The sequence below is a fragment of the Planococcus citri genome, chromosome 2, assembly GCF_950023065.1.
Source record: "Planococcus citri chromosome 2, ihPlaCitr1.1, whole genome shotgun sequence".
NCBI lineage: Eukaryota > Metazoa > Arthropoda > Insecta > Hemiptera > Pseudococcidae > Planococcus > Planococcus citri.
The window spans coordinates 3597065-3669153 of NC_088678.1; the positions used below are offsets into that span (position 1 = coordinate 3597065).

Consider the following 72089-nt stretch of genomic DNA (forward strand, 5'->3'; position numbering starts at 1 on the left):
GTGTATTACACGATACTAAAAAACCTTTATTAGTTTTTATACATTCGATATATACCCAACTAATAGTAATACCTATATAGCCTACCTTATAACGCGTAAATTTTTTTTTTACTTATTGCAGAATACACCGCTACCAGGCCGCCTCTCTACATCGGTATCGTTGTTAGATACACTCGAGCGTGGGAGGGCTTCCTTCTGGGTGCATCTATGTACTTACATTCCTCGCAAATCTTTTCCCCCCTGTGCTTTGCATCTCGCTCAAATCGCCCATATTGTGTAGGTATAATCACGATCGTATTATTTTAATTTTTCAATTAATCGTAAGGTTATCTTTTGAAAACAACCTCGTAAAATTACGTTCATATCGCGATATTGTACTCGTACCTGCTGCTGTGTTCTGCGTTCTGTGGAAGGTAATTTTTCATCGACGATTGTTCTATCTGGTGCGAGTCACTCGTAAAAAAATTACCACCGTAATGAAGGAAGGGGTCGAAAACTTTTTAAAGTGAATTCCGACGAGGTAAGATTTTCCAAACCGTTTGTCATTGTTTCTAACCAAACCCTACTCCTTCTAGTGGCAACTGCAATGCAAATGTCGATTATCCTGCGAACTCTTATTATTTTCTTAAGTAACACCCTGGTACCACTGGGTTCTAAAATACTCCCTTATAGTTTTAGGAAAGATATCTCTCAACATTTTGGCATCATTAATGCGAAACGTTTGCGAAAAAAAATTTCAAAATACCAACTAGATAGTCCGGCATATGACAATGGGAGTAATTGCACCCACCCCTCCTCCAGCCGAACTTCCGGGATAACTTTTTTCTTAGAGGGGACATACTAAGGAACATTTTAAAGTAAACTTGCCCGAAAAAAGTTGGCCTTACTTACAAAATGACGGCCATTTTGATTGACAGGTCAGCCGAAATCGCAGATTTTGCGTTTCAACACAGGACTTGCACAACATTTTTCAAACCTTACAAAGGTAGATGGGTCATTCCATGTCAACTCAACCAAAGTTTATGGGTCATGTCCTTCGATTACGCTCAAATTTTTTTTACAATATCTACCCACCCAGTCAGTAAGAAAGCCGCAATCAGTTTGGTCCCAGCACCCTCAGAGGGCGGGTGGGGGGACTTCCATTATTTTCACATTGTCTCGAGGTACTGAACTTCAGCAGCCCATTTCTCCAAAACTATGATATTTTGATCAAAACTGATTTCACAGTTCGAAAGGGCATTGAATTTTAAACTTTTTAAGTATTTTGAAATTTTCAAAAGTTGAAAGTTGAACTTTCAATTTGAAAGTTCAAATTTCAAAATGGCACTGTAAGTGGGAGCTACCATTTAAACTTTTGAAAAAATTTCCATAGATGTACATTTTGATATGCACCTTCCCAAAGGGGGTAACCCCCCCAAAAAAATGGTAAAATTCGTGTGACACATGAAATAGTATGTTTTCGATATCGCTAAACACGAATATTGCCTTAGTTTTTCGAATCGACTTCACGCATGGCCCCCAGAACCTCCCCCAATAGGTAAAAGTCCAAAAAAAATTGTTGGGGGCCGTGGATGAGGTTCAATCAAAAATCGGACGTCATATTCGTATTCAGCGTCACCAAAAACATATTATTCCATGTGTCGCACGAACAAAACACTTTCTTGAACTTTTACCCCCTTTGTAGAGGTGCTGGGGGCCGTGGATGGGGTCCCATCAAAAATCTAACGTCATATTCGTGTTCAGCGTTGCCGAAAACATACAATTCGATATATCACATGCCCCAGATTTTCTTTCGAAAGTTTCACCCAAAATTGGGGGTGGGGGTGCTCCTCCTCCGTCTACGAGTCCCATCTCGAAACTTAAATATTTCAGAAAAATATCGAAATGTACATCTATGGAAATTTTTTCAAAATTTTAAATGGTAGCTCCCACTTACAGTGCCATTTTGAAATTTGAACTTTCAAATGAAAGTTCAACTTTCAACTTTTGAAAATTTCAAAATACTTAAAAAGTTCAAAATTCAATGCCCTTTCGAACTGTGAAATCAGTTTTGATCAAAGTATCATAGTTCTGGAGAGATGAGCTGCTGAAGTTCAGTACCTCGAGACAATGTGAAAATAATGGAAGTCCCCCCACCCGCCTCCTGAGGGGGCTGGGACCAAACTGGTTGCGGCTTTCTTACTTACTGGGTGGGTAGATATTGTAAAAAAAAAATGAGCGAAATCGAAAGACATGACTTTCAAAATCGCCTTTTTTTGGTTGAGTTGACATGGAATGACCCAGATCGAAAGATCAAGGTCAAAAATGAGGGGAAAATCAAAATTTTACCAAATTGACCAAGAAAGCTGAAATTTGGGATATACCCTATTTTCGACATGTCAAATCGATTGGAAACTGTTTTAACCCGTTTTGAGCAGTTCTGGAGCCCCCAGCAGATTTTTGAAACTCGAAATTCCCACAACATTCCATCAAATTGGAGTTGTAAAGCTGAAATTTATTCTAAAAACTAATTTCAATACGCTACGAAGTACTGCAGGTGAATTTCAAGTCGTTTTGGAGCCTCCAGCGACATTATGAAAATTCCTGATCCTCCAGCAGATTTTTGAAATTTTATATTTTTACAAAATTTCATCAAAATTTGATGAATAGTATTTGTAAAACTTTAAAGTAATTGGAGTCTGAAGACGACTTCAGGTGGGTTCAAGTCATTTTAGAGCCACCAGCGACTTTTTTGAAAATTACTGGAGCTTCCAGTAGATTTTTGAAACTTGAAATTCTCGCAACGTTAATTTATCAAATGGAGAATTGGCAAGCTGAAATTTACATCGCAGACTACATGGTGGTTTCGACTGGTTTTGAAGCTTCCAGCTACTTTTAGGAAATTTCAATTTTCCAAAAAAACGCCATACAACCTTTCAAATAGTCGCTGGAGGCTCCAAAACGACTTGAAAACCACCTGCAGTCAACTTCGCAGCGTATTGAAATTAGTTTGCAGAATGAATTTCGATTCTCCATCTCAGTTTGATGAGAAATTTCAAGTTTAAAAATCTACTGGAGGCTCCAGTAATTTTCAAAAAAGTCGCTGGAGGCTCTAAAATGACTTGAACCCTCCTGAAGTCGTCTTCAGAGGGTGTTAAAATTGGAGTGTAGAGTAAATTTCATCTTTCCATCTCCATTTTTGATGAAATTTTGTGAAAATTCAAAGTTTCAAAAATCTGCTGGAGGCTTCAGGAATTTTCAAAAAGTCGCTGGAGACTCCAAAACGACTTGAAATTTGCCTGCAGTACTTCGTAGCGTATTGAAATTAGTTTTTAGAATAAATTTCAGCTTTACACCTCCAATTTGATGGAATTTTTATGGGAATTTCGAGTTTCAAAAATCTTCTGGAGGCTCCAATACTGCTCAAAACGGGTTGAAACCATTTCCAATCGATTTGGCATGTCGAAAATGAAGAGTCCACGGAAAGAACCAGGTAAGTCACTTTTTTTCAAAAATGAGTTTACGGTTGAATTAAATTCACACTGAGTAGAAAAATGTAGTCCATTTAGATTTTGAAAAAAATCAATTTTTCGTGGTTAAAAAGGCCTTTAAAAAAAAGAGGAGAGGAGAAAAATGAGCAGAGACCAAATGTGAGGCAACAGGAAAAAAATTTCAACATCGTTCACTATTTAGAATACGAAAATTTTTCATTATGACAGCATAATAATCGATTTTCATCGAATTCAAGTTGTTGCAAAACACTGATTTTTCGATTTTTTGCTGGATTTTTTCACGAAAAGAGTGACTTTTCAAGTCGTGACTGGCGCATCTCTTAATTTTTTTTCTACAAAGCCTCAAGTTGTGTTCGTGGGATGTTGTGTGAAGTATTTCCAGTCATTACCTTGATGAAATTCAAATTCGCTACAAAATTGGAGCATTCTGATACTTCAAAACGCCTTAACTCAAAAGTTTGAAAAAGTGACTTACCTGGTTCTTTCCGTGGACTCTTCAAATAGGGTTTATCCGAAATTTCAGCTTTCTTGGTCAATTTAGTAAAATTTTGATTTTTCCCCTCATTTTTGGCCTAAATTGGATTTTCAAAAATTCACCAAAAATAGAAAAACGCACTTTAGCACTTGAAATTTTGACAGGTGATACATTTTTGCATGATCTTTCGATCTACCTTTGTAAGGTTTGAAAAATTTTGTGCAAGTCCTGTGTTGAAACGCAAAATCTGCGATTTCGGCTGATCTGTCAATCAAAATGGCCGCCATTTTGTAAGTAAGGCCAACTTTTTTTTGGGCAAGTTTATTTTAAAATATTCCTCAGGATGTCCCCTTTAAGAAAAAAGTTGTCCCGGAAGATTGGCGGGAGGGGGGTGCAATTACTCCTTGTCATAATGCCGGACTAAGACCCAAAAATAAGACATTTGCAAATTTTTTATCACTCAGTTTAACCCCAAAAGTGATCTTGGATTTTGACGGTAATACAAACATCGATTGACGCCGCATCTCTAATACGTTAATTTGGGACAGGGCAATTTTTCTCAAAACGGATTGGTATAGCGAAAATAACTCGATTTTTCGAAAATGTCTCATCTTTGAGGGCGCATATCTTTTCTTTAGGGACACCTCTGGAGCTAGCATTTTTTTCTGAGTAACTTTCAACTCAAAATGACCCGGTATTCTAGAGCCAAATCTTCCAATAATCGTTCCTTGCAAGGAAAGAATCCCAACCAGCGCAATATTTTCGAACCAACCTAAAGAGATTCGATAGAGGACCTCAAAATGCACCGCACTGGGCATTTGCCCGGTGCCCCATGAGACCCATCCGCCCCTGAACACCAGCACCACTGTCAGAATGTTCCAAATCTATATTTTATCGTATCGAATGACTTGATTACATAAACGATCAATTCATCTAAGACCAACCATGCCGACGTGGTGCATTTTCCATCCTCAGCATCGCAGGTTGTCTTGCACCATACTTACTGGATGGTACAGAAACCTGTTGGCTGGCTGGCCATAAGTATAAGCATAAAAGAGTTGTAATTAAGACGACGACGACCAACGTCCTATCGACTGCTCGCAGCTGACACATCAATCGTCGTCGTGAATCTGAGCTGCGAGATGCGGCTGCTTCTCGATCTAGGGGCTTTCAACTAAAAAGATAACGTTATCAAAAAAAAGTCAAACTGCAGGGAACATAGTAAGTCATCTCAAAACCTATGGCTCTACCTACCTACCTACATACAAAAACTGCTGGAGAGTTTAGAAAACAAAATAACACTGGGCACAGGTATCTGCTCTTGGTCTTTGGTTTGTGCTCCTCATCTGGATGATTTTGCACCGTATTTATAATATAAAGAGGAGAGCTAACGATCGTATCGCACGCACCGAGAACTGAGAAGGCACCCGCGTCTTCGCACACAACTACCACAGAACAGAAGATACGAATCTATATGTTGCGTGTCATTGTCGCACAATTCAAACAAGCTGAATTTGCCCCCATAGGTACCCAGAAGCGCATAAAAATACTTTCTTGACAAATGTTTCAAATATATTAAATATACGCTATATACGAGTACGCGAGGCGCGTATTATACCTATAAAGCTCCTTCATTGCTGGCCAAGTGGCCAGGTCGACCAATCGCAATTTATAATCTTGAATCTATAAATTTTCGCAGCCGATATGAACGCTCTGTGCTGCTGGCTGCTGGCTGCTGTACCTAACCTAATCGTTAACTATCCTCGTGTCTTTGCCCATATCTTACCTATTTTTCTGCCTTATGCTACAGTACCTATAATAATAAACATAACAGCGCGAAATATCCACACTCGTATAGCTCCTATGCAAAGTGTTTCTACTCTTTTGAATTTTACCCTCGCGTGTTTGCCCTTCTATAGGCTACACTCTCTCCTGTTCTATCTTCTCTTTTATTTATTTATTTTTTTTCGTTGCTTTTTATGTAGTACACGGTTTCATTGGTTTTATCACAAATTGCGTACATGTCTTTTGAGAATAAAAAAAAAAAAAAACCAACTCCAATCCAATATCACCCACACTAGATCTTATTCGACGAGTATAAATTATATCTATAATACCTACGTTACATTGTACACATACCACAAGTAAATATGTACATCTCACGAGTAGGTATGTATGTACTTTGTTGTGTAAGCAATGAGAATCGATCGATGAGCTTTCTCCCTCATCGTCCACATCGTAGCTCCATTTAAGATCGTATTTCCATCGTCGTCGTTCTGTACTTTTATATCTATAGCCAAAAAAACCACAAACTAATTCGATACGGTCATCGAGAGACTATTCGATTTATTATCATCTCTGGCGCGTATAAAAAGGTCGGATTTTTCTTTCGTTCGAAATAGAAATCTCGCTCGACACATCGAGACTAAATAATATTTCTCCATCGTCGTCTTCGACTGCAAGAGCGCAAGAAAAACCAAACTAGATCTCGCGATAAAAACAACGCCTGAATGCCAAAGATCGAACTAAAACAATAGATAAACTCGCAGAGGAAAAAAAAAACTCGGCACTGTCGCGTACAATCAGATCGAAATTTCTGATAATATATTAGGCGTTTTATGACAATCGGAGAGCGCGCGTGCGAAAGCCAACACACCATATTACAGGTAATAGCCATAGCCTTTTTCAATCCTATTCTATTCGAATAGATAGGTCTATATGGCATAAAAGCAGCCGCGTAAATCACACCTAAAGCGACAATAATTTCTAAAAAATCTTTTCTTGAAATTCGAGCGTTCAAAAATACCATTCCCGAATCCTAAAGCTATAGGGTAAGTTAACCTATAAACTCCTTACCTTGCCTTGCCCCCACCAATTCATGTAATAAGTTATCATCATCGACAGCTTAAAATAGCTGACTATGAGTTTCATTTACATATATATATGTATGTACTTGTTAGCAAACAAAACAATTCATCGATTGCAAACATTTTTGAGAACTGACCCGGTGATCACTGACCAGGTCGATTGTACATCAACTCGTACACCTATACCATAGTTCATTATGTCCGCAATTCTCGAGTACGTATAGCTTCTAGCTCTATATTTGTTTACTTTTTGATCTCGTGGTGGTATTTTGCTCATCTAATATACCTATGGACTTTACTTATACTTTTCGTATTTACATAATATGTATGCTAGCAAACAGTACCTATACAGATAATTCGTAAAAATGCTAATATTTTCTATGTGTCCTTCTTCATCTTCTCTTTCCATTCCGCACAATAGTCTTCGACTGCTCGACTGAAGCTTAAAGAATTCGCTCGCATAATAACAAAATAAACAAAGGTAAATTTCGCAGAATGGTTTTAAAAAAGAAAACAAGTTATACAGAGATGAAATTATGTCGCGTTTAAATTCGCCTTGAAGTCCTCCGTTTTGTCCTTCACACCCTCCAAGTATGTACAAAAATCACTCCATTGCTGAACTTTCAACGAATGGATGAATTGGATGACGTGCTCTTATTTTGAAAAATTGAATTTTATCGATCAGAAAATAGTTAAATCGTTTCACTTTAATACTTTTTTTACTTGGAAATTGTGTGAGAGCGAGGGGAGGGGGCCAAACACACTGACAGTTTAGAAAATTGATATTTTAGTAATTTTGTCAACTCTGAAGACTAAAAATAACACATGAAAAGCGAAACTAGAGAAATTATTTTGATCTGATTCAACCCATTTGAGACTTGAGAGGATTTATGCTAACTAAAATCTTTGAAAACAAGAAAGTTCACCTGTTTCGACGTTTTTTTACAGATAAAATTTACAGACGATATAGGCATACATTTTTAGGATTTTTGACAATTTTTCAAAATTTTAAAAATTTTAAAAATTTGCTAAATTTTTGGAAAAAACGAACCAGTGTTAAATGCGAATGATTTCTTCATTTCAACCCTTCACTCAAAACCATTTGTTTTAGGTTTTTCCTGAGCCTCCATACGAAGAGTTTTCAAAGTTCTCCAGAAAGAAGGAGTATCGATAAGGCCATTTATTGGCACCAGACAGTTATCGACTAAACCACTCTTAAAATGTTGTAATAAATGCCTCAGATACGAATTCGTGGGTAGTTGACCCAAAAAACCCATTTTTTGGACTCCAGGGGTCCCCAAAGTTGCGAATAAAAAAATAATTTTTGGAAGCACTGAGAATTATTTTCAAAAACTTTTTCAACGTAACATATCTGTTTGAACCCATAAAACATTATAGGAGGGAATTTTTCCATTTTCGACCCTCGGGGGCAGAAATGGAGGGGGGGTCTTAATTTTTGGAAAATTTTGGAACCACCATTTTGAACCTACCCCTTTGAACCCCGCTAAAAAGCTTTTTACAGTTCAATAGTATCCGACAGACCTCCATCCTACCAAATTTTGAACTCAATAAAATTTTGCGCTGGTGCTCAAAAATTCAATTTTCCGATTTTTCGTAATTTGGATATTTTGGGAACCCTTGGAAAACTGGAAACTTGCGATTTGCGCCAAATTTAACGTTTTGAGACATACATATATTCAATTATCTAGGTGAAAAAGTTTAATTAAGTTCCCCTTATATTCGTAATGTTGGACCCTTTTTTGGAGCCCCCCACTTTGGGCACCCCTGAAAAAGGCATTTTTTATGCATATTTTTTCAAATAAATTGAAGAATTTACATTTGAAACATACTAGCAAGAGCTCGACAGTTTTTCATTCGATTTTACCCGTAACTTTCAAATTTGGGCCAAATTCTGATATTCCTTTTACTTCTGTTGAAATTGTGAAAACGTGATTTTAACGTTTTTTCGAAGGATATAATCTCAGAAATTAGCGTTACTGGTAAAATCGAGTGAAAAATTATGGAGCTCTTGCTAGTGTGTTCCAAACGTAAATTCTTCAATTTATTTGGAAAAATATGCATAATCGCATTTTTCAGGGGTGCCCAAAGTGGGGGCTCTGAAAAAAGTGTTCAAAATTACGCATATTATTCACTACAGGGGGGTTAATTAAACTTTTTCACCTAGGTAATTGAATATATGCCTTAAAACGTTACGTTTGGCGCAAATCGCAGGTTTCCAGCAATCCAGGGGTTCCCAAAAAATCCAAATTACAAAAAATTGGAAATTTGGATTTTTGAGTACCAGCGCAAAAGTTTATTGAGCTCAAAATTTGGTAGGATGAAGGTCTTTCAGATACTAATGAACTGTAAAAAGCTTTTTAGCGGGGTTCAAAGGGGTAGGTTCAAAATGGTGGTTCCAAAATTTTCCAAAATTGACCCCCCCCCATTTCTGCCCTTAAGGGTCGAAAATGGAAAAATTCTCTCGTATGATGTTAAATGGGTTCAAACAGATATTTTACGTTGAAAAAGGTTTTGAAAATAATTCTCAGGGCTTCCAAAAATTATTTTTTATTCGCAACTTTGGGGACCCCTGGAGCCCAAAAATGGTCATTTTGGGTTAACTATCCACGGATTCATATTTGAGGCATTTATCACAACATTTTAAGAGTGATTCAGTCGATAACTGTCTGGTGCTAAAAAATGGCCTTCGATACTCCTCGATCCTTTTAAATTGCATTGGATATGGATATGCTAAAAATGAACTTTGGAATGAATAACTTTGGTTGAAGGTTAGGTACTGCAAAATTGAAATCTGAACTCGTACTTTTTTCTCTCAATTTTTTTTTCTGGAGCACTTGAAAAGGAAAAGTGAACAAATGTATGGCGAGTCAAAAAAAATTTCTCAAAATAGAAAATTGATATAAATAACTGGACTAACAATTTCAAATTTTATTTGTTTTTTTATTTTTTTGCGCTGGCTTGAATAAAACTGAACAAGGGCCAAGAAGCCAAACGATGCATTATCTACTTATTAGATTCACTCTCGCTCTATTATGGCACAAAGATTCTGAATATAATTTCGCAAAACAATCAACCCAAGTCATAATCACGCTATTCAATATCAATTCTAATCTCAGCACCTTTATGTAGGTAAACTTAAGTCAAGTCAACCGCGTATATGGCAAAAACGAATCAAACTCATAGTCAGTGTTCTACTCGTATAACTCAAGGAAAACACGTAGGCAGGCGAGCACAATTGAATACATTAGATTTTTTTCTTATTACAATTCAGCAATAATTACAACCAATTATACGGCATGGCATATTGAATACGTTTTACTCGTGGTGACCAAGATATAAGAGGCTGGGTGGAGATGGGAGATGGAGAACTTCTTGAGCAGCCTTCGTGCTAAGATTTGCGTTCGCCGTTCACCGTAACGTGGCGATTGTCACGTTACTGGTTTTACGCCCGTCAACCCATCCAGAGTACACGCGCGCGTATCGAAGGTGAATTATGGTTGGTCCGTTGAGTTTGGTAGCTGCGAAATTCTTCGATGATGGACGCCCACATCGACAGTTTTGCGCAACGCATCCATTACTGGATCGAATCAATGTATCTACGTTATATGTAGGCTTGCTAGGTGTGAATGCGATGGTATACTGTGGATCGTAGGTGACGCCCTGACGCCTTATTTTCACTAGCTGTTGGCTGATTTTCGCATAGATATGATTGCTTTTTTAAAGTGAGAGTGCTCGAATGTGCTGGGTGTTGAAATTAAAATTAAACAAAATTATTAGGAAATTTTTGGAACAAGTCGACTTCATTGGAGATGAAAATTGGCTCCATGAAAGAATATTATGTAATGTGTACCTCAGAAACAAAATTGTAACTTGCCAGATCTGGAAAAGTTTAGATAAACACGTGACTGACGTGACAGGCGATTAGATGAAATTCTGCTAAAAATTACTCCACAAAGAACCAATTTTATTATTTTTTTGTCGTGCTAAGTACGAAAGTTTTGAAGTTCAGTTCGGAAATTTTAAAAATCAAATTTGGGCCAAAAATGATTTTTTTTTAAATACAGAATTTTATCAAATTGAACCACGAAAAGCTGAAATTCACTAATATTTTATTTTCAATTACCTTCCTAAAATCGACTGCATTGAGCAGTTCTGGAGCTTCCAGTGGACTGTGGACTTCTGAAAGCTGAAATTTCCATGAAATTTGACACAATAAAGTTAAGAACCCAAAATTTACTTCATAATCTCAACATGTCAAGTCCATTGGAGGTGGTTTCAAGTGGTTCTGGAGCCTCAGGCACACTGTGGGAGTTCCAGTAGGACTTTTGGATAAAATTGTTGAAAAATAAGACTTTAGTAGGACCCGTATGACCTGTTAGACACCTTAAATATGCAATTATTTTGAATGCGAAATTGCAAAAAATAGAAAAATGATTTCAAAATTTGTTTAAAAGAGGAGAAATTTGCGAAAACATAACTATGTTCAATTTTCCCAACGATTTCATACCTAATTGAGAATTTGAAAAAAAAAAACACTGAACTCGAGTGACCATAATATGCCCTATTTTCAATTCGTCGATTTGACTGAAGATGGTTTTAAGTCGTTTTGGGCCTCCAGTGAACGTTTGAAAATTCCAGTTTTCGAAAATAAAAACTCGAATTCTGCCTATTTTAATTTTAGCACCTAGGTATCCAGAACGAGATTGGTGCATTTCGGTAACTCACTTGACCCGTTACACATCAATTTTCCAAGATCGGTTTCCGCAATTTCAGAAGTTTTTTTAAAAAAATTGTCAATTATGAACGAATAAGAATCACTGGCGAAATATATATTATTGAACTGGCAGAAATCGAGTTTAGAAAAATATGTGTTATCGGTCACGTGGGTCACAAACCAGCACCAATCGCGCACATATCGGGAAAAGTTTATTAGAACGGTTTTTATGTTTTTTTTTAAATTTTAAATTTTCAAAAAAAGCTGGAGACTGTAAAAGGGCTCGAAATCACCTCTAATCGTCACAGAATGTTTAAATTAGGGTAAAATGTAAATTTCAAATTCATTGGGTAAAATTTAGTAGAAATTTAAATTTTCTAAATTTTTTTGGAGGCTTTATATAGAACTGCTCAAAACGGTTTGAAACTGTTTTAAATCGATTAGAGGTGGTCGAAAATAGGGTACTTACCAAATTTCAGCTTTCCAAGTGAGTTAGGTAAAATTTGTATTATCAAAATTTTTGGAACAAATTTGGTTTTTAAAAATTCATTAAAAATCGAAAAATGTACCTACCTACTTACAAGGGAACCTCTTGAGGTGTCCGCCTCCGATTTGAACGGGGCCGCGATTTTTGGAAATAACATGTTCTAAAACCCCCAAAACCAAATTTTCAGCTGCTCAAGTTCATTTTTCGATTTTTGGCGAATTTTTGAAAATCCAAAATTGACTATTTTGGTGATTATTGCTTTTTTTTAAAAAAGTACGTACTTGATCAGTAAAAATGTTCAAAATGTTCAAAATAAGTCCTAAAACTGATATTAACCCCCACTCAAATCCAAATTTCGCAATTTCCAGCCATTCTGGAGCCTCCAGCGCGATTTTTCAATTTCTCCAGAATTTTCAATTTGCTCCAGAAGGCGTGAATATGAAGTTGGGCAGCAAAAAACCGAGTTGTGTGTTATACTCAACCTGTTTAACGAATTTATCTACATTTGAGCCGATTCTGGAGCGGACATCTCAAGTGGTTTTTTGACCAGCTTTTTTTCAAAATAAAATGAAGTAGGTATACAAAAACCAAAAATTCCCGTTTACGAGAAAATTTTCGAAATTTGCGCGATTCGCAGTATTTTGTCATGAACTGACCCCACGAGGGCGAATATCACCATTTCCAGCAATTCTGGAGCCTCCAGCGCGATTTTTCAAATTTCACTAGGGGGTCCAGAAAGGCTGGAAATAGGGAAATTCACCCTGGTGGGCTTGATTAATGACGAAATACAGCGATTCGCGCATTTTTCAATAATTTTCTCGCAAACGGGAAATTTTTGATTTTTGGATATTTTTATTTTGAAAAAAAGCTAGTCAAAAAACCACTCTTGAGGTGTCCTCGCCAGAATCGGCTCAAATGTGAATAAATTCGTTAAACGGGTCGAGTATAACACACAACTCGATTTTTAGCTGCCCAACATCATATTAACGCCTTCTGGAGCAAACTAAAAATGCTGGAGAAATTAAAAAATGGTTCTGGAGGCTCTGGAATGGCTGGAAATGGCGAGATTCGCCCTCGTGGGTTTAGTTCATGACAAAATACTGCGATTCGTGCAAATTTCGAAAATTTTCTCGTAAACGGGAAATTTTTGGTTTTTGTATTGTACCTATAGATATTTTTTATTTTGAAAAAAAAGCTGGTCAAAAAACCACTCTTGAAGTGTCCCCTCCAGAATCGGCTCAAATGTGGATAAATTCGTCAAACCGGTCGAGTATAACACACAACTCGATTTTTAGCTGCCCAACTTCATATTCACGCCTTCTGGAGCACATTCAAAATTCTGGAGAAATTGAAAAATAGCGATGGAGACTCCAGAATGGCTGGAAATGGCGAAATTTGGATTGGGGGGAGGGTTAATATCAGTTTTGGGACTTATTTTAAACATTTTTACTGATCAAGTACCTACGTACTTTTTATAAAAAAATCATAAATCACCAAAATAGTCAATTTTGGATTTTCAAAAATTCGCTAAAAATCGAAAAACGAACTTGGGCAGCTGAAAATTTGGATTTGGGAGTTTTAGAACATGCTCTTTCCAAGAATCGCTGTCCCAATCAAATCGCAAGTGGACACCTCAAGAGGTTCCCTTGTTAGACCCCTGAAATTTGGGTTCCTGATGTATTTTCACACGCTGTTTCGATTTTGCTTTGTTTTTGTTCAAAAATGTTTCTCATCTAAATGAAAAAAAAAATTACTTAATACCCAGTAGCGCTGACAAATCACAACTTTGTGGCCAGTGTTCCACCTTTCTACTGGAACAATACGAAGCTCTCAGCTCTCATGTTCGGTGTAGTCCATGCTTGATGCCAAAAGCACCTTCCACGAAGCTTGGTCTGATGATATTGGTGTACTTTTCGCATAAATTGAAAGTCCTGAACACGAATATATGCAAGCCACAATTTGAAATCGGATTTCCTGTAAGTGTAGATAGGTACCTACTTAAATCATCTCAAGAGGATGTTTTGGATCAAAAATTTAGGCAGCCATACTGCCATAATCGTAATTTTCCTGCAACTTCAAGTATAAGTTTCCAACACAGAACGAGACAGCGTATATCATCTGGCACCTACTTCTGGTCAAAGAGTCCCCCCCCCCCCCGGTAAGCTGGTATACCCAAGAAGTGCTCATCTCCGGTGAAAACTTTTCTCAACGCGTCAATTTCGTTAAACGTGTCGCCATTAATACGAAATAACTTTATCGGCTTAATTATGTCGTAACGACGACTAATTTTATATGGTAATTATACGAGCACGGAACAGAACAGACCACGCCTGTTTGAAAACCGCATCCGACATCTAAATTTATTGCCGTTTTCACGCAAAGACCAACACGCCGTAATTAATCCTCTCGCCGTGTAATGGAATGTCGTTCAAAAGCGCGCAACTCAGCATTCGTGCTAAATACATTGTATTCGCATATTTAACGCTAACATCGAGTATATTGTTTTACGACAATTAGAACTATGCACGAGCAGCTATAGATGAGGAACGTAATTTCATAGTTTTCGCCTTTTTTCCACCTCAGATCTTAGTTTTGGGGCCGTGCGGACAATACGTACGAGAGGTGAGACCGAAGAGACTTGGCGTTAGTCGAGCTTCATCATTCTTATCTATAGGCTATGAGTATTATAATATTATGGCGTTGTAATAAATTAAACTCGATGGTAATTGTTTCGTATTATAATTACGTATTTACATTAATAAAACACTCTCGAGTACAATGTGACTGAATAGTGAGTGGTCAACTTCAACGCTTTCTAAACGTTTCGTTCGAATTTTACGACTTGTACTCGTACGATGAGGGAGCGATGGTTGACGATGACGACAAACTACGCGAAGCTTATGGAATATGGGTGCCTTTATTCTTTCTTCGAATATGGACCTATATAATATGTGTACTTTTTAGACGAATATACCGTTAGAACGTGCCGTGCCATGTGCGCTGCCCAGTGCCAGTGCCCAACCACCGATATGACCAATTTCGTAATGTTCAAGTTTAAACATTACCAACTCTCGTTTAGGTATTTTCTACAGGTTCAGCTGTACATGGTACCGAGCTGCGAGCTGCGAGGTATTTGTTTTAGAGATATTGTGAAGCGATTTCAGCGTGTCTCGCGAGTAGATCTCACACCGCGATCGCTCTCTCGTCGGTTTGTGTATGTGTACCTATTATTGACCGATGCCATTAGGTAAAAAGTGTATTAAACCGACCACCGTCCCGTCCTCGCCTCTACACCGTAGAGGCTCTCTTTTGCTTTTTGTTTTAGCCAATATATTACAAGATGGATGGATGGTATAATAGGTATAAGTGAGCGAGATCGCGCGTGCCTTTTTCAATTTCAATTTTGCCCGCCGCGCACAGTCGATGGTCGAGAACGCTTTGTACACGCGGCGCTAATAGTTGGGTCAACAAAGGCACGTCTTTCTTTCTGTGTCCAATGCCATCCGCGAGTCTTCGATGTTCGCTGCGGTGCCGCACACCGCACCACCAGTTCGTCTCGGATCGCGTTAATATGGACTGTCCATTTTCTTTTTCCTTCTTCTATGTACTCGTATGTGTGTGAGCCGACATTTGCAAATATCAGTTAATTACTTTCGCGTTAGATGACCGTGAATTGTGTTAATTACTTGTGCTGGCCTCTTTGCACCGTTTTTCGATGGCGAAAGTGGTCTTTATGGACTCTGAGTGTGGCCAATTCGAGCACAAATCGTGTATGAGTGGCGCCATGTACGACGAAGGTGACTGGCAAATATTCAGATGGAAGGAAAATTCAGAAATGTACGCACATAGGTGTATACTACAATTAGAATGATTATGAGAGAAAAAGTTGCAGTATTTCTACCAAATTTAAAAGAGACTTTCATTCTGCGTTGAAAGTCACCCAACAAAAAAGGTTTAGGTAGCTGTAGAAGTGTTCCCGGAGATAAGATGTGGACATTCAAAGAAAGGAAATTTTTAGGAAAATTGTGGTTTTTTCGCTCTGGTCCATAACCAATCTGTTGGGCTGTTACATTAATCATGCCAAAACATAGAAAACATATCATCTGAGCACTTGAAAGGATTATTTCTAACATTTTTTGGCAATGAAGACCACCTTAGGCTTGTTGTTGTTGTTTTTTTTTTTTTGCTCAAACTGCACATGTTTATTAATTTTTTGCCAACTAACTATGTAGAGGGCCATTCCACGTCAATTGGACCAAGAAGTGGTAGGAGGTTCGGCGATTTTTTTGAAATTTTTCCTGTGGAAAGACCTTCTGAAGGGATGACCAATGGCGCAAATCGCAGCCCTGTAGCCCATTTTTAACGGCAGCCAGGGGGTGTCAAAGTTTTCAATGAACCTAAAATATCATCCATTTCAGCAGTGGATTACTCTATAACCGCGATACCTACCAAAATGGAACTTTTTCCCATAGTTAGGGGATTTGAAAGACTTTTTGATGATATCATAAAAATCAGTGTTGCCACTTTTTTTCATACAAAAATTAGCTCGAAAAGTTTCAAAACGTATTTTTCATATCGTTCCGACTCTTGAAAATTCTGAAAAAAATATATTTTGGAGAACTTTCCATGCTGAACAACATATTGAATAATTGGGATGGTACCATGTTGCAAAGTTGATTTTAAAAAATTCAAAGTTTACAAAAAAATTCGATTTTTTTATTTAAAACTTGAAAAAAAGTTTTTATAGGTAAAGTTGACTCATTTGACCCCTATTTTTACGTATCTGTTGAAAAAGTTGAAAACCCCCTTTCACTCAATAAAATGAACTCGTAAAAAAATCAAAATTCGAAAAAATTCAATTTTCAATTCCAAACATCAAAAAAAGTTTGAATTTATTCAGTTGTCTTATTTTGACCTCTTTCTGACGTATTTCATGAAAAAGTTGATAAAAATCACACTCACAGCAAAAAAATTAAAATTTGTTTATTTTTTGAATTTTTTTGAATTTTGATTTTTTTGTGATGGAGTTAATTTCACCGAGTTTATGGCAAAAAATTAACAATTTTTGGTTCATTTGGCTAAATATGTCAATTTTGACACATTTTTGCTAATCATGACCTTTCTTATCTCATTCTATACTTACGTTAGTTTTGTTTTGTTCAAAAAATTTTCCACTGGGTGGAAACTTCCCATGATTGTTCGAAAGATGGGAAATTGCTGAAAATGAGTTGAAGATATTTTGAAACATGCTGGTCAATGCCTAACAGAAGTTAAGGAAGCTTAGGCGCCTTCAATTTTGAATTTTTGAACATGGATCAATGTTTGCACTTTGCATACCTAACATACCTTATGCTAATTTAAAAAAATATTAAATGAGTAAATACCCTTTTGAAAAATATTTTAAATTCGAGTACGAGGCAGTATTTCAATCTTGCAAACTTCAGATTGCTCCCTGATTCTAACACGTGTCCAAATAATTTTGAAAGTAGATCCTTCTATTCATTATTCAGCATAAGAGCGCGTGTTGGTTGATTTTCAAGGTGACAAATTTGTATAGTGATAGGTACCTACCTTATGTCTTAATTGTTTGTCACTGCTCGTTTTAAATGTTTCGAACATTTGCCGGAGTGTAATTTTCATTAGGGAATAATTCCACATTGAGGTACCATGCTGTATGGCTTCGAATGGAAGCTTACTCGTAGAAATTAACTGTGTTGCAATTAAGGATAATAGATACCCTGATGGCTGACACCTTTACTCAATCAATTTTTTTTTCAAAACACTTGTACGAATCGCAAGCAGCACAATATAAAAATGAAAGTTCATCGTCGCGAGTTATTCAATTTTGTGAAAATTCTATACCAAGGTACAAACGCGTGCATCTTAACTCGTCAATATGGCAAAATTGTTCTTTTTTGCCATTTTCTCAATAGGTTACCTAATAGGTAAGCAGGTACCTAATAATATGTTTTTTGAAGTTGGTTTTAAAAATTTTTACTCGATATTTTAAAAAGTTACTATATTTCAGCTCAAGCTGTATGCGGAAGACTTGACACCCAAAGCAATCAGCTTGAACTCTCCGAGAGCCCAAGTAAGAATTTACTTACTCAAATTTTCAAAAAATACATACGCCATTTTTCTATAAATTATTATAGCTATTTTAATGCTTAAAGCAACGGTTGTTATAACAAAAACAGAATATGGAAAAGCATTAAATATGTGATGTTTTATTGCGCAGGTCTTACCGATAGCCCATTTCTGTCCTGCGAGCTGCTCATAAATATTTCCGCATGCAGTGCAACGTGCTCGTTGATCGGATCAGTTTATGGCGAACCGGTTGCTTCAGGTATCTGTAGTGATTATGGCGAATGCATGTGCAACCTTTTACCAAAAGCCTCTCTGGAAGACTACTGGAATAAGAAATTTGACAGCGACTCGAAAAACGTGCTTGGAGAAATCCTTAAAGATAGAGCGCTTCATGATAAAGTCCGAGCTGTACTGAAAAGACCATTTCAAACATATCAAGAAACCGTATCCGCTCTAAAACCGCTCTTGAACGAGAAACAGCTGAAAAATCTTCACCCCAGGGACAAAGAAGCTCAGAATATATTCGTCGCCGACGATAAATTTAAAGCTGTCGAAGACTACGTCGCCAAGAATCTAACATGGGAGAAATCCGCAGATGGTAATGATACTAAGAAATACCTCAGCAAAGTGTTACAGAGCGCTGACGGTGCTTACTTCAATCGTATCTACCAAGAAGTATGTCGCTCACAGAATAACCTTTTGATCGAAGCTCTCAATGAGCGCAACAGAAACCGCAACATCAACTCCAATGCCTGTTCTGTTAAAGAAGATGAAGGAAACGTGATCCGCCTGATAGATGTAGCAGCTGTTAATAAGTTGATCAAACTATCTCCTAGTAAACCATCTAATCAAAGTGATTCAAACGAAGATGATGAACCATCTAGTCAAAGTGATTCAAACGCCAATGAACCGAAGAAATCAAAGAGCACTGCTCGATCTTCGAATGCCAGAGGCCCTTGGTGGAAGCTACGAGGAATCAACAAATCAGAAATTGGAAAGCTCAAAGAAGGCAGTAAAAATTGGGAAGCTAAAGGTTACTATTATGTTTCTTTGGAAAAGACTAGGTCAGGATTATCGCTGACGTGGCATAATGAAAAACATAGAGTTAATATAGTAATGAATAACGCTTACCGTAATGAAATCACCCAAAAGTGGAATTTCCCAGACGTCTTTGTTGAACTACATAAGAAGTCGGATGGAACAAGAACTCAGAAATGGGTGTTCCAGAATTCCACTTATGAAGTTACCATAAATTCCAAAGGAAAAATTCAACGCGGAGGATGTGAAGGTAAAGAAAAGAAGGATTTAATTAAGAAGTATAAACAAGGAATTAATTCTTGGTGCGCTGAAAATGGTTATATTATAGGCAAAGATAATTGTATTATTTATTGAATTGAAAAAAAGAAGTAACTATATATTTAGAGTAAGATGGTCTTCATAGCACGACATTTATGGGAAATATAAATTCCTTTTGACTAATTGAGTTGTATGTATTTTAGCCTACGTTTGGTACCTAATAAGGGTGGCATCTTAACCGCCATAAAAATTTTTGATTGGACATAGTTACTTAAATCAAATGAACGAGCAAGAATACATCATCAGGCAGAATTCTTAGTGCTGAAGGGCATTTTTGATTTTTGATGAATTTTTGAAAATTAAATTTGAGTTGAAAATGCGATAAAATCAAAATTTTACCAAATTAATCTGGAAAGCTAAGGGTCATTCCATGCCAAATCGGCGGATTTTTGCACGAGGTGTTTCGATTTTTTTCAAAATCAGATCATGTTGGGTCATACCACGTCAATTGGACCAAGAAGTGGTAGGTGGGTTCGGCGATTTTTTTGAAATTTTTCCTGTGAAAAGACCTTCCGAAGGGATGACCAATGGTGCAAATCGCAGCCCTCTACCTCATTTTTAACAGCAGCCAGGGGGTGTCAAAGTTTTCAGTGAACCTAAAATATCATTCATTTCAGCAGTGGATTACTCGATAACCGCGATACTTACCAAAATTGAACTTTTTCCCATAGTTAGAGGTTTTGAGAGGCTTTTTGGTGATATCATAAAAATCAGTGTTGCCACTTTTTTTCGTGCCAAAAATTAGCTCAAAATGTTTCAAAACGTAGTTTTTATATCGTTCCGACTCTCAAAAATTCTGAAAAAAATACATTATGGACAACTGTTTTCATGCTGAACAACATTAAAAAATTGGGATGGTAACTTGTCGCAAAGTCGATTTAAAAAAATTTTAAGTTTGCGAAAAAATGCGATTTTTTGATTTAAATCATAAAAAAGAGTTTTGATTGGTAAAGTTGACCCATTTGACCCCTATTTTTACGTATTTGTTGAAAAAGTTGAAAAACCCCTTTCACTCGATAAAATAAACTCATCACAAAAAAATAAAAATTCGAAAAAATTCAAAAAATAAACAAATTTTTATTTTTTGCTGTGAGTGTGATTTTTATCATCTTTTTCATGAAATACGTCAGAAAGTGGTCAAAATAAGACAACTGAATAAATTAATTAAACTTTTTTTGATATTTGGAGTTGAAAATTGAATTTTTTCGAATTTTGATTTTTTTGTGAAGAGTTCATTTTATCGAGTAAAAGAGGATTTTCCTATTTTTCAACTGATACGTAAAAATAGGAGTCATATGGCTCAACTTTACCAATCAAAACTCATTTTCATGATTTAAATAAAAAAATCGCATTTTTTCGCAAACTTAAAATTTTTTTAAATCGACTTTGCGACAAGTTACCATCCTAATTTTTTAATATGTTGTTCAGCATGAACAGTTGTCCATGATGTATTTTTTTCAGAATTTTTGAGAGTCGAAACGATATGAAAACTACATTTTGAAACTTTTTGAGCTAATTTTTTGCAAAAAAAAAGTGGCAACACTGATTTTTATGATATCACCAAAAAGCCTCTCAAAACCTCTAACTATGGGGAAAGTTCCATTTTGGTAAGTATCGCGGTTATCGAGTAATCCACTGCTGAAATGGATGATATTTTAGGTTCACTGAAAACTTTTGCACACCCTGGCTGCTATTAAAAATGAGGTAGAGGGCTGCGATTTACGCCATTGGTCATCCCTTCGGAAGGTCTTTCCACAGGAAAAATTTCAAAAAAATCGCCGAACCCACCTTCTTAGTCCAATTAACGTGGAATGACCCTGTTTAAAGGTCATCAAACGATGACGAATGATGCAGACCGGACATTTTTTTCGTTTTTTTTTAATGGAGCTGTGGGACTTCAACGTTCTCCAAAATGACCGAAAATAGAAATTTTCAGTTGCAAATTGCTTCGGTTGTACGTGGTATAGAATTTGATATTTTTTGGTAATTTTTGCTAAACAGCGACAATTTTTAGTGATTTTTGGCAAAAAAAAAGTAAAACTTTTCACCAATTTTCAAACTTTTTGGAAATTTTTCAAATGTAGTAATATTTATTCTCAGCAGTTGAGTGAAATGCGAGCATTTTTGTTAGTTTGGCTCAAAGTGAAACTTTTTGGAAATTACTGACAAAAAAAGATATTTTTTTTGCAATTTCCGTCTGGAAATATTGAACGCGATAGAAAAAGATGTCAGTACATGTATTTTTCATTGATAAAGGAAGACGTTGGCACCACAAATTTCTCAACGAGATAAGCGACCTTTTTTGGCGACTTCTTTTTTTGGCGGGAAATATTGTAAGTCCATAATTTATGGTACCACGTTTCCTTTCCCACCCCACACATCCAAAAAATTGATTTTCACGTTTAAAAAGTCCTTTTTTTGTTCCGATACCTACAGCCAAACAAAAGCAATGTTTTTTGCCAAAGCTTAAGGTTTGGTTTTTTTTTGCCAAAGGAGGAGTTGCGATAAGGCCATTTTTTGGCCCCTCAGCTAGTTTTTGACTCAATCGCTCTGAAAATTTTGTAATAAATGTCCGAAATACGAATCCGTGGTTAGTTAACCCAAAATGGCCATTTCTTGGGCTCCAGGGGTTCCCAAAGTTGCGAATAAAAAATGATTTTAGGAACCACTGAGTATAAATAATTTCAAAAACTTTTTTAGCATTAAATGTCTGTTTCAAGCCAGGAGATTTTTTTATTTTCGACCCTCGGGGGCAGAAATTGGAGGGGTTTTGATTTTTGGAAAATTTTGGAACCTCCATTTTGAACTATCTCCTTTGAGCCCCGCTAAAACGCTTTTTACAGTTTATTAATATCTGAAAGACCTCCATCCTACCAAATTTTCAGCTCAATAAAATTTTGCGCTGTTACTCGAAAACCCAATTTTCCAATTTTTCGAAATTTCGATATTTTGGGAACCCCTGGAAAACTAGAAACCTGCGATTTGCGCCAAACATAACGTTTTGAGGTATATATTCAATAATCTGTATGAAAAAGTTGAATTAAGCTTCCCGTATATTCGTAAATTTTGAACCCTTTTTTTAGAGCTCCCCATTTTAGGCACCCCTAAAGAAGGCGTTTACGCATATTTTTTCAAATAAATTGAAGAATTTAAATTTGAATCACACCAGTAAGTGCTCGATAATTTTCCATTTGATTTTTCCTGTAACTTTCAAGATTGAGCTATTTTGGGTCAAATTCCACATTCGTGATCACATTATTGACTTGCAATCATATTTGAAGGCTCAATTTCATTTTGATAGAAGTAGAAATTGTGGTATTTTCAGAGATAATTTCTTCAAAATCTCGAATTTTTCGATTGTGGCTCTAAAATTGCGAGGGATTATTTTAATGATTATGTTTTTCGCATTTTAATGCTATTTGAAGGACTCTTCCGGAGTGTTTGAAAAAAATGTATTTTCTACTCATTTTTAAAAAAAAGAAATTCCAATGCCTTTTTTGGATTTTTTTAAATCCATATTTTGACTATACAAACATGTTTTTGAACAATAGTTTTGATGTATGAGCTAAAAAAAGTGTATTTCTTGTGCCAAAAAATTTCTTTGGCTGAAATTTTTTCAAAAGACTCCTAAAATTTTGAAATGTGCAATTGAGTACTTCTTTTTTGAGAGCAACTTTTAACTTGGACAAGAAAAGGTGTAGTTTTCGACATTTTACTACTCTTATTTGAAAATTAAGTGCCCAAAAATATCATTTTACCTACCGATGTCAGAATTGGTCGTCTTGATGTTATTTTAGGGTGATCAGAAATGAGATTTTTGGTATGATAACTTGGCAGTCAATTTTTTTTTATCTTTATGCTACTTTTGTAGTTTATATATTTTTGAAAAATTCTGCAGCCAACGAGGCTCTCAATTTTCTGTTTGTGCAGCTGGAATTTTTCTGAATGCTGCCCTATGAATTGAATATATGTACATTGGTATTAACAAAAAAAAAAAAAAAATAGCAAAATCAATTTCTGAATGACCAAGAGATTCCTCTTGTTAAAAACGAAAAATTTTTAAATATTTTTTGAGTTTTAAATTTAAAAAAAGATTGATTTTGGAATTTCTAGAATTTCAACAAAAAAAATAGTTAAAAACCCGAAATTTTTGAAAATGAACAAAACAAAAATGTTTGAAATTTTTTCAATTTCTCAAAGTCTTTTAATATTGGTCTAATAAGATTTCATGGATGGTACTACCTATTGTAATCTTCAATTTAAAATTCCAAAATTTATTATTTTTGAATCAAGTCCTTTCTCTCCAGGTCTTTTCTTTTCTCGACATCTTATATCATTTTTTTTAAAAGTCTGCCATCGAAAACAGCGTTCAAGGACATTATCCTCCTATTCAGTCCACATCTTCAAATTTATTTTTGAAAACCCACAAAACCCAAAGAAAATGAAAAAAATGCAAATATTCAAAATATACGGAATAATTTATTTAAAAAAGAAATAAAAACAAATTATCTACAAAGTGCCAAGCAAAAAAAATAATCCTAATAAAAAAAATTTACAACATTTTATAATTTCTTGCGCGCAAAAACATTATATCTAACCGAACATCGTGACGTTTTAAAAATCATCAAACAAAATATTCGTAACAAAAATATACTAAAAGAAAAAAAATCGACAAAAGAAGAAAAGCAAAAAACGAAACAAAATCATAATAAACACATTATAACAAAATATTTACAAAAATACATTGCACCTAAATTTTTGGGAAGCATTTTGTATCTAAAAAGGAACATAACGATAAACATGAAAAAAATTGAAAAAAAAAAAACGAACGATATCACCCATAAAATACACTTTACATATTCGTAAAGGTCACGATTTCGCACACCTCAAATCTAAAGGCACACTTATAGTTCTCGAGGTCGAGTTAGACTTGTCGACTAATTCGATAGGTTGCGAAATTCGCACTACGTTACATTTGGTACTGGGGGATGTCGAGGAATCGTCGTCGTCATCTTGACTTTGATCCGAATCTGCGTCCAAGTCGTTCTGATGGTTTGAAAGGGAAGCGCCAGTGGCCGCATTAGTTGAGGATAAATCGATAGGTTGGTCTTGTACAGGACCCAAAGATCTTAGTTTTTCCAACGAATTCGTGTCGATTTGTGGACTGGCGACTGGACTGGGTTGTTTTTTGGACGGCGTGACAATAGCCGTCGTTGTCGTACTTGGAGGAGAAGATTGTAACGAGGAAGACGGAGAGGACGATATCACCAGAGGTTCTAATGGCAACGGAGGTCTGATTGGCAAAAAAGGTAACAAATAGTTGTGAGTGACCGGCTGCCCTAATGGAGTTTGCAGAAAAGGCGATATGAAGTAAGGTAAGGTATGCTGATGAGGAACTGTCAAAGGTGACGGTCGAGTTGACCAAAACGACGCCTCGGACGAGGCTTTCATTAACTGATGAGGTGGCATTATGAATGGTGGCGATTCAGAGGTGGTCTCGGATGAGGTGTTGTTGTTGTCTATATCTAATTTGGTAGCGGCAGCGACGGCGGCGCTGGTGAACTCCCAAGGTGGTTTTTTCGTCTGCACCGGCGAATTGGACTGCTGATGGAGCTGGTGTTGCTGATGCTGTTGCAGCTGTTGCTCCTGCAGCAGACAGTGTATTTTGAACCAGTTGGAACGACGTCCGTAGCGGGAGCCGCTTTTCGACATTCCTACCAGTAAGCATTTGCGTAGACGGCACGCTTTGCAAGAGGTGCGATTCTTTTTGTTTATCACGCATTCGCCGTTGTTTTTGCATTCCGATACTGAGCTCAGATTGTTGTACGTTCTGCCGAAAAACGACTGCGAACAGAATATCGGTATGATTAGTGTTGATGTTTGGTGAAGAGGCAGCGTAAGAAGCTGCAGGATTAACTCGATCAAGATTGGAGCATATCTACTAGTTTTAGGGGTGTCATTCTCAAAGGAAGTTTATGCTGAATTTCTTTGTAACCAACATTTTATGCAATAAAACGTATTTTAGAATTTTTAGTAAATTTTTGAAAATTCGATTTGAAAAAAAAAAAAAAAAAAAAAACTGCTAAAATGTAAATTATGAATTCAACTTTAAAGACCTCTTCGGAAAATGACAAAAAATTAGAGTCATTCATGCAATAAAAACCAACTTTTTAAAAATAAGAAAAATGAGATTGCACTGTAAGCGGAAACTTTTTCCATTTTCAACAATGCATGAGCGAAATATTAAGTTTGATTCTGCGGAAATTGCTTGAAAATAAATCCGGAGCAAAATGAATGGATTTGATCAGGTCTAAACAGATTCTATCTGATCGAAACTCTGATCTGATTAGAGTTGGTCAGATCTAATTGGATCCAGAAGATGTTTGAATCCAATCCTATAGACCGGATCCGATCAAAAATTTGATAGTATGATCAATTTATTCTGATTAAATGTGATCAGATCTGGTAAAGTTAAATTGGATGCTTGAAATGTCGGGATCTGATGAAGTCATGAGCTGGTTTCATCAGATCTTTTCAGATCTGGATCTCATCAAGTCTGAAAAGATCTAACCAGATCAAAACTTTGACTTGACCAATAGTTTTTATTTTTCTTGGGAAAGTTACAAAAAATTTGTCAATTAAAAAATAAAATAATATTTTGCAAGATTTTCATAAAGAACCGAAATAGGTAACAGTAAAATTACTATCTAAATTACTGAAATTTATCATAAAATTGATAAAAGATGGCCTAATTGAGCAGGATTTAGCAAAAATTGAGCAGGATTTAGCAAAAATTGCTGACAATAGGTAGGTACTCGTGCATCTGTTAGAATGCTCCGAAAACAGTAAAAAATGAAAAAAAGTTGATTGAACTGTAACAAATAACGAAAAATTTAGAAAATTTTAAACAATTTGAAATGCTGTAAGCCCAGTAAAAAGTGATAAAAATTTGATACAAACGTCGTAACATTTGAGAAAAACATTGCAAAAACGCCCAAAATAACAAAAAAATTCTAAAATATAAAAAATTGATAAAAATTGAGAGGAATTTCTTCCCAGTGTCCTAATTGGCAAAAAAATTATTGAAAGTTCTTTATCAAAGCATTACCTATCAGAACTTCATGATATAAAAATCATTGAAAATATCACTAAAAGATTGATAAATTCATAGAAATTCAACAAAATTAAAGTTTGATGCAACTTGATAACATTTAAGGAAAATATTCTATATAAATTTCTAAAATTTACGAAAACTTTCTGAAAATAGATAACAAAAAATCAAGATGTGAGAAAAATTGATGAAACATTGCAATAGTCAAGAAAAATGTTGCCAAACTACCTCAAATGACAAAAAAAATGGTTAAATCACTGGAAGTAAGTCAAGCAAGTAACTAAAAATTGATAACATTTCGGTAAAAAAAAAAAAAAAAAGGAAAGAACAGAATTTTGCAAAAACTGATCGAAAATGATAAATATCAACACCGTCAAAAGTGGTTAAAAGTCCAAAATAACAAAAATTTGTAAAAAGTTATGCAAAATTTTTGAAATTGTTTAAAATAAAGTGTAAGTATTAACGTATATACCTATTGGAGAAAAAAAACTGAAATTCATTATAAAATTAATTTTAAAAATACCAAAACTGAGAAATTTTTTGCGACAACCTTTTTAAGAATAACATTTGTTGAAGTGGCATAACAACAGTTGAAAACATGGTTGAAAAATACGAAAAATTGATCAAATAAAATAAAATGTAGTAGGCAATTTTGAAGATCAAGAATATGCTCGCAGCATGAGAAATCAGACTAGCGAGTTGGAAAATCACAACTCATCATAAGAAGGTTTTTCAAATTTACTCAATCGTTGAACGATGATTTTTTTTCAGTTCTTGTCAGATTTCCTCTCAAAAAATCGATTAATCGAAGACACAAAGTCGATTTATTTGCGATTTCCGATCTCATAATCAAACACGTTCGAAATTAAAAATAAATCTTAGATTGAAAAAATGAATTTCCTAATCAAAAATTGATTATGATCAAAAATCGTTTATGACCGAAAATCGATTATGGTTGAAATCGGTTACGATTGAAAATCGATTATGATTGAGAATCGATAATTTGAAAATCGATTATGATAAAATATAAATTATGATCAAAAATCGTTTATGATTGAAAATCGATAATTAGAAAATCGATGATTTGAAAATCGATAATTAGAAAATCGATGATTTGAAAATCGATAATTAGAAAATCGATGATTTGAAAATCGATTATGATGAAAAATAGATTATGATCAAAAATCATTTTATGATCGAAAATCGATTATGATTGGAAATCGATTATGATTGAAAATCAATAATTAGAAAATCGATTATGATCAAAAATAAATTATGATAAAGAATCATTTATGATCGAAAATCATTTATGATCAAAAATCATTCATGATCGAAAATCGATTATGATTGAAAATCGATAATTAGAAAATCAATGATTTGAAAATCGATCATGATGAAAAATAGATTATGATCAAAAATCATTTATGATCGAAAATCGATTATGATCAAAAATCGATTATGATCGAAAATCGATTATGATTGAAACTCGATAATTAGAAAATCGATTCTGATTGGAAATCGATTCTGATTGGAAATCGACTATGATTGGAAATCGACTATGATTGAAAATCGATAATTGGAAAATCGATGATTTGAAAATCGATTATGATCAAGAATAAATTATGATCAAAAATCATTTATGATCGAAAATTGTTATGATCGAAAATCGATTATGATTGAAAATCGATTATGATTGAAAATCGATTATGATCAGGAATAAATTATGATCAAAAATCATTTATGATCGAAAATCTGTTATGATCGAAAATCGATTAGGATTGAAAATCGATTATGATGAAAAATTTTGCTTTTTACTACAGTAGACTCCGAATTATCCGACTCCGAATTATCCGACTTTTGGGTTATCCGGTACGAATTATCCGACTTACATTTCGCATTATCCGACCCACCAAGGTCGGATAATCCGAAAAACCCCTAATATTTGATTTTGGAGTGTAAATAATGATGCAGTATGCAGCATTTTGTATTCTAACGAAGTTATTTTCCTTGAAATTGATCCAACTTATCTCAAAAAGTTATAATTTGAGTCAGTATTTCATTGTCTTTCATGTACAAAAGTACATTATTTTTGTTTATTCATCATTTTTTTGATTTTTTGTTCCTGCTTTGAGCCAAAACTTGATTTTCTGAATAAAAAATTGTCTTCTCAAGCTTATGCACTTAATTTCTACGCTTAAAACATCCATTTCGGATTATCCGACTTTTTTGGTATCCGACACACCTTCCCCCCCCCCCCCCGATTAGGTCGGATAATCGGTAGTCTACTGTATACATAAACTTTCGAATCAAAAACCGATCTTAATCCGAAATCTATTGATAAAACTCCAAAAAGCGATTCATTTCATCGATACGAGTAATTTTCGAGATTAGGTATTACTTAACTTGTTTTAAATATCATGTAGTTTCATTTTCATCTTTAACAAACATCGAGTACAAGGTCCCTTTTTCTTCTTTTAAAAATCGATTTTCTGATTTTCTATTTTCATTTATAAATTAGTGATTGATCTTTTCAAATTTTTTCTTGATTTTTTGGGGGAAAATTTCCAAAAATATTTTTTTTTCAAAAATTGATTCTCGATTAAGTATTGTTTAATTTTATTTTAGTCATACGCTGCAATGATCGTTTTTTTTTTCAAAGATCATCGGAAGGTCTAATTCTTGTTTACGATAATTAAATGTTATTTTCAAGTTCATCAATTTTTTGAAATTTTTGCAAGATGTATGTAAGTCTAAGTACCTAAGTGTATATTTCATGTGGGTAATTTTCGATACATTTTTTCAACTTTTTCCTTATTTGAGGCAGTTTGGTTACATTTCTCTTGATTCTTACAATATATTTTATCAACTTTTTTTATTGGTAACTATTTTTATGATGGATCTACGGTAACAAATTTTCAAATAAATTTTTGCAAAAGGAAGCTCGATTTTGGCATTATTAATAAATTCTATGCTTTCAGTAATTTTAATGCCAATTTATCTCGTAATTATTTTTATATTTTACACGTAATTTTTACCCTTCCGGAGCAATTTGAAATTTATGGAGAAAATTGAAAATTTGCTTAAGGCTCTGGAAATTACTCGAAATTGATTGCTTTTGAGTCGATCGTTTAAAACGAATTTGGAAAAAAATATTTCGTGAAATGGTTGAAAATTTGCATTACCTAAGTAATAATAGCATTAGCAGCAATTTCCCAAAAAATCCTAAAAATGAACTTTGGCTCTTACTTCGGTTAAAGAGTTTTTAGGGCATATTTTTTCGATTCTGAAATCAGAATGTTTTGGTTCATGGAGTTCCTTTCAAGCACTTTGATTATATGTATTTTTCTGCATATTATTTTTAATTGATCTGAAATCTCGTCCTTTTTCTTAAAACCACCTACATAAATAAGCTGTAAAATAAGAGAAAATTTGATCTAAATACCTTGCAGCCTTCGCAGGTAAACGCTCCGAAATGAAATCCTGCCGCTGGCTCTCCACATACTCGGCACAGCTGGTTCATCTGTAAAAAACGAGGGAAAAATCCATAGTCTCAAACTTTTTCACCATCACCATTTTTCAATAAAAGTAAATTTCAATATTGGCTAAGTAAGTAATTCGCGACAGTGGATAAGTAATATCATAAGTGAATCACTCGTATTAAAAAAGAACTTATGGAAACTAATTGCGCCTAAATCTATATACTATGCTATACAATAATTAAAGGGTAGGTATATGGAAGTATAGGTATCGGATACCTCTCTCTATCACAACCCATTACATACGATATTTATGTAAGTATGGATGGTGTGACCAGATACTAATAGGTCTACAGTAAACGTCGGACAAATAAGTATAGGTATCGCGTAGGTAATTGTTTAATACGTGTGTGTATACTGTGTAGTGTGTAGTATGTATAGGATATGTACTCGTTTAAAAAAGCGTTAATCTTTTTTCCCATTGCCTATTATCGCGCCGTATATAGGTAGGTAATTACAGCTTTTGGCCGGGCAAGGAGTAGTAGATTCTCGCGTAATTCAAATTATACTCGTATCTTGTAGCGTAATTGAATATTAAAGTAAATAAGCTTATTCGATAGTCGATATACGAGACACACGTCCGAAATACTTATATGTATGGACCTATACCTACTTAGTCATCGTGTAATGTGTACTCGAAAATTAGACATTATTAAAGGCAGCGGTGCCTTTGACCTTATGAAATTCGACAAGAAAAGCAAACGAGCCGACGATAGATGATTTTTTTTCATTGACATGGGAAAAACACCCAGTTGATTTCTCCTAATAATGCTGCACAGTATTTTTGGTTTTCATACTAAGTTGAGTTCATCGCGTGTTGGCGATAATACTGCTTTTTTTTGGGACTCCAATTATCGCAAATGGATACCATTTTTGGAGCTGGATTTGTTAGAGTGAATATGAAGTTCTAGATTTTTCTTAATTTGTATTCGAGAAACAAAGTGAATTATAATTATTTCAATGGAACAGAAAATTATAACCTGTATTTTCTTTTCATTTGCAACGTTAAAAAATTGATTTTTGTGAGAACAAAAAATGATCTAAATTAGATAGGTAACTTGAAATAATTGGCCCCTCAGAAAACAGAAAAAAACACAAATAAGCAAATCAATTCTCTTAGGTGAAATAATTTTGAATAAAGAGGAATGTGGATGACTGGACGTGAACCGTGGACAAAATTTGCATGCCTTAATCAGAATTTTTATTGGAATGATTCAAAAATGTTCAAAAACATGCATCACGAGAAGCTTTGAAGTTGAAATTTTTTTCAATTTTTGGCAAAAAGAAAGACTTTAATAATTTTAGCAAAAAGCAGGACCTTAATGTAACGAAAACTATTTACAGATTACGGATGACTTAGCTTATTGACACTTTCAAATTTTTATTACAGTGGTTTTTATTACTTGAAAATTTTTTCTCGTTTTTCTAATCTCAGATTCTTGGTGTCGTTTTTTTTTATTATTATTAAATGGACTAATTTTTTTCAAAAATCCGACAGCTTCAGGGTGTAGTGGAAAGAAAAAAAAATTCAAAATAAGAACTACGTACCTTTAACGATGCACAGCCACAGCCTAACAAAGTTTCACAATTTTTTTTTTCTACGTAAAAATTTGAATATTTTCATTTACAACAGAAAGTAAGTAGGTATAGTTAAACTGCAGTAAAGGCACCTCACGTTAATGAAAAAAAAATAAAAAAGTAACTAAGAAAAAATAAATTAAAATTTTAAAATTTAGGTGAAGTGGTCCATTATGAATCCAGATAAAGGTAACTCGGCTCATTGAATATGGCAGTTAATTTCGTTGTTTCTGTATTTTACACCATAAAATTATGCCACTTGCACAAGATTGGTAAGAATTGAGTAAATCGTTGAATATTTTTAGATTTTTTTTTCAACCGTTGCAATGAACCAAAAAAATTACCTGAGAGTAAATTCTATGAAAGCATCAGTTCTCGGGTGATTATTCTCGAAATAAGGTCTAATTTGTATACTTATACCTATGTAATTAACCTAATTAAGTTAATTCATTTGTTTAAAGTTATGGTAGATTTGATTTTTATGTTCATAATTACCTCGCGATAAATTCATTCTTTGATATTTTCATCTAATTAAATAATTTTGAAATTGGTGCTAATGTGTGTGGAATGTTTTTTTTGTTACAGATTCGAAATTTCGATTCAAAAATCGATGGTGTGCCGGAAGAAGAATTTTAAAATTATTATGAAACTTCGTGTGGTGGTTGTTTTTTATGAGTAGGTGAGTTCGGTTTTCCGATAGGTATATTTTCTAATCAGGTACATATATTATTAATTTCTGTGTTGTGAATATACTTAATTCACTTATCGCCTATTTTTCAATAAAAAAATCACGATAAGTATTTTTCTAATTACGTACCTATTTGAAAAACTAGAACATGTAAAAGAATTATAATGCATTTATTACACTGGGCAACAATTTGGAACATTTTTTCAGTGTTTTGGTTGAAAATGGGCTAATCAATAGTTTAGACCAAAAAGTGGGATTTTTCAATCTGCATTGGCCAAGATTGCGAAAATGACCGGTTTTGCACTACTTCAAAAATTCATAGCGACATCAGTATTGTTTTCAAAATAAAAAAACAAAGTCATTTTCGGATTCCATAAACTTTTTCAAGTAAACCAATTTCCTCGATTTTTGATTTTTGAAGTTTCAAGAAAATACGACTAGGTAATTTTTCTTCTCAGCCCTTTTGAGGTTCTCTAGGTTTTCATGTTGGGAAAACAAATTGCTTTGAAGAGTGAAATAGGGTACCCTGACCAGTTGGGTAAAACACAAAAAAGTTGAGCTTTCAAAGAAAAATTATTTTGGAAAATGAAAGTTTTGAAAAATCTCAAATACTTCATTTCCAACAAAACAAATGAATATAAATTGGAAATTTGTTTCAAAAATAATTCAACAATATGAGTAAAAAACATTGGTCAAAAGCACTTTTTGAAAACATTTTTTTTTTAATTCAGAAGAAAAAAATTGTACTATAAAAAAAAGATCGTCTGGCAGTTCTTCAGTTGAGAAGAAATAAAAACTTTGTGAAAGAAATGTCTTTGACCAAAAATGAAAAAAACTAAAATCTTGACCGCTAAGAGAGAATTTGTTTATCAAGTCCTAAATCTTAATGTCGGAATAAAATACTTCTTTTTTTTCAAAATGAAAGAAGGTTCTATGATCTGCTCAATCAAAAAATCAAAGGTGCTGGAGAAGTTTTCAAATTATCCAAATATGCAGCCTAAAAATTTCATGTAGGAATGCCTACTATGAATAGTGATGAGAAAATCTAATGCCTTGCAAGTTTCTAGAAATGATGTCATATTTGAAAGCTCACTCGTTCCTCAATCGCACATTTTGAATTTTTTTTCTCAAAAAATTCTGCTCTAAAGATACAAATTTTTGCCATCCTCAACAGAAATGGACTTGAAAATGTGATGATTACTACGTAAAATATCTACCTTAAAAAATGAAGATTTTCAAAAATTTGTAAAGTTACGTGTTTTTAAAAAATTTTTTTTTTTGAAAAATATGAGTTCAAAAATACACTCCCAGGCGACGAAACTGTCCACTGAATTACTAATAATTTTCACAAATAATATTTTCACTTAATGAAATGAAAATTTTAAATTAAAAACAGAATAAAATTTGGCCCAGGTGCTTGAAAAAAACCTGAGCCTAGTGTAAATGCATCATTTCCACTCTAACCCTCCTCCTCCTCCTCCTCCTCCTCCCTCGGTTTCTATTTTAAAGAAATTTCATCCAATCTTATTGTCAGTTTCCAAAATTTTCCATTTTGAAAAAAAATTCGTGAACAATTTGAATTTTATGAGAAGTAAGTAGGTAATAATTATGAACTTTTCGGTCTTTACAGAAAAAATTCGAGGAATCGGATTGTTTTTAGCTCTTTTTGGTCATTCAAGTGTGATTTGAAAAAAAAAGAAAAAAAGAAATGTTACAAATTATTCTTATTTATAAAATATAACTGAATTAGCCCCTTCAACGACACCAAGAATTTTCGTTACCCAAGTCGTGTTTGGATTTGTTTCCTACTAAAATGAACTTTAAAAAATTTCCAGAAGAAGCTTGACAGATGAATTTCAAAAATTTTCAAGAGAGAAGTTGAACTGAAAAATTTAATTGCAATATTTGAAAAAAAATAACAACAGACTAAATTTGACAAGTTGACCACTTTCAAAACAGAGGATTCTTCAAAACGAGTATGTGAATATACAAAATACAAACAGAGGGTTAAATTGATGACTTTGAATTGTTTTCGTTTATTTTTTCTTTCATTATTTTATAAAACTCCCAAAAGAAAAGGTTTTACCCTCAAAAAACAAATCAAAGGGAAAAATTTTCATATCGCGACAAAATTGGAATGAAACAGAATCATGTCACGAGACTTTTCAATTTTGAAAAAAAAAATCATCTTGAAATTTTTGTAACTTTTGTTGAATTTGATATCAAAACATAATCATGCTATTGATGTACAAATTAAAATTTCAGAACAAAAAATCCTCATTTTGAAAGACCAAGTACCTAATAAACTCGTATGAGAAATACATATACATATATGTACTTTTTGAACCAATTCGTTTATGGGAATCGGTTTTGAAAATTTGGTGATTTTCTCAACTTCAATATCCATATCCAAGTTCTTCTTCAAATTCCAAAATGAAATTTCTACATATTATTTTCAATTTTTTTACTCTCTAATTTTTATTCAAAATAGAAATTATCAAACCCAGAAAATTTTTTTATGTTTTTATTGTCAGAGATTTCAAAAAAAAATCCAGTCTTCTGTTTTGCTTTTTCAAAATTTTAAAATATTGTAAAATAATTTTTGTTTTTGAAATCGAAGAAAATCATCGCGACTGCATCGATATTCGAGGTTAAGCAAAGCGTTTTTTTTTTCAACTCCAACTCAGAATTAACTTTTTTTTTATTCTTTTCAAAAATGAGCTGAAAGGATCGTTGGATTAGCGGACTTTTTTCAAGGAGTTTGGTTCACTTCCTTCCAACTGCTTTCACAGTCCAGAATAACTCAGCGAAGTAAATTTCAAGCATTTTCAAGCAAAAAGTTGAATTGAAAAATTACAGGTTATTGATATTCGAAAAAAAAATTTATTGACGTAATTACTCGTTTTGTAAATTTGCATTCTCTCAATTTCCTCTTAAAAATTATACCTACAGTGGCGTAGCCAGGGGGGCGAAGGGGGGCATGGCCTCCCCTTGAGAGCGAAAATTTGAAAGAAAACATGCAAAAATGGACGTTTTTTTGTTGTTCTGACCCATTTTTGCTAAATATTTTCGCTCTCGCTTCGCTCGAGCAGTAATTTTACCTTCGTTTTCATAAAATCACCTATAGTAAATATAAGAACCAAATGTAAAACATTGGTAATGAACAGATTGATTATCAAGATCGTAATGAATGTTTATTTACATAACGAGATTCGAGAAGTTACAACCGAAAGAACGCCAATGCTAAATAGCCAATAATATGTGACGCTACATATACATCCCCCCTTTAAAATAAATAATGAATAAATTATTAGATATTATAATACCACTGATTTCTTAAAAAAAAAAAAAAAAAAAAAAAAAAAAAAAAAAAAACTTAAGTTTAGGAACGATCTGAATTACATAAATAAGCTGGCTTTAAACGATCTACAGAAACATTAACATGTTTACCTTTAATCAAAATTTCAAAATTTTTATCATTTTTTTTAACAACTTTGAAAGGTCCTAAATAAGGTTGTTGAAATGAAGTTTTTACTTTATCATCTCTAAGAAAAACATAATCAGCAGAGTGTAAGTCTTTTGGAACATAAAAAATTTTGTTTTTTGATAAATGATGAAAAGTTGGAGCAGGACTCAAAGAATTCATCTTTTCACGCAAATTAGAAAGAAATCCTTCTGTATCATAGATATGATTAGAAGGAGCAATAAATTCACCAGGAAGACGTAGAGTAGTACCATAAATCATTTCAGCTGGGCAAGTGTTCAAGTCTTCTTTGATAGAACAGCGAAGCCCTAATAAAATTGATGGAAGAAGTTCTACCCAATTATTAGTATATTTGCATTTAATGGCTTGTTTCAAAGTTCTATGAAACCGTTCTATAAGACCATTGGAGGATGGATGAAAAGCTGTAGTGTGGATAACTTTGGTACCCATTAAACATGCTAAAGATCGAAAAAGGTTAGATTCAAACTGACGACCTTGATCAGTAGTGATTTTCAATGGAATGCCAAATCTACAGAACCAACCTTGAAATAATGTTTTTGCAACTGTCTCAGCAGTTTGATCTTTAATCGGAAAAACTTCAGGCCAACGAGAAAAACGATCAATTGCTGTTAAACAATATCTAAAGCCATCGCATGAAGGTAAGGGTCCAACCAAGTCAATGTGAATATGATGAAAACGTTCTGACAATACAGGAAAATTGGACAATTCTGTTTGAGTATGCTTATGAATTTTTGACCTTTGACATGAAATACATTGTCTTACCCAATGATTAATATCTTTATTGATACTGGGCCAAACATAACGTTGAGATATAATTTTACGTGAAGCTCTAACCCCAGGATGGTTTAAATTATGAAAAGTGTCAAAAATTTTACGGCGAAACAGAAGTGGAACAAAAGGCCTATAACGACCTGTAGAAATATCACAATATAGTGTTTTTTCTGAATCATGTAAAGTACATGGGACAAGAGTTAGAGAAGATTTTGAATTATTTTCCAACAAGCTTCGAAATTCAACATCATTAGCTTGAGCAATTGCTAATTCTGTATAATTAATCACATCAGGTGTTGTAATTGTTTCAATTCTTGAAAGAGCATCAGCGACAACATTATTTTGACCAGATATATGACGAATATCTGTGGAAAATTGTGATATAAAGTCCAACTGTCGCAACTGACGAGGAGAAGCCTTGCTTAGTTTTTGATGAAATACATATGTTAAAGGTTTGTGATCAGTGAATATATAGAAATTCCTGCCTTCTAATAAATATCGAAAGTGTTTAATTGTTTCAAAAATAGCCAACAATTCCTTGTCATAAACACTATAGTTGAGTTGAGAAGGGGATAGTTTTCTAGAGAAAAATGCTAAAGGTTGCCAATTATTATCAACAAGCTGTTGAATTACTCCTCCAATACCAAACTCCGAGGCATCCACCATGATTGATAACTGAGCATCAGGAGATTGATGGACCAATAATACTTTAGAAGCTAAACCAAGTTTCAATTTCTGAAATGCATCATCTAAAATATCATTCCATTGAATGAGAGATCTATCATTTTTCCTACGACCAGCAATTAATTTCTGTAAAGGAATTTGTAATTCTGCCATATGAGGTATAAATCGATTATAGTAATTAACTATACCTAAAAAACTACGTAGTTGATCAACTCTAGTCGGAATAGGATAATTTGAGATGATTTCAATTTTATCTTTCAAAGGTTTCATTCCATCAGGTGAAATTTCATGACCTAAAAACTTTACAATAGAAGCACCAAAACAACATTTTGCTACATTTATAGTAACGCCATAATCCTGTAAACGTTTGAATAGTATTTCTAAATGTCGTAAATGTTCACTTTCAGAGGTAGATGCCACAATAATATCGTCAATGTAAACAAAAACAAAGTCTAAATCTCGGGTAAGCTCATGCATAAATCTTTGAAATGTTTGAGCAGCATTACGTAAGCCAAAAGGCATGAAAGGGAATTCAAACAACCCAAATGGGGTGGTGATGGCAGTTTTCTCAATATCTGCTTCGTTAACAGGTATTTGTTGATAAGCTCTTACCAGATCAATCGTAGAAAAAATTGATTTGCCATACAGAAGACTGGAACAATCCTGAGCATGAGGTAAAGGATATCTATCTGGTTTAGTTTTTTTGTTGAGATTCCGATAATCACCGCAATGCAACATGCAATTGTTGTTGATCATTTGCGTCTTCGAATACTTCTCCGTCACCAGGCATTTTATTTTGAATCGGGGTCACCAAATATAGTAAATATAAGAACCAAATGTAAAACATTGGTAATGAACAGATTGATTATCAAGATCGTAATGAATGTTTATTTACATAACGAGATTCGAGAAGTTACAACCGAAAGAACGCCAATGCTAAATAGCCAATAATATGTGACGCTACACACCACACATTACGATATGTTTCCAGAAAATTACCCCTCATTTCGACTTTTCATCCCTAAAAATCTGGTTTTGCCCCCTCCTTGAGAAAATCCTGGCTACGCCACTGATTACCTACCTACCTACCTTTTTTCATTTCAAAAACCAAATTTAAAGATTCAGACGAAAGCGAAAGCTCAAATTAATGGAAATTTACTATAAAATACAAGTATCCCATGAAAATTCTTCCAATTTTCTCCTCCTAAATTTTTTCAAGAGTCACAACAATAATTTTAACGAAACATTTAATATCCATGTATATTTTTTTGACAACTCCATCAGCTCACAATGAAAAGTTTTCACGTCATAATAAAATTGGACTAAGATATTAGATCAAATATCGGACGGTTTTCAATTTCGAAACGCAAAAAAGCCTAGATGCTGAAGAGTCCTTAAATAAATTATTTATTTATTCATTCATTCATTCATTCAACATTTCATTTTGAAATTTTTGAAATCCAGGAGAAATTTGGTTAAAAACCACGAAATTTGATGATGTTGGTGATTTTTATTACATAGCAAACTTGCAAATAAACTTTTCCATTTTCATTTATTTTTAAATTATTTTCTACGCTAAGATGGAATTTTTTTCAAAAATCATGAAAAATGTACCCATTAAAATAGGTAGTCTAAAATTTGAACATTTATTTCCATTTATCTATACCTATACGAACAGAAAAATGAAAAAAATAGATACGCAATTTACAACATATTTTAGCTTAAAATTTTCATTGATTCCGTTTTTTTTTGTTTTTTTTTTAACTAGGTACCGAAAATATCATTTGATTTCGTTTTGGTTTCACTTTTATACCCCTGTTCCAAAAAAAATTCTGGAGGAGGAAACTGCAAAAAATTTTGGATGGTAAAAATTTTACAGCAAATTTCTAGCAGGTCCATTAACTTGATTTTTCGTTTCCGTCCGTATCTTGAAATTTAAATAATTTTTGTTCTCGGAAATCGTACCTATTTAAAAACGTATTTTGAATTTCCTATTTATTTTCGAGATTAGATACCTACCTACTTAATTTCTGTTTAAAATGCCATTCTTTTGAAAAAATTTCAAAAAGTTGAAAAAAAATTGAAATATTCAACGATGTAAATTTATTTACGGATAATTCATGGCATATTTTATATTCCAAGGTGGTTCAAAGAATTCCTTGTGAAATCGTGGGAGGAGTCGTGACATTTGGATTGCTTTGATTTCCCCACCTTCTTGCTCGTAAATTATTGTTTGGAAAACTCCTCCTCGTTATTTTTTTCAATTCTCTCCAGATTTTCACGGTTGGTTTACTCCTTCTTTTAGAATTTTTTACGCGTAATAAATATTATTTTTAGCTGTATTGTATGTACCTATAACTATACAATGTACTGCATATTTATTAGTAGATATGTGAATGGTTACCTATGCAGGGGGGGGGGATCTGAGAAATGGATACCTACCTAACTACTTATACACTGAAAATATGACAATTTTGTTATAAAAATTTAAAAATAAAAATATGGAAATTTTGTTGTAAAAATTTAAAAATTGAAAAAAAATTACCTAGATAAGCTTTGCAATTTTTTTTTATTTTATTTTTTTATTTTTTGCAATTGAAATGATCATTTAAAATAAATACTAAACAGAGGATAATACATGCCCACTTACCCCTTCAACACTCAAATCGAAAAAAAATCAACCAGTTTGCAAAAATATTGCATAACCGAAGCTAATAAATAATTATACAACACAAATTCTCCGCGATAATTTTCTCTATCTGACCACCTAATGAATGAATTTCTTTCGCGATAATCTTTAAACGTTTCAATAACTTAGCGCTTTTCTTATCAAAAGTGAAGCAAAATGATCCATTCAAAAAAAGGAGTAATTGTACCGTTCGATATTGCAAATTAAGCAGCACGTCTTGAAATTGATCCGCTTATTAATGGAGATATAGATAACTAATTAATGAAAAGTGTAGGGTATTTGTTCGACGAGATACATTGTAAAGTATGACCGTTTTTATCGCAATCATTTTTTATTTTTTTTTTATTTTACCTACACTTATCAATTAATATGGTGTAGAGAAGAAAAAGTCGGTACCCAAGGCATTAGGTAGCTATATCGGTGTAGGTATGTACGAAGTAGAGAAGTGATAAGAGAGGCGTTAATTTGCTCACGGGTGATAATAATAGGTATACCTATATAGCGAGTATATAAAAATAGTGTAAATACTCGTACACAAGTACATATTAGGTAGCAACAGGTGCGTAATTTATGTATGTACTTACGACATCCGCACTGGCTACTGTAGTCGCAGGGCCCCACCATCGTGCAGGTAACGAGGGGCCTGTGGCTCCATGATGATCCATAACGTGGCCGCATTACTCATCTGAAAATTTATCCCTTTTGCATACTAATTGGGTGAATCCGGCGTTATAATGCTTTTGCGATGATGGCTTTGTGTAAAGTGATGAAATCCTTCGAAAGGTCCAGAAGAACGGTTTGCGATCCGGCGATGGACGAGTCACATTTAAAATTCCAGATTATAAAATGCACAATAATCGATTTCGATGGATTAAATAATTATAATTTGGGTTCAAAATGTCACTTCACGACTGTACTCGAAAACATGATTAAAACAAAATATAAAATAAGCCAGTCTTATTTCGCGATCACTGCAGATGGCCAATATTGGCAAAACACTCGCGACACGATACGATTACAGAGGTCAATAAATAAGGCTCAAAAAAAAAAAAATTAATTAAGCTGTCAATTGCGAGAGAAAAATTTAAAAAATTGAAACCGAGATTGAAACAAAAAAAAAACAAATTAGACGATTCTGTTTACTTAGTTCACGCACACAAACGTATACGCATTTAATACGACTAGGAACGTGCGGTAATTTTATGCGAACTGGTTGATGTTGCGCCCGCGCCGGCGAGAACTATACGAGAAAATTTTTCACCGGGTATCAGCGGCGGTTCTCTTCGTGTCGAGGATAATACGTTGTCAATGAAACTCGAAAGTAGCTTCTCCCTATTGGAACATCTTCTCCCCGAGGCGAATTCAACCTGTTTCCTATACTGCTCGTGTGGCAACCTCCCGTCAGAGTGCAGCACCAATCGCGAACGTGTTTGTTTGATTTATCATAGGTACGTCCGTATGTACTATGTAGAATTTGTCTCAGACTTTGAAGACCACCGAAGCATCCGAGTCGACTTTTGGATCACAATTTTTTGCGAAAAACTTGATCAAATTCGCGGACTATAATGAACTAATTCTCGTGTAGTACATAATTGAAGCACAATAATTATGAAAGTGAAATTCGAGAAAAAGATTTTTTTGATATCGATGACGATGGTCACTTTTGAAGCTGACGTATGTGCGTTTGCGTACATAGTACAATGAAGAAAAAAATTAATGTACCTGAACAGCTAACCAATATGTGCGTATTTTGTGCCTGGTCGGTGCTGATAAAACGTACATTTTTATCTTTTAGGTAGGTATTATATGTGTATTCTCGTAACGTAATTAGTGATGAATTGATAGGTGAGATAAAGGTTCGATTTGGTTCATTCATTGTGGTCGAGTTTTAATTGGTCTAATCGCGTAAAACGATTAAACTCGTATTTTTATGGATTTTGAGCTTTTTTACAGAGCGAAGAATAGTTTTTAGAGGATATTTGAGACATCGTATTGAACAAATTTATAGGGGGAACTTTTATTTTGAGTTGAACTGTCCTTGGAGAGGAAATATGAGTCCTCAAAGAGAAGTAATTTCCGAAAAAATCGTGGTTTTTTCGCTCTAGCCCTTGCCCCACTTGTGTCAGAGAAGTTTGACTCAGTTTTTAAAAGACAGTATTTGAGATTATGAATTACCTAACCAAAGTCATTCTCATCGAAATCCAAGACAACTTTTAGAGTTCTGTTCTGACAAGGGAACCTCTTGAGATGTCCGCCTCCGATTTGAACGAGACCGCGATTTTTGGAAAGAGCATGTTCTAAAACCCCCAAATCCAAATTTTCAGCTGCCCAAGTTCATTTTTCGATTTTTGGCGAATTTTTGAAAATCCAAAATTGACTGTTTTGGTGATTTTTTTATGTTTTTTTTAAAAAGTACGTACTTGACCAATAAAAATGGTCAAAGTAAGTCCCAAAACTGATATTAACCCCCCCCCCATCCAAATTTCGCCATTTCCAGCCATTCTGGAGCCTCCAGCGCGATTTTTCAATTTCTCCAGAATTTTCAATTTGCTCCAGAAGGCGTGAATATGAAGTTGGGCAGCTAAAAATCGAGTTGTGTGTTACACTCGACCTGTTTAACAAATTTATCCACATTTGAGCCGATTCTGGAGCGGACACCTCAAGAGTGGTTTTTTGACCAGCTTTTTTTCAAAATAAAAATATCCAAAAACCAAAAATTTCTCGTTTGTGAGAAAATTTTTGAAATTTGCGCGAATCGCTGTATTTTGTCATTAATTAACCACACGAGAGCGAATTTCGCCATTTCCAGCCTTTCTCGGGCCTCCCTTTACTTTTTGCATATTTTTATTATGAAAAAAGCTGGTCAAAAACCCACTCTTGAGGTGTCCCCTTCAGAATCGGCTCAAATGTGAATAAATTCGCTAAACAGTTCGAGTATAACACACAAATCGATTTTTAGCTGCCTAACTTCATAATCACGCCTTCTGGAGCAAATTGAAAATTCTGGAGAAATTGAAAAATCGCGTTGGAGCCTCCAGAATAGCTGGAAATGGCGAAATTCGCCCTTGTGGGGTTAGTTCATGACAAAATGCAGCGATTCGCGCAAATTTTGAAAATTTTCACGCAAACGAGAAATTTTTGATTTTTGAATATTTTTATTTTGAAAAAAAGCTGGTAAAATAACCACTCTTGAGGTGTCCACTCCAGAATCGGCTCATATGCGGATAAATTCGTTAAACAGGTTGAGTATAACACACAACTCGATTTTTAGCTGCCCAACTTCATATTCACGCCTTCTGGAGCAAATTGAAAATTCTGGAGAAATTGAAAAATCGCGCTGGAGGCTCCAGAATGGCTAGAAATGGCGAAATTTGGATTTGGGGGGTTAATATCAGTTTTAGGACTTATTCTGAACATTTTTACTGATCAAGAACGTACTTTTTTAAGGGGAAATATTTTTTGCACGACGAAAAAGGGCGTCATCACGACAAGCATTTTTTTGTTCATAAAAGATGAATGAACGACGAAAAATGATGAAGTTCCACGCCAGATGACGCCCGACAATAAAGTATTTATGAACGACTACGATTTAATAACGAGATAAGCAGTATTCACGACAAAATAATTTCATACACGACAGAACATTATCAGTTCAATTACAATTATATTTTGTATAAATTTTGACAAATAATCAACTGAGGGTTTCTTTTAAAAAAATTTGAGTGAAATTGTAACTCAGTAGAAGAGAACCAAATTGGGCTAAATCGAAGCAAGGGCAAAAGCTTAGGAAAAAAATGAGAATTTTGAAGATTGATCGGTGATTTTGTCGGCAAATGGACGATAATTAAATACCTACATGATTGTAAAAAATTTGAATTTTTGAAAACTGAAACTAAGATAAGTTATTGTTAAAATTTTTGTATTTTCCTAACTTTCTTGAATTTCTCACAATTTCCCAAGTTTTTCCTACTTTTGCGGAACCGGAGGGGGGCAAACTGTCTCCCCTTAGCTCCCTTTCGCTTCGTCCCTGAGGTCAAAAGAGGAACAGGGGTCGCCCATCAAAGTCCACAAAACATTACTTCTATAAACAGCAATTTTTTACATACCTACTTCGGTTTTTTTTGGTATCATTTTAATATTTTTTGAACGTTTATTTCTGTCGGTGAAATGCCTGTTTTTGATAAAAAAATTTTGTCGTGCATTGCCTTATATAGCAGTTGAAAGTAATAAAATGTCGTGAATTTTTTAATTCGTCGTTTGATATATTATTTTGTCGTTGGAGTACCTTTTATGTCGTGGTAAGCTCTTTATTGTTGGGAATTTCCAATTTAGCCGTGGTAATGATTTTTCTGGCGCGAAAGTGCCGATGCCTGTCGTGCTGACGCCCTTTTTTGTCGTGGTATTAAATCACACCCCTTTTTTTAAAAAAAGTATAAATCACCAAAATAGTCAATTTTGGATTTTCAAAAATTCGCCAAAAATCGAAAAATGAACTTGGGCAGCTGAAAATTTGGATTTGGGGGTTTTAGAACATGCTCTTTCCAAAAATCGCGGTCTCGTTCAAATTGGAGGTGGACACTTCAAGAGGTTCCCTTGTGAGCGTTTAAAAATTTACAAATCGTTCATCTCTGGCTAAAAATTACTGTTTTGATTTTTTTTTCTTCTCGAATATTTCGCATGAATTATGCTAAAACATCACGAGATATCGTTTTTGAAGCTGAGGAAATATTTTGGAAGGCAGTGTACCAATTTTTCATTCTGATTGCCAATTTCTTCATACAATAATTTTGCGTGCCCCTTATTTGGGTTCTGTTTTTTTTTTTTTTTCCCCGGAAACATCAGCCAGTGGTGATCGGGGCTTTGTTATGACGTGGGAGGGGAGATTGTCATGTCATTTTGTCGAGAAAATCATTGTGTTATACTTACTATTAGCATAATGGTAATAAACATTTTAAAAAGGCAAGCAGTTCTCAGTTTTGTTCAAAAAAAATCAAAATTTTAGCATTTTTTTAAAAAACATGATCATTATTTCTAGGTTTTTCTTTATGTTAATTTTTGAAATTTTCGCTCTAAAAGTGAAATAAAATCCAATTTATTGAAATATATTTTTCATATCTAATCAATGGTTTCTCAAAACTTCGATTCAGAAAAAAACAACCAAATTGGCCCGAGCAAAGCAAGGGCAAAAGCTTGTCGAAATTTGTAATTCAAAAAGTAACATTTTGATGCAAAAAGTCTATTTTTCCTGTCTTGACATTTACCCTCACAAGGACATGTTTTTAAAATTTTGAAATTGATTTTTCTATTTTTGAAAATTTTTTTAAAATTTGAAACGAAGCCAAGACAAAACCAGCGAAGAATGAATTATTCGAAACGCAAAACGACATCATTTCTGATCCAAAAAGTTGATTTTTGTGGCTTTAACATTTTTAGTTTTCAGAAAACTGTATAACATTTTCTAAAATAGGAGGGCAATAAAACTTTCAAAAATTCACAATTCTCAATTTTTTCCGGACAAGATGTCATGTTTTCAAAAACAACTAATTTTGGAGAAATTAGAAATTGTTTACGAATTTTTGACGAAAAATAGACATTAAAAAAAAATATTTTACCAAAAGTTCAGGCTTTCTGGAAGTTTTGGTTGGAATGAAGAGCAGACTTTTATTTTAGAAAACTTCAAGTCAAACAACATTATTTCTGATGTGAAGAAGTCTCGATTTTTCTACTCTCCGACTTTGATCAGAGAATTCAAAAGGGAAACATTTTGAAAATTTAAAATTCAAGAAGTAAAAAATTAAGGATTTTTGCTAATTCTTTGATTTTTCCAATTTACTTACACACATTCTTCCCAACTTTTCCCAAGTTTCCTAATTTTTTTCAACTCATCCAATTTACTTATCCCAAAAAGTCACAACTTTTTGCCAATATTTCTCTGTTTAGTGAGGACACCCCTTCACACATACCCCCCACCCATCCACCCTCCCGATTGGCTCGTCTCAGACAACATAGATAATTTGGGAGATGAAAACAATGCAGCCTGAGCAAAGTGAAAGTGAAAGCTCTAGAATAAAAATGAAAACTTTTACCGAGAACTCCAAATTTTCGAAATATCGAAAAAAGTCCTTTTTTGCCAGATATGCTTATTATAAGGTAAAGTTTTTTTTTTCATAAATTTGCCTAAGTCAAAAAGTGTCAATTTTTGAAAAAAAAAAGTACCCAAAAAGAGTCAATTTTTGAAAAACATCAGATGGAGTTGGAAAGACGAAATTCATTCTGCAAACTAATTTCAATACGCTATGAAGTCGACTACAGGTAAGTTTCAAGTCGTTTTGGAGCCTCCAGCGATTTTTTGAAAATTACTGAAGCCTCCATTAGATTTCTGAAACTTGAAATAGAGATGAAAAACGGAAATTCACTCTGAACTCCAATTTTGGCACTCTCTGAAGACAATTTCAGGCGGGTTCAAGTCATTTTGGAGCCTCCAGCAAATTTTTGAAAATTCCTGGAGTCTCCAGCAGATTTTTGAAACCCTCCGACTTCCAAGTTTACCCTTCTATGCTCCTTTTTTTTAAAAAAAAATTGTCTTAAAAAATGTCTATCTCAAATAAAAAATACTACGTGATGGTCTCCGAATTGACAAAAATTTCAGCAATATACCGTTTCGAAAATTCATTTTCATTGTTGATATCGAAACCAAACATTGCGTGATATACCTCGAGTTCCTTGAAAAATTCAAAATAGGCAACTACACTCGCACAGTGTAATTTCAGCGGTCAATTTTCGTTCAAAAAAGCTATCAAACGCAAGCGATTTACATCCTAAAAACGATGAGTTATTTTTACGAATTACACATAAGTACTTTAATATTGGCAAAACAAATCAATTCCGACAAGGCAACAAATATAAGTACACCGAACAAGAGGGCGGTTTGAAAATAATAATAATAAAAAAAACTAGCTCGCAGGTAAATATAAAAAAAATCAATAGACACGTTCTATGGCTCGAATTTCGTACCTTGAAATGTTACGATTAAAACACGCTGATAAACGAATTCACAATCCAAATTACTAATTAAAACATCCTTTTCCCCTCGAAATCACGATGGTATTCGGGTCAAAAGAGCTACTCAATGAAGTGAGATATTTCGTTGAAGAAAAAAAACCACCATAGAACATGGTAACATGTAATACGACTGTGTACGTAGACGTACAGTATGAGTAAGTGTACCATAAGTAGGTACCTATATATTATTACAACATTCATTCGAATTTTTTTCTTCTTATTTTCCATATACGCCCGTGAATAATTACAGCTTACGTGCTTGAGATTCCAAGCTGTGATACGGTTTCGTGCGAGATGATTCATAATTAATACCGGATCAAAAATATTCACCCATCAAAGTCCTCGAACCTCGTGCAACAAAACTATAAACTATCGTACCTATCACAATACACTCGTATAAGCTAGATACCTTCACGTTCAAAGGACACACGCGTGCGAATTTTTCAAACATAAGTAGGTATAGGTAAATTTTACCTACCACTGATTCGAATATAACAAAGATTAAATCGAATAGTGGTGTAGTATTATCCATAAGGTGAATATTACTCGAAAAAATATCCATAAAGATACTGTTACTTCATCCTTTCATACACATGATCTGGCATCTTGCTATTTCTATAGTCTATTACCTATTTATACGTATTTGTAGGTAGGTATGTTGCATCGTATTTACAGTGGGTAAGGTGTAAGGTGTATATCGAGCGCACAGCGTCCATGTCCACGTACCTACGAGTATTATGCATAAAATTCAATAAAGCCTTTCTGAAAACGAATGACCTGTTGGATCTCTCGCTGAGTAAAACTAGCTTTCGGTGCGACTCGCGACTCCGGGTTCACATGTACAAATAAGTAGTAAGTACTCGAACTCATACTAGGTACTATAGATCTGAATGAGCACCCACAACAACATCATAGACCCTGCTATAGTGCTCGCGTATATGGTACATAACAAAGAAATTTCCTATATACGTGTGAATATTGTTAATTATCGAGAATGCGAGCTAGTCGAGCTATACCTAGCTAAAGGTAAAGTACATACAACAGACGTACTACAGAGAGCTAAGCTCATCCTTCTCCACGTTGTTGTAGCTTATAGGCTATAGTAGGTACTCGCTCTCTCGCTGTTTCGGTCTTCAAACAGCGATAATGTTTTTTCCACCATAGATATCGATACCGATCTCTTCTTATACCACTATAATATGGCGGATTTCTTTAATTGATTTCACGCTTTTTTTTCCTCTTCTTCTTTGCATTTTATTTTATTCTCTAAAACGCGCTTTAAATCCATATTATTGTCGGTTTAATTAAACTTGATTTATTCGAGAACCTCTCTTTCTCCTTTGGCTTGCTCTTTCGCCTATGTACCTTACCTATAGGTACTCTTACAGGTACCGCGTCGCGTCGTCGAATTATATGTACTTATAGGTCTTACAATATATAAGTACTACCATAGAGCGTACGCGTTTCTCCTCTTATTCTATATATTGTGTATCTCTTTCTATGGTCTGTTTATCCATAAATGCGTTGTGTAGCTGCTGTGCTCGTGTACTTTTAGCAGAAACATTTTCTTTTTTTTTTTATTCTAATACACACTCGGTTATATTATGTGTAGTACTTAGTACGACTATCCTGTGTTGTGTACCTACACTTATAATGTATTTGTACATAACGTTTTACACTGCTTTATACCTAATACCAATTACCAATTCACGCCCGCGCTCTTTCGCCTTTCGACACCCTTCTTCTGCGGATTTTATCGTCCTCACGCCGAGAAGGATATGGATATCTATCTGATTGTTTATACGAGGGCTCGATTGCCCGCGATGTACTTATGTAGGTACCTACTAACAGATACATTTCAAAATGGATCGAAATTTAGTTCAGAAAAACATACTTATTTCAGATTTTGATGAAGTTCGTGCTGAGGAAGTTTGCCTCGAGTAGAAGATTGGCCTGAAAAATTTTGTCAGATTGTTTAAAAGAGCATGAAAAAAATTGTTAGATTTAGGTACGATTTTTTGAAAAAATTTCATCCCTCTTCCTCCCTCCACAATGAAAATAGAAAATGAAGTTGTTTGGAAAACTTCGAAAAAAAGAGGACTTTTTAGGCATGCAAGTCAAAAATCAGTGCTTTTCGGACGTTTTGGCAAAAAAGCACAAATTTCTCAGCAATTTTGGCTAAAATTACGACCATTAGATTATTTAATCAAGAAACTACTTCCTGAGAATTTTGACGAAAAAACATTACAATTTCGGTCAACTCGCCAAAAATTAAAACTCTTTAATAATTTTGATAAAAAACGGGAATTTTTTGACAATTTTAGCAAAAACAGGATTTTTGAGCAACCTTGGCAAGAACAAGTCTGTTTGACAATATTGACAGAGGGCAGATTGGCCCCACTGCCGAAGGTACCCATGGGAAAATGATTCTGTAAAATTCAATAAAAATTCATCAAATTTGATCTTATTTGATCAAATTGGATGAAAAATTTGATCAAGTTTTGTAGAATTCTATCAAATTTCATAAAATTATATCTGATTAGATCCAGTGGATTTCAACTGTGAATGTAAAGTTTTCTATAATTTCATAAAGATTCATAAAAACTGATAAAGTTTTATGAAGTTAGATGAAATTTGATGAAGTAGTATACACGTGAAGTTTTATTCAATTTTATGAAGATTGGTAAAAATTGATAAAGTTTGATGTAATAAACACACAAAGTTTTATTTAATTTTATAAAAATTGATGAAAGTTGATAAAGTTTGATGAAATTTGATGTAGAGCAATACAAAAAGTTTGATGTGATTTTATAAAGATTTGTAAAAGTTGATAAAGTATAATATAAAGTTTTATAGAGTTGGATGTAATGCATTCTTGAAATTTATATAAAATGTGATATTGTTTGATCAACTTTTATAAAATTATATCAAAATTGATCAAAGTATGCATCACTTAGTTGATTTGTTATACATTTATTTTATCCAATTTTATAGAATTGCATAAAACTAGATAAAAGTTATGAACTTCTGTTTCACTGAAAAAATTTCTCTATGACAAAGATCAGAGATGCTAAGTTACCGGTAATTTATAATTGGGTAACTTACCAGTAACTTACCGGTAAGTTACCGGTAATTTAAGTAACTTATAAATTTTCACTGAAATGGTTCTGAACATCAGAATTAAGATGAAGGTTACCTTGAAATTATCCATAACATCCAACAACTGACAGAAATGGATAGGGACTTGTGTAGATGTCCCATTTTTGCGCCTTTGGGCTTGGGCAATACAAAAATTGCTGCCCCTTGCTTTCAAATTACCAAAAAATTCCTAATCAGAGTGCACCAGCATTTTCTATTACAAAAAGAGAACTGAGAAGAGAAGAGAACTGTATTAACCAGTTGCAAGAATGAAATTAAGGCAAAAAAAAATTATGTTTTCTCAATCTCAAGTAACACCAATCATTTCTCAAATTAAAGTTCAAACTTCAGAGCATTCAAATCAAACAAAAAAAACGAACACTTTTGAAGATTTGTAATAGGTACCTATCTAGGTATTGAAAGTAGTCAAGTAATACAGTGTGCTTCAACAAAATTAAAATTTACAGCTTTATTTTACCTCACAATTCAATTCATTTTTTTTTTTTTGATTTTACAATTTATTATTTATAGGTCATCTCACAAGAAGTAGATATGTATGTACCTACTCTCTAAATTTGAAACAGTCAAATTTCACTGTTAAGAAGGCAAAATCCAAAATGTCATCACTGAAATAAACAGTGAAAAAGTACTGCAAAAGTCAGTTATTTAAAATTTTTTACTGCTGACCAAGCTGATCAGTGATCACAGTAGTTTTTCACTGATCAACACAGTACCTACCTACCTACCTACCTACCTACCTACCTACCTAAATAAATAATAATTCATTTTTGACTGATCAGTAAATAATTCACTTTTGAATTTTGATTTGACTGATCAGATCAGAAAATTATTTACTGAAAAATGAAAATCCAGTCAAAAACTATAGTTTACAAGAAGCCAGAATGTTGTCATACCATACTCATACCCTACTGTTAAGTGCTATACAGTAAAATTTGACTCTTTTAAATTTAGAGAGTACAAATTGTAATTTGTTGTATCTAGACAGCTACAGCAGTACATGCAAACATCAAAAATTACCCATGCCAACATTTCTGTTGAAAATTTATAAATTACCGCGGTAACTTATGGTAATTTATGACATGGTAACTTACCGGTAACTTACCGGTAAGTTCTCGGGTAAGTTACCGCGGTAAGTTTCCATGCATCTCTGACAAAGATATTCATCTTGATCAAGTTTGATCAAATTTAATCAAACTTGACCAGATTTTATAAAATTTGATCAAACAATCCTGAAAATTTTCTAAGTCCAGACCCTGGGAAAGAGAATATAAATTTCCTTAATACCTGATCTCTCATGGAACAGGTTGGTATGGTGGTTTAGAAAACAGATTGAGGTGTGGGAGGTTGAGGGTTCAAACCCAGACACTGGTAGTGAAATTTTTTGAAATTTTTTTTTCGCTTCTTTGATGAAATTTACTACATTACTTCACATTTTAAGCGCAAATTACATTTTAACATTAATTAGACCATTTTTAATAATTAAATATAATTTTTCAAAACAAAAGAATATGAATTTGATAGAATTTTATCCAAGTGAATCAAATTAAATGAGATTTGATGAAATTTTATAGGTACATTCTGGACATAAAATTCTATAGAAAATTTTTCAGTGTTTTTTATAGAATTATTTTTCCATGGGTTTTCATAAAAATCTTTCGAGTAGGGGATTTGGTCATTGCATCTGCAATTTGGTCAGTCCCTGCTATTTTAACTAATTGTACAATATGTTTCTGTACGAGATCGCGAACGTGACGGACCGAAATATCTATGTGTCGCGTACGTTGACTTTCATTTGTACTACCGATTGATAGATAGCAGATGAGCTATCTGAAAATATCGGAATTGTATCGATTTTTATTTTAATTTCAGATAGAAAATTTCGCCACAAAAGACCTTGTTTAGCGGAATAAGAAAGCGCGATGTATTCCGATTCAGCACTCGATGTTCATGACACAGTTTTGTTTCTTGACCGACCAATCGATCAAGTTACCATAATGGTATATCATTACTCCGCTAGTGGATTTACCGTCAATTAAATCCCCAGCAAAGTCGGCGTCAACAAATATTCGAAAATTATACAGAGTCTTTAAAGTAAGAATCATACTTTAATTTTGTGTTCAACGTAGTTTTTAAATACTTCAATATGTGTAATGCATATTGATAAATTTCAGAATTTGCGAACTGCTGGTATCGTGACAAAAAATTTACCGGAAACGCAATATCTGGACGTGTTCCTCTCGAAGTATATCCCAAACACCCAAGAAGAGCTCGTACTTTGGTTTCATACGATTTATCGAGTTTAGGTTTTACAATTTTTAGATTTGGCTCCATTGGAGAATAAACGTTATTGGCTCCTTCGAGACCATACTCATTGATCAATGATTTGATATACGCCACCTGGTGTAAGTACGTACATTTATTTACTTTGTTTCTATCGATTTCAATTCCCACGAATTTTTTACTCTCCCCGAGATCACAAATTCCAAATTTATTTTCAAGTGAATTAACGAGCCACTCTATCAACTTTTCATCTTTTCCAGAAATTAAAAAATCATCAACAAAGACTACAAAAAAACATCTTAATGGGTCTCTGCTATCGAAGTAAACGCACGGTTCAACTTTGGATTGAGTAAATCCCAACGATAATAAAAACTCATTCAATTTTAAATTCCAATTTTTCGGCGAGGTTTTTAAGCCATATAACAAATGTTTTAATATAAAAAGTTTGTTTTTGTCAACAGGTGAACCCTGTGGCGGCTTAAAAATTATTGTTCGAGTGATATCTCCGTTGATAAAAGCCGTTGATACGTCTAATTGCCTTAAAGGCCAATCGTTTACGGTCGCTACGTTAATTACCTCTCGAATGATCGGATTATTTGGAGTCGGCGCGTAAATTTCCGTTAGCTCGTACTTATGGAGATCTTTAAAACCTCTCAAGACCAGTCGAGCTTTGAATTTTACTCCCCCTTGGGTATTGATCTTCTTGGTCAAAACCCATTTTGAGTCGACTTGAGAGTAACTATTGGTTTTAAGCTCATCTAATGTACTTTCATACCAAAATTCCTTTTTCTCCATTGCATCGAGCTCTTCTTGAATTGCCTTACACCAAAATTTACCATCAGGACCTGAGATTGCCTGTTCATAGGTCAGTTCGTTCGATTTTAATGCAAAATGTTTTGCTGATTGATCTTCGTTAGTTTCAGATTCACTATCCGAAGAGTCATCGCTCGAAGAATTCACCAAAAGAATATCGCTATCAGAATTACTAGAAAAATTTTGACTAAAGGTACCACTGGTCGATGGTATTGGATTTACTACGTTCTCGCTATTTTGCGTAAAGTCGATAAAATCATTATCTACAGTTTCGCCAGTCAAATCAGCGTACGTTTTGGTTTCATCGAACTCAACGTTTAACGAAGGTACGATTTTATTCTTTTTAACATCAAGCATTAAATACCCAGTATCGGAAAAACCAGCCAAAATCATAGGTTCGGATTTTTCATCCAATTTATCACGTTTTTCTTTTGGTTTCAAGACAAAACCTACGCTACCGAACAATTTCAAATGAGACAGATCGGGACTATGTTTATTCCAAATTTCATACGGTGATTTTAAAGCCAACGAAGAATTTGGAATTCGGTTATACAGAAACATTGCAGTGTAAGCTGCGTATATCCAGTATTTCTTTGGGAGATTAGCATCGATAAGAAGTGAGCGCATTTTTTCTTGTAAAGTACGGAAAAAGCGCTCAACAGCGCCATTGTGTTGCGCTTTGTAGGGTTCAGAATTTTGCATCGACATTCCTTCTCGATTAACTACTTCCTTAAACTTTCCACCTACCAACACAGGCTCATTATCGCATCTCACTCTGGCTATTTTACGATTAAATATATTTTGTACTAATTTACTATAAAAATCAAAATAGTACCCTACTTCGTCCTTCATCTCCATGGCGTAGGTCACCGCAAAACGCGTACAATCGTCCAAAAAAGCGACTACGTATTTTTCCCCATCAATACTTTTTGAAATAGGCCCCATAATATCTACGTGTATTAAATCAAGAGGATTTTTAAAACGATACCTATTATTATTGTAACTATGTTTCTTTTGTTTTGCTTTACAGCAAGTGGCACACTGATTTAATCGAGGACAATTACAGTTCTTAAGACCAGGAATCGAATATAAAACTTTCTTAGACGAGTGCCCAAGCCTGCGGTGCCAAATATTGGTTCGTAATTCATCGCGTTTAAAATTTGAATTTAAATTTAAATTTTCCATATTACGAGTTATATTGTTTACATCACTGTTATTTGTAGACTCTACATCTGTCGAATTGACCATACCAGTAGCAGAATCTACCAAATCTGCAGAATTCAAAGCAATGTCATACCAAGAAGAAACAAAATTTATTAAAAATTCAACAACAAATAAACCGTTAACAATTTTGAGAGAAGCTACGATTGCGCCTTTCCGATCAATAATTCGGGGGTTCGCATCGAATACAACAGAGAAACCATTTTCGTTCAACTTAGCTACGCTTAATAAATTTTGCGATAATTCCGGAACGTAGAATACATCTTTGAGATAATACTCTCGATTATTTTCACCAAAGACAGGTAAATTACCGACACTTTCTTTAATAAGAAAAACATTTTCTTTAGCGACAATAATATTTTCATCAAATAATTTTACCTCGTTTTTTAATAAATTAGGAAACCGAATCATTTGATTCGTACAACCTGAATCTACGATGAAAGACAAATAATCTTCACCGTCATCGACGTTTGCATGCCCAAAGGTCGTTTGTAACGTGGAATCAAAGCACCCAGAAAGGTTTGCTAACGCGCAAATTGACGCATTACTACGTTTACTACTACGATTTGAACTACTACCGAAATTTTGACTCACGGTTACAGACGACGAAGCAGATGACGAAGCGGACGATGGAGCTACGTAACCAGAAGAAGTCGACTGTACCGGATCAATTGAGCCAGAAACAGATCCGTTTTGAAATGCAATCATAGTGGTGGGTGGAGGACGACCTCCAGGTCCCTTGCCAGTATCATTCCTCTTGTTCTTCGCCTCTTTGCTCCGCTTCTCATTCGCCTCGTCTCCGTAATGAGGACACAATCTTCCGAAGTGGCCTAAGCCGTTACATCTGTAACAGCGAACGGATTCATTTGGGCTTCGATTGCGCTTCGTATCATCAAATTCTGAGCGACACAAATTCGCTTTATGTCAGACCTTGCGACATTTGTAGCATCTGGTCGACCTATCTTTTTTATCCCTATTATCCGACGACGAATTAGGCTTCTTCCCCTGTTCCCCAGAGGGGCCGTGTACTACTAACACCCCGTGTAGAAAAAACCAGGTGTATACCATATAGTTAACTAGGTGGATATACCATGTTGAATACCATGTTGTATACAAGTCATAGATTGAAACACGTAAACCACTGGTATACCATGCAAATTACAACTGGTTTGAAAATTTAAGTCTAGCCCTTTGTACTGTTTTAAAAGGCTTGAAATGCACATTGCATGTACAGAATAACAAGAGTTAATGTTAAAATGCTACCTAAAAAATTTTTCAAAATAAAAAAATATGTGCCCTGGGTGGGGATCGAACCTGGTACCTCCATATCTTCACTCATTTCTGCTCTGCACTGACAACTAGGCTACTGCGTTGGTTGATGAAGATGGTGTTACAATGGGTTTATATGTATAGAAAATTTGGACTTGGTCAAATTTTGGAAATGTGATATTTTTATTTTCATTTTTTTATTTTATTTTTTGTAAAAATATTTTATGGGGTGATATTTTAAAGATGATACCAGATTGTACACTTTGTTTACTGGGTCATTCCATGCCAATTCGACTAAAAAGTGCGATTTTGAAAGTCATGTCTTTCAATTTTGCTCAGTTTTTTTTTGCAATATCTACCCACCCAGTAAGAAGCAATCCGTAGTCAGTTTGGTCCCAGCCCCCTCAGGGGCAGGTGGGGGGGCTTCCATTATTTTCACATTGCAATGAGCTACTCCACTTCAGCAGCACATTCCTCCAAAACTATGATACGATCAAAACTGATTTCACAGTTCAAAAGGGTATTGAATTTCAAACATTTTATTAAGCATTTTGAAATTTTCAAAATTTGAAAGTTGAACTTTCAAATTGAAAGTTCAAATTTCAAAATGGCGCTGTAAGTGGGAGCTATAGGTACCATTTAAAATTCGGAAAAAATTTCCATAGATACACCTTTTGATGCTTTTTCGAAATATTCAAGTTTCAAGATGGGATCTCTCGATGGAAGGGGAGCACCCCCACCCCCAATTTGGGGAAAAACTTTCAAAAGACAATCTATGGGGCATGTGATACATCGAATTGTATGTTTTTTGTAACGCTAAACACGAATATGACGTTAGATTTTTGATTGGGCCCATCCACGGCCCCCAGCACCTCCCCAAACGGGGTAAAAGTTCAAAATAAGGGGTTTTTTGTGCGAGACACATCAAATATTATGTTTTTGGTGACGCTGAACACGAATATGGCATCAGATTTTGTTTTTGAGTGCTTTTCATAATTTTTTCCGATAAAATACCATAAATCATCCAAAACTGAAATTTAAAACGTTAATATGCTTTAAAAACTTGAAGAGTTGATGAAAAAAGCTCAAAAAATTGTAAATAACCTACAAAGTTTGGACATGAATAACTTTATCCTTTAGAAAAGCAAACAGTGATTTGCACAGTATAACCAGTAGTAAAATTTATTTCTTCACATTTACCAGTGGTATTACAACATGGTTTTATTTTTTAGATAGTAAAACTTTATCAAAAGATAGTAAACCAGTGGTAAATTTTACATCCTTAATTTACCATTGGTGTACCATGTTGTTAAATTTACTAAGTGGTAAACCAGTAGTAAACTTTTGCATCTACACTTTCAGAAAATTGTATACCAGTAGTAAATTTTACTATTTACATTTACTAGTGGTATACCACAATTTAATGGTATATCAAGAGTAAACCAGTGATATACCACCTACTTTGTAGTAAACTTGTGGTATATACCTGGTTTTTTCTACACGGGACTGTACCTTTCAACAATTCCTTCGACTAAGACGATTTGTTCCTATCATCAAAGTCTTTCAACAATGATGAAAGCAACTCAGGGTCCGCTGGTTTGCCGTGTAACGCTGTCCGCTCTGATACGCAGATATTATCGAATTTCTTTTCATCTTTTATACCCGTAAGTATATACGAGTATTTCTCCGCAGCGCTAACGACAACCCCAGCAGCCTCCAGTTTATTAACGAGCAACTGAATTTCATCAAGGTAATTCCTACACGTATTGAACTGATCTATATAGAGTTTGGCCAAGGATGTACGGGTCTCGACAAGAGCAATTTAGTCAATTTGCCCATAAGAATCGTCGAGTTCTTTTAATAATTTTTTCGGGCACCGTTCCTCTTTAATAAGACACGCGATCCTATCGTCTAAACGCTCAAATATAAAATTAAAAGCTTTGTCCTTTTGGTCGGGTGAACAATCATCGGGGGTTAACACGCATTTTTCGAGTTATTTAGCGCATAGCGCGATTAATAAACGACGCTTAAACATTACGTAATTACCTCCTACTTTAAATAGCGAATAATTAGTTTCTTTTTTATCGCCCGACATAGCTGAATAATACTCGTCGCTGGTTCTACACGATGAACTGCTACTGCACAAAGAGCTACGACTGCTAGAACGATGAGAATGGGAACTACGACTGTGATTACGAATAGGTGAAGGAGTAGGAATCTCAGTGTTTGACGGCGGATTTTCTACGTTTGATGGCGGATTTTCTACGTTTACCAACGGATTTTCGGGCAACGTTATAGGCGGCTCGACAGATTGCTCGACAGAAGCAGAAGATGACGACGGTTGTTTTCTCAACGACAACGGAGTAACGACAGATACCTTTTTCGATTTATCACCGCTCGCGGACGACTCTGCAGCTCTAAGTTCGATGGATTTACGTAGCAATTTCTTGCGAGCGTTTCTCTTATCCCGATGTGCAAGCATGTCTGTAAAAATCGGACAACAGTATACAAATCCAGTAAAACGGACATTTTGTGTCTGTTTTCAGAACAATACCCATTATGTTGTGAAAAACAGACACAATGTGGCTGCGGAACGTTTACAATGTGACCGCCTGCTGATGGAATGGTTGCCTATACTCATACCATGCTACATGGTATGAGTATAGTAATGTCAAATGTATAAGTTGCAGATTGTTTTCGTGTTACTATTAGTGAAGTGAAATAGCCGAGGGGGAGAAGATTCAAAGAGGGGAGTATAGGCCTACCAGCTAAACTTTGAATATTCAAAATTAATCGGCAAAATAGTCAATTTGCCAACAAAATCATCAATGTACCCTAAAAATTTTTAGGTGGGTATGTTTTGTAGGCCTCGAGCTTTAGCCCTCGCGTTGCTTGAGCTAAATTGTTGTTTTCAATTTTTCAAATGGTGCTTGAAAGTTGAAAAGTATTTTACTTCATACTTTTTAAATTGTCCATGGTGAAACAATGGCTTTTCACATAAAAATAACAAATTTTCAAAAGCTTTTGCCCTCGCTTTGCTCGGATCAATTTCATTTTCTTCTTCACGCTTAAAATTTCAAGAAACCAAAATTTTAAAAATGTCAAGATCAGAAAAACTGAATTCTTACATTAAAATTGATGTTGTTCCAGTTACTTACAAATTGAAGAAACTTACGAGTATAATTGAATTTGAAAAACGTGGAGATCAGAAAAATAGATGTTCTAAATTTAAATTGATGTTCATTTCCGTAATCACAAGAGAAATTACCAAAAATTTCGATTTTTTTGTGTCTAAAAACCTGGTCCCTTACACGCCACTGCTGTTCAGCACACTATAATTTTAATTTTTGTCAGATCACCCATAATTTTATTTTTTTTATTTTTCCAAAAATTAGTTCATCCTCATAAACTCATCACACACTGCTCAAACACGCATCAATAAATTTGAAAAATTATTCGCTGCACATTCATATTTTGGGGGGAATAAATAAGTCAAAATTGATCAAAAAAAATTATCTCCTTTAATGAGGCTCGATTGGCATATATGCACAATTTGATACCTATTTCTAAACCTTCACTAGTGGTGTACTCCTGTAAATGAAGTTATGAAACATCCCTTACGCGCGGGGTAGAGGAGACTAGCATCAACCAAACTATTTAAATAAGTATACATCCAAGAGAAAGTAGAGATGCAGAGCAGAGAAAACCGGTTCTGTCACTATACATTTCTGTGCAACTACCCTAAACAGTTTATAGTACAGGCCAGGTTTTGGGATGGAATTCACCTTATTGTTATTGTAGTCCCACACAAAAGAATATTTTCTTTTGTTAGGCTACATAATGAGAACTACTGTGGTGAAATATTTTGCCTACAGGTATATGCATTAGGAGAAACACAAAAAACGGACACAATGTGTCTGAAAAACCAGACACAAGCAGTCACAAATCCGCGGACACAGCAGACACATTGTGTCGACGTTTTTGCACATCGGGATGGTTTCTGGCCGTTCGTGCACTACCTGTAGAGAAACCTCGACATTCACCAGAATCGTCTAGGTTAAGGGAATTGTCGCTGGACTTGGAATCGGACTCGTTTTTCGTCGAACTATTGCCCAAAATAGCACTCAACATTTACGGAAACGAAAATAACGAACTTGAAATCGGATCGGAAGGTCAATGAACCTCAGCTCATGCTACCATCTTACGTTTACACTTGTAACGTAACTAATGACATTGACATATTGTCGAATAACGGACGTGGATAGACTTTTCAAATTCGATAAATAGAAATTCTAGTTTAATAAAAAAAATTCCAATAAAAAAATTAAAACTTTAAACGTATACAATGACAGAATCGAAAATTTAACACTTAAAATTTTAACATAGCCGCGTATTTATATTATTCGTAAAAATCGCGCATACTTTGGCGCAATACGTAACAGCATATTTTTCTTGATAAGTACGCGACGAATATTTGATCGGAAACAACTTTTGTAGATTAGAATTTAATTCTGAATCTACGTATGACCAACGTACAGTTGTACGATGTTCACGTTCGTCGTATAACAAAAATCTTTACAGTTATAGCTCAAAATGTTTTCTAAACATTGAAATATTTCCTCTTTAAGATTTTATTTTTCAAAGTGTTCTTATGCTAAATGAAGGCAGGGTATCAGATCTTTAAAATAAGATGCTATTCATTCCTTACAATTAATTAGGTATAAGTTGATGAAAATATAATGAATCAAGTTTTTAATAAAAAGAAAATCACTCTCCTGTAAAATTTCACTTTTTTGTGATGTAACCTTATTACTCCCAAGGTGCGATTTTTTCTGTTGTTTTTTAATATTTTGTTTTTACTCATTTCACATCATTTTTTTTTCATTTACATTTCTTGTATCTTCTTTCACTATTGTTTAATTTTTTTGATTTGTATTCATGTTTTATTTTTATTTTTTTTCTGATTTTATATCACTCTTTTCATTTATAATTTTCATCTTACATTTTGTTCCAATTTTTTTATTTGTTCGTATTTTTTTCTCATTTTTAGTTTTCTGTTTTTTTTTCTCATTTCATTTCATGTTTTTCACTTGTATTTTTGGAATTTTTCATTTATGTTCAATTTTATGTTTTTATTTTTTAAAATCGTTTTCCTTATTTTGTTTTTACTCATTACACATAATTTTTTTTATGTACATTTTTTGTATCTTCTTTCACTGTTGTTCCATTTTTTGATGTGTATTTATTTTTGGGGAAATATTTTTTGCACGACGAAAAAGGGCGTCATCACGACAAGCATTTTTTCGTTCATAAAAGATGAATGAACGACGAAAAATGATGAAGTTCCATGCCAGATGACGCCCGACAATAAAGTATTTATGAACGACTACGATTTAATATCGAGATAAGCAGTATTCACGACAAAATAATTTCATACACGACAGGACATTATCAGTTCAATTACAATTATGTTTTGTACAATTTTTGACAAATAATCAACTGAAGGTTTCTTTCAAAAAAATTTGAGTGAAATTGTGACTGAGTAGAAGAGAACCAAATTGGCCTAAGCGAAGCGAGGGCAAAAGCTTAGGGGAAAAAATGAGAATTTTGAGGATAGATCGGCGATTTTGTCGGCAAATGAACGATAATTAAATACATGATTGTAAAAAATTTGAATTTTTGAAAATGGAAACTAAAATATTGTTGGAATTTTTGTATTTTCTCAACTTTCTTGAATTTCTCACAATTTCCCAAGTTTTTCTTACTTTCACAGAACCGGAGGGAGGCAAACTGTCGCCCCTTAGCCCCCTTTCGCTTCGTCCCTGAGGTCAAAAGAGGAAGAGGGGTCGCCCATCAAAGTCCACAAAGCATTACTTTTACGAGTATAAACAGCAATTTTTTACGTACCTACTTCGTTTTTTTGATATCATTTTAATATTTTTTAAACGTTTATTTCTGTCGGTGAAATGACTGTTTTTGATGGAAAAATTTTGTCGTGCATTGCCTTATAGGTATAGGAGTTGAAAGTAATAAAATGTCGTGAATTTTTTAATTGGTCGTTCGATACATTATTTTGTCGTTGGAGTACCTTTCATGTCGGGGTAAGCTCTTTATTGTCGGGAATTTCCTATTTAGTCGTGGTAATGATTTTTCTGACGTGAAAGTGCCTATGCTTGTCGTGCTGACGCCCTTTTTTGTCGTGGTATTAAATCACACCCTTTATTTTTCATTTTTTTTGTTTTTCTGATTTTATATCATTCCTTTTCATTTATATTTTTTTTTCATCTTTTTTTTGTTCCAATTTTCTTATTTATTTGTATTTTTTTCCTCAATTTTTTTTTTTATTACACGTGCCATATTGTTGCATAAATCCGGCCCAACATTTTGGGTGGTACTAATAACATAGGTACCTTGTTAGTTTCATTGAAATCCGAGGTTAAGGGTATTATGCCTATCTTATCGGAGGGTACCCTTTGATTTTTTGCATATACATAGGTCCGAAAATATGCATTTTTGTGCAAAAATGCTCTATATCGATTTTGTTCTACTCTAAATTCATCGTCGAATGAGGGGTCAGCGAAGTTTCCAACCCTAAGGGGAGTGGACCTATGGTCACTCAAAGAAGGGGTGTTTGGAAAAATTTCCAAAATGCGTACTAATTGTGATGGTTCATATTCCACTTTTTTTGCATGAGAAAAAAATTCAATAACGTCTCAATCCGTAACGAGGGTCAGTAGATACCATCAACAGATTCCCCTCCTCGCCCCTGTCCTCTCCTAGTCCAGCTGAATGAGTTCAACGGATAAGACACCATAGGAAAAAGTTTCACTTGAAGCCGAATTTTGGTGTACGAGGGTTTTTTAATACGCTGAAAACAAATTTGAGGTGTCCGGGTGAATCCTACGTATGCTTTCCCCTTTTTGTGGACCCTAAGCCCCCAAAGTTGGTTTTTTGCGTACAAGTCCAAAAATACACATTTTTACGCAAAAATGCTTCTCATTGTTATTCATCTACTCTAAATTCCTCTTCGAATGAGGTGTTAGCGAAGTTTCCAACCCCAAAGAGGCGGTGGACCTATGGTCACACAAAGATGATGTGCATGGAAAAACGGGTCTGTAATATTTGGTGAGCTTTCATGAGACTCTGTTGAATATCTACTGACCCTTGTTAAAGATTGTGACGTTATTGAATACATTTTTCATGCATAAAAAGTGGAATATGAGTCATTTCAATTATGTACGAGTATTTTGGAAAATTTTCCAAACGTCTCTTCTTTTTGAGTGGCCATACGTCCACCCCTACTTTGGGGTTGGAAACTTCGCTGATCCCTCATTCGACGGGGAATTCAGAGTGGAATGAAATCAATGAGGAGCATTTTTCTATAAAAATGCATATTTTTGGACGTACACGCAAAAAAAAAACCAAAGTTGAGGGTTTAGGATCCACAAAAAAGGGAAAGCGTACACCGAATTCACCCGGACACCCAAAATTCGTGTTCAGTGTATAAAAAAAAAACCGCGTACACCAAAATTCAGCTTGTTATCAAACTTTTCCCTATGACCCCATTTGTTGAGCTTATTCTCCTGGACTATCAATTTTGAATTTTCAAACGTTTGCCAAAAATCCAAAAAATATGAAGTTGGGCAGTTGAAAATTTGATTTTGGGAGTTTCAGACCATGCTCTCTCCAACAGTCGTGGTCCTGTTCAAATCGGAGGCGCGGCGGACCTCTCAAGAGATTCCCTTGTAAGTTGGACAACTTTTTTAATTTGCTTACTTCTTTTTTAAATTTCAGTTTCAGTTTTTAACTTCATTTTCAGCTGATTTTCGAGTTCATTTCAAATTTTTTTATTTGATTCTTAGAGTTTTCAGTTTAGTTTTCAATTTTTGATATTGAGTATATTATTTTTAGAGTACTTTGTATTTTATTTTTATCCCATGTTTCTAATGCAATAAGCAGGTAAGTGTTGAGAATTATTGTCTTTGTAAGTTTTCAATTTCATTATCAACTCTCAGGAGGGCAGTCATTTTTTATAAAACGCGGTTTGCGTTGAGGTCGGAGTGAAAACCCCAGATTTTTTAGAGAATGCTTCTGCTTTAAGGACTCACATCTCCACTCCAGAGGCACCTCTGAAGGTAAGATAGTACTTTCTGAGAAGTGATTTCAACTGAAATACCTTATAGATCTCTAATACATCCCTCGACTAACAAGATAGCAAAAATTTGTAGAACAAGAAACGCTGGGATTTTTGAATTAGGTACCTACTACCTAATCTACATTATCTCGGCTTCAGTAGTATGAGACCTTTTCCAACTTCAGAAATTCGAGCAGTGAAATAGAGTGGGAATGATGCACGCCTGTTAACACCATGGAAATCTTTAATCATTTTGTGTCAATTTCAATTGCCCGTTACGAAGCTGGTACAATCGAATAAGAAAAACAACCTACACGCAGATTTCAAATCGACGTACTTCGTGCATTCAAATTTCAGATGTTCAAAGCAACTGAGAACAACAGGTGTTCTACAGTTGTTGTTTTTTTCTCAAGTTCGTACAATACGGCGCAGGTATCCATCGAAACATTGAAATGATATGATTTACGCGACACTGACTCATGCATCGAATTACAAGTACCATGAGTTTCGAGCACTTCATCTTTTAGGTAAACACAGATTTCAGCGATGAGAAACACTCTTACAGTTCATCGGTGAACGGTTTCAAGGACAAATGCTTACGCATCCTTATGGCATCGCAGCACCTTGCGTTTACACAGATTGGCCGGAATTCTGCTAAATTTTTTGATTCGTCGTCGAGGGGTTTAAGGCGGTCACGAGTCAGAGATTTTTCGATTATAAAATAACCAGATGCGATAGGTTTTTCACACAGTTGTTTTCCAGTCCTATCTCGCAGTTCGTTTTTCCGAAGCTCGTGTGACAGCGGAATCACAAAGACTACTGGGTACCTACCTAGGTATACATATTCAGAATCAGAAGTTTGTTGTTCAGTTGCATTAATTCAGACGTTCGTGTGATAGAAGCATTACCTACATACCCGATTCAAATCAAAAGTCATGATGGCTATCAAATCGTATTTTTTCATTTTATTGCTTATAGGTGAGTATGTGTACCTTCGTTTAGTATATCTACTATTATTTAAAAATCCATTACATTCAACTGAAAAATAAATTTCATAATTGCGCTTCTTCTTAATTTCAGCCTTACAACTTTATTCTGTTAAATGTAAGTACTTGGTTAATCTTTCATAATTTCTAAATTATCTAATTTATTTTCTGCTTGAACAAGATGTATCCGCCAAAAAAATCTCCGAAAAAGTACCTATTAAACTCGTGCCCCGCACTCGGTTTTTGAGGAAACTATTCTCGAATAAGTCTCTCAGAAAATCCAACCCCGAAAAAGTAAATGCAAAAATCTCGTGAAAAATCTTGAAAAAAACTCTTTTGAATTCGCGTTCTATTCAAATGCAACTATTATGCAAAAATCGTGGGGGAAAAAATGAAAACAAAAAAAATCATCACTGGATTCGCCAGCAAAACGCACACGATTTTTCAATATTTTTTCAGCGCGATTTTTGAGAATTTCAACTGTTTGTTCGAATTGATTTCAAATTGGTTTTTTAGCGTTGAATTCTGATTTTTTTTTCAAGTGATACCTAACGAACGAATTTTTGTTTATGATGATTCCAATTGCGTTTTTCGTGGTGATTTAGAATAATTTATTCAGCGTTGAATTAGTTTGTAATTTTTTCGTGATTATTTTCGACAATTTTTTTTTGTGGTAGGTAATTTGTAATAAATTACACGCGTAGTTAGGTAATTTTCATAGTACGTTTTTCCTTGGTAATTTAAAAATTTCATCTTTTTTTTTTTTTACTAAACTTGGAATTTTTGGTGTCGATTTAAAATCAACTTTTTCTGCTAAAAATCCTATGCAAAATGAATTTTTCCTCGAGGATTTCGGATTTCAAATGATATGAGTTTTCATTTTCAATGACAAAATATGTAGTCTCAACAAAAATTACCTACCTAGTTTGTTTAGTTTGGATGTTTTTCGTGATTATTTCAAATGATTTTGTTTTTTGTTTTTTTTTTTTGGTAGTAATTTTTAATAAATTTTCTCGGTGATTTTCAGGATAAATTTTCCACTAGTGATTTAGAATTTCATTTTTTAAACTCAGTCTTTGCAATTTCAAATCGATTTCAAATTTTTTTCTTAGTATTGTTGAATTCTAGTGAATTTTTTTTTCGAGTCATATCGAACAAATTTTAGTGGATTTTTCGTAATGATTCAGAATAAAGCGTTCGGTGATGATAGGTACAGTTTGGAAGTTATCCGTCATTATACCTTCAGCTCTGTAGCTTATATGTATGTAGGTAGTTTGTAAAATTTTGAAGTCGTCTCATTTTTTTTAGCACGTTTTGATTCTCAAAATTACACCGGTTGAGGATACCGTACAGAGGCGTAGCCAAGGGATGGGGGGGAATCGAGACACCCCCCCCCCCAATTGGCACAGGGTCACTGCTAAAATTTGACGATTAAAATTATGAATAAATATGTAACAATAAGTCAATAGCTATGAACTACGATCACGATTTCATCCCATTTTTTAGCCCGTATTACATTCTCAAAAATTGACCAAAAATCTGAAGAAATTTTTGATCGGCTACATACTTATGTCAAAAATTTAAATTTCCTTGAAAATTGTTCATACATTTTTTGAAAAAATATCATCCCAAAGAAATTGAAGTCAAAAAATGACAAAGTAAAAGTACCTGGATATCAATTTTATTTTTTATTGAATTTTATGAAAGAATAATTTTTCATTCAATAATTTTCAAATATCATCCGGGTTCGTGAGAAAAACCATTATTCAAAATTCTCGAAATCAGATTTCTATAACATATGGAAAACAATGTTAAAAATTATTTTTTAATGAAAAAAAAAAAAAAAAAATACTACTACTCAATTAGGTAAGTATAAAAATCAACTCAGAAAAAATTCCTCTTCGGTAGGTTAGGGTAAAGTTCTAGATTAGGGAAGTATACGCATACGCCATTTTGGTTCGACACAACGGATGTAAACAACATTAGAACGTATGTACGCATACAATCTTACGTGTAAAAAATGCAATTTTTTCGATTGTTCGCGGGTTCGGGTGAATTTTTAAGTAGTTTCCAGCTAAAGACAATGAAATTTCCTATCGATTGATGTTAAATTTTTGTTATTTCGCGCAAAATTGACGATTTTCTGAATACTTATATTATCCGATTTTTTCATACTATATGTGTCAACTTTAAACTAAAAATACTCGAAATCTTCAGTGAACACACAGGTATTTTAATGTAGCAAAATGTTCGTAATTTCTTCGTCTTTAAAATGAGTGTTTATCGAAAGCTCTACATGCAACCGTTCAAAAGTTGTAGAAGTTTAAAGTTGCGAAAACAATGCAACTAGGGAGCGATGATGATTTTTGACAATTTTTGAGGTTTATTGCCCAAGCGTCGCAAGGAAAATAATTCAAAATTGTCGAAAATCATTTTTACTCCTGAGTTGGATAACATATTTTTCGTTATGAGGGAGAAAAATCCAAGTACCTATTCAACTCCAATAATGATCAGTAAGCTGGAGCAAAAGGAGCACCTTTTCTCCCTTATAATAACGAAAAATATGTTTCCAGAAATTTCAATTTCAAAAAAGGAAAGCAAACAAAAGCATTGTAAATTCATAATTCAAGAAACAAAAATAATTGTGATTCAATGCAAGAAATTGTAGGAAATTATATTAACCTAAGGATTTTTTGGTCCTGGGGGGGGGGGTGATTCTACCCCCAAATCACCCCCCTCCCCTGAATACACCCTTGTCTCAGTGTCTCTAAATGACAAATTTTCATATTTTTTTTTAGAATTTCCATTGTCTTCAAATTTATAAAATTTCAAACCAATTTTCAGAATTTGCCTTTGATTCTAAAATTATTAAATCACATAAAATATGTTAAGAATTCGCATTGCCTCTAAATTACACAAAAAAAATAATTATGGATAATTTTTACAAAAAATTTTGACTACACATTTAGCACAATAACTGGATTCCATTCAAAAATACATAATATAGGTAAGTATGATAAAATTTGTTTTGAAAATCAGTAATTTCCAACTGTTCAGTTACAATAATAATTTTTACTGTAATCTTATTGTAAAAATCATCATTTTAATAAATTTTGCTATAACATTAGTAAAAATCATTTTTGTTTTAATAATTTTTACTAAAGAAGGATAATAAAAATTACATAAACCAAGTTGTGTAAAAATTACTCATCTTAAAGTAATTTTTATAGGGTGTGATTTAATACCACGACAAAAAGGGGCGTCAGCACAACAAGCATAGGCACTTTCACGCCAGAAAAATCATTACCACGACTAAATAGGAAATTCCCGACAATAAAGAGCTTACCCCGACATGAAAGGTACTCCAACGACAAAATAATGTATCGAACGACCAATTAAAAAATTCACGACATTTTATTACTTTCAACTCCTATATAAGGCAATGCACGACAAAATTTTTCCATCAAAAACAGGCATTTCACCGACAGAAATAAACGTTTAAAAAATATTAAAATGATATCAAAAAAACGAAGTAGGTACGTAAAAAATTGCTGTTTATACTCGTAAAAGTAATGCTTTGTGGACTTTGATGGGCGACCCCTCTTCCTCTTTTGACCTCAGGGATGAAGCGAAAGGGGGCTAAGGGGCGACAGTTTGCCTCCCTCCGGTTCCGTGAAAGTAAGAAAAACTTGGGAAATTGTGAGAAATTCAAGAAAGTTGAGAAAATACAAAAATTCCAACAATATTTTAGTTTCCATTTTCAAAAATTCAAATTTTTTACAATCATGTATTTAATTATCGTTCATTTGCCGACAAAATCGCCGATCTATCCTCAAAATTCTCATTTTTTCCCCTAAGCTTTTGCCCTCGCTTCGCTTAGGCCAATTTGGTTCTCTTCTACTCAGTCACAATTTCACTCAAATTTTTTTGAAAGAAACCTTCAGTTGATTATTTGTCAAAAATTGTACAAAATATAATTGTAATTGAACTGATAATGTCCTGTCGTGTATGAAATTATTTTGTCGTGAATACTGCTTATCTCGATATTAAATCGTAGTCGTTCATAAATACTTTATTGTCGGGCGTCATCTGGCGTGGAACTTCATCATTTTTCGTCGTTCATTCATCTTTTATGAACGAAAAAATGCTTGTCGTGATGACGCCCTTTTTCGTCGTGCAAAAAATATTTCCCCATTTTTATATCATAAAAAGTAAAAATTACTCATCTTAGGATAATTTTTACTGTACTTATGCTGCTATAGGTATAGTAAAAAGTATTTGAATAAATGAAATGAAAATTCATTTAGCAAAATGATATCATATTTCATAATCATAACTTTGTTTTTATAAATCAAAATGAGGGGGCTACAGGGTTCAAAATTCGTTTTTTTTTTGCACCAGCATCATGTACTCACTCCACAGCATTTACCTATCCAATATTTCCAACGAAAAATCTGCCACCTATACCTACCTACCTGATGGGGATTCGAACCTGGGACCCTACAATGTCTATTCCTACCTACATGCCCTAACCATTCGACTACGAGTTCACATGGTGGGTTAGGGCATTAAAACAATATATTATTTGTTGGGTAAAGGACCCACCAAACCACTCCCACTTGGAATATACAGCTAACAGATGAGGGGTGTAACAGGGTACAATGAGACAGCTGATTTGAAAAGCGGAGATGGAATAGACTGGGGGTATAGCAGGGTACAATGAGCGGCAGGTGTTTTGCAAGTCCCCTTTACCATTTTTTAGGAATTTATGCATTAAAATAATGAACTAAAATTGCAATTACTTAGCCATTACCCATCCGAATTGAATGAAAAATAATCTATTCCCTCCGCCTAAATGATTCTCAAATGGTGTCCAATAGGTACAAAAAACGGTTGGATAGTTTAAGAGATCATTCATGTATAATGAAATTTCATTTCTCAAAGCGAAACCAATAGTGTGCTATGCACACTAAAAATGACACATTTTTTGAAATCGTCGTAAAATTTTGCAACTTTTTATCTGGACTATTTTTTGAATGCTAAATTTATTTACTGACAATATTCGTTTGAATGCGTGACTTTAAAAATTTGGAATACAAAAGTTCAACTTTGGGAACCACTGAAATGTGGGGTATCACTAAATGAGAACGGCCATGGGTAGGTATTTCAAGAGTGATCCGATAAGCGTTATTTGAGGCCACAAGCACCCCCCTACCCCCTTTTGGTTGGGATTTATTGGCCAAAACAGATGACAACGTAGGTGCTCAATTTTCACAACTTTGGGAACCCCTGGATCGGTTTTGCAATTCGATCTCAAAAATGTAATGGTGGTTTCGGGGTCGGGAAATGATCCCCTTTTGAGGAAATATCGCGAAAATTGTATATCTTTCCGGTCCCATTGTTTTGCGATTTTGAAAGGATAGACCAACATGGTACCCCTACTAACGTTCTTTGCAAAAGTTACAATAAATTTCGATACAGTTCTACACGATACCATGTTTTTGAAAATATCTAGAAAATTTTTCAAAGTTTTCTCATGCCTTACTTACTTACTTGCTTACTTATTTCAAGTTTGTTGGTAGGTACATATAAGTACTCATCTTTCTTTAAATTTAATTCAAACACGTATAACATAGGTAGCCAAAAAAATATTATGTATGAGGAAAATTATTAGGTTTATTTTTGTGAAAAATAAAGGTCTGTAAAATTAGGTATATCTATGATAAATTAACATTATTACTTATAGGTACTTACTTACGTTAATTTTTTCTTAAAAATAGAGGTCTGTAAATTTATATGTAGATTTTTTTCTTAATAACTACCTATACCTATCTAGTGAGGGCTCCAAACTATTCAGTGTCACCGTCATAACCTGATGGATCTGGTGGAGGTTGCCAGACCGAGCCAAATATGCCGTTAGGGTCTATATCTGGTGCGATCACAACAGTGTCTGAAAAACATAAATAGGTGTATAGGTAATCATTAACAACATGAAGTGACTGCATATACCTACGTTTGTTTTATGAAATCATAATTTGAAAACATTTTTGGCAGGTCGGTAGTACCTGGATACCAGTCGTTTGTTAGATAGATAGCTAAGTTAAAGTACTGTATATTCTCATAGTTTGTAAACAAAAAAAAAAAAAAAAAAAAGGGAATGATAAAAACAAGAAACAAAATAAGACTTTTGCTAAACACTATACCTCCTTTGAAGTCTGTAATCTTGATAAGAAAGGTGCCAAAATATTCTTCGCGATTTTTTCTTTTTTAGAATTTATTCTAACTTCTACCAGTTGATTTTGAAAGTCGAACGAGCTGCTTTGTCCTACTTTCTCCTTAAATCTTATTTAAGCATTGATTTTTCATAATTCCATAAGGATTATACCTTGGTATGTATTATGAGCATATTATTATTATGTACTTCATAATCATAATGAATTTAAAAAAATTGTAATGCGCAATGAAATCGTTAATTTTTTTTTTAATGGCAAACTAATCATCACGGATTTAATTGCGTTGTAAAAATCAAGTGATGCTGTTAAGCAGCCCTAACCTAAAGTTCTAGATTAGGGAAGTATACGCATACGCCATTTTGGTTCGACACAACGGATGTAAACAACATTAGAACGTATGTACGCATACAATCTTACGTGTAAAAAATGCAATTTTTTCGATTGTTCGCGGGTTCGGGTGAATTTTTAAGTAGTTTCCAGCTAAAGACAATGAAATTTCCTATCGATTGATGTTAAATTTTTGTTATTTCGCGCAAAATTGACGATTTTCTGAATACTTATATTATCCGATTTTTTCATACTATATGTGTCAACTTTAAACTAAAAATACTCGAAATCTTCAGTGAACACACAGGTATTTTAATGTAGCAAAATGTTCGTAATTTCTTCGTCTTTAAAATGAGTGTTTATCGAAAGCTCTACATGCAACCGTTCAAAAGTTGTAGAAGTTTAAAGTTGCGAAAACAATGCAAAAACCAACCGCGGATGGTAAGTATTGAACTTTGAACTAGAATTACTCAAAATTTTCAACGAACACATAGGTATATTAATACAGCAAAACGTTCGTTATTTTATCCTTTTTAAAATGGGTC

At 34.1% G+C, this 72089-nt stretch overlaps 2 protein-coding genes and 1 long non-coding RNA gene across 3 annotated transcripts in view; 2 read left to right on the forward strand and 1 right to left on the reverse strand.

Annotated features, from left to right (window-relative positions):
- Positions 1-17904: 17904 nt before the first annotated feature.
- Positions 17905-19675, forward strand: LOC135838200 (uncharacterized). The gene is made up of 3 exons (XM_065353831.1): positions 17905-18000; positions 18084-18146; positions 18294-19675. Exons 1-3 carry the CDS (start codon positions 17952-17954, stop codon positions 19532-19534), a joined length of 1353 nt encoding a protein of 450 aa, XP_065209903.1. The 5' UTR covers positions 17905-17951; the 3' UTR covers positions 19535-19675.
- Positions 19676-23957: 4282 nt separating this feature from the next.
- Positions 23958-41373, reverse strand: LOC135834242 (protein embryonic gonad-like). The gene is made up of 3 exons (XM_065348074.1): positions 40645-41373; positions 30052-30129; positions 23958-25342 (listed from the first exon to the last, which is right to left on the reverse strand). Exons 1-3 carry the CDS (start codon positions 40723-40725, stop codon positions 24368-24370), a joined length of 1134 nt encoding a protein of 377 aa, XP_065204146.1. The 5' UTR covers positions 40726-41373; the 3' UTR covers positions 23958-24367.
- A 23356-nt stretch (positions 41374-64729) lies between these two features.
- The window catches only part of LOC135834226 (uncharacterized), an 8981-nt gene continuing 1621 nt past the window's right edge, over positions 64730-72089 (forward strand). Inside the window, exons 1-2 of the long non-coding RNA XR_010556618.1 lie at positions 64730-64976; positions 65079-65102. This is a non-coding gene — a long non-coding RNA (uncharacterized LOC135834226). The remainder of the gene's footprint in view (positions 64977-65078; positions 65103-72089) is intronic.

Coding starts and splice junctions, on each gene's coding strand:
- LOC135838200 (XM_065353831.1), top strand. CDS start 17,952: ATGGCAAAATTGTTCTTTTTTGCCATTTTCTCAATAGGTTACCTAATA. Junction 18,001..18,083: donor CTCAATAGGTTACCTAATAG/GTAAGCAGGTAC, acceptor ACTATATTTCAG/CTCAAGCTGTATGCGGAAGA. Junction 18,147..18,293: donor TGAACTCTCCGAGAGCCCAA/GTAAGAATTTAC, acceptor TTTATTGCGCAG/GTCTTACCGATAGCCCATTT.
- LOC135834242 (XM_065348074.1), bottom strand. CDS start 40,725: ATGGATCATCATGGAGCCACAGGCCCCTCGTTACCTGCACGATGGTGG. Junction 30,130..40,644: donor CAGTAGCCAGTGCGGATGTC/GTAAGTACATAC, acceptor CGTTTTTTACAG/ATGAACCAGCTGTGCCGAGT. Junction 25,343..30,051: donor TTACCTGCGAAGGCTGCAAG/GTATTTAGATCA, acceptor TTCTGTTCGCAG/TCGTTTTTCGGCAGAACGTA.